This window comes from Dendropsophus ebraccatus, chromosome 3 (assembly GCF_027789765.1).
Source record: "Dendropsophus ebraccatus isolate aDenEbr1 chromosome 3, aDenEbr1.pat, whole genome shotgun sequence".
NCBI lineage: Eukaryota > Metazoa > Chordata > Amphibia > Anura > Hylidae > Dendropsophus > Dendropsophus ebraccatus.
Genome location: NC_091456.1, coordinates 184,764,952 through 184,837,040, shown reverse-complemented (window position 1 = coordinate 184,837,040; position 72,089 = coordinate 184,764,952). Strand labels below are relative to the sequence as shown.

General features: G+C 44.3%; 2 protein-coding genes and 1 long non-coding RNA gene across 6 annotated transcripts in view; all 3 read left to right on the top strand.

The window, feature by feature from the left end:
* Positions 1-7,006: 7,006 nt before the first annotated feature.
* On the top strand, positions 7,007-9,968 carry LOC138787525 (uncharacterized). The gene is made up of 4 exons (XR_011362392.1): positions 7,007-7,189; positions 7,306-7,401; positions 7,489-7,548; positions 9,680-9,968. It is a non-coding gene; the product is annotated as an uncharacterized lncRNA (long non-coding RNA).
* Positions 9,969-20,818: 10,850 nt separating this feature from the next.
* Positions 20,819-48,523, top strand: LOC138787524 (von Willebrand factor A domain-containing protein 5A-like). Of its 3 annotated transcripts, none has more exons than XM_069964862.1 (18): positions 20,819-20,878; positions 25,492-25,556; positions 26,316-26,518; positions 26,895-27,117; positions 27,961-28,130; positions 28,371-28,485; positions 29,501-29,670; positions 30,329-30,417; positions 30,974-31,118; positions 42,798-42,877; positions 43,101-43,215; positions 43,333-43,491; positions 44,212-44,315; positions 45,067-45,269; positions 45,366-45,545; positions 46,498-46,649; positions 47,115-47,241; positions 48,284-48,523. In XM_069964862.1, exons 1-18 carry the CDS (start codon positions 20,832-20,834, stop codon positions 48,361-48,363), a joined length of 2,427 nt encoding a protein of 808 aa, XP_069820963.1. In that variant the 5' UTR covers positions 20,819-20,831; the 3' UTR covers positions 48,364-48,523. The 3 variants fall into 3 exon arrangements, with proteins under 3 accessions (XP_069820963.1, XP_069820965.1, XP_069820966.1); XM_069964864.1 differs by lacking the exon at positions 20,819-20,878 and adding an exon at positions 22,372-22,486; XM_069964865.1 differs by lacking the exon at positions 20,819-20,878 and adding an exon at positions 24,129-24,146.
* Positions 48,524-63,893: 15,370 nt separating this feature from the next.
* Positions 63,894-72,089, top strand: part of LOC138786352 (von Willebrand factor A domain-containing protein 5A-like) — a 23,150-nt gene continuing 14,954 nt past the window's right edge. For both annotated transcript variants that reach the window (XM_069963323.1, XM_069963322.1), the window contains exons 1-10: positions 63,894-63,951; positions 65,369-65,437; positions 65,728-65,930; positions 66,249-66,471; positions 67,362-67,531; positions 68,014-68,134; positions 68,570-68,739; positions 69,786-69,874; positions 71,190-71,331; positions 71,703-71,782. In XM_069963323.1, the coding sequence (XP_069819424.1) occupies positions 65,383-65,437; positions 65,728-65,930; positions 66,249-66,471; positions 67,362-67,531; positions 68,014-68,134; positions 68,570-68,739; positions 69,786-69,874; positions 71,190-71,331; positions 71,703-71,782 (1,253 nt within the window). In that variant the 5' untranslated portion in view covers positions 63,894-63,951; positions 65,369-65,382. The remainder of the gene's footprint in view (positions 63,952-65,368; positions 65,438-65,727; positions 65,931-66,248; positions 66,472-67,361; positions 67,532-68,013; positions 68,135-68,569; positions 68,740-69,785; positions 69,875-71,189; positions 71,332-71,702; positions 71,783-72,089) is intronic.

Below are 72,089 nucleotides of genomic sequence, written 5' to 3'. Positions count from 1 at the left end.
ACGGCCGTAGTTTTACGTAGTGTGAACATAGCCTTAAACTGGAATTTGATTGGTTGCTATGGGCAACTGCTCCTCTGCACAAGGCCTGATAAATTTCCCCCTGAGAGCTTTCACAGCGTGTACAGCATATGGGAACAGCAAACAGCGTTCCTGAATGTTGCAATTGCATCTGCAATATTGACAGCCCTCGGTGGAGTAGGATACCCGTCGGCTGGTTGGGACTTGTGCTGCCACAGCCTGTCATGGTCACGGGTGTGTGGCACCCCCACGGGTGTAAAAGTCCCAGGACACCTTTCTATTTCATAAACTAAAAGGAAAATCAGCTATCCGATTACCCCAGCAAGTAATGGGTGAGGGGTTTTATTTTTTAGCCTATGTCTGGAACATGGCTGCCATCTTGAAAGCCGCAATATTTTTTTTCAATGGCCTCAGATTTTGCAACAGTTAACAACCCAGAAATTTGCATCAATGTCGCCTTCAGCTCTGCGTGCAGCACCAGTGAAAGCACATTGAACACGTAAAATAGCTGTGCATCACAGGAAGTTGTTGTTGCAACTTTCTGCGTTGATACCTTTTGAACCACAAGAGATATCCCTAATTTCTATTGAGCAAATAAACTCAAAAAGTTTTACGCTCGCGGCCGCATTGAAATCCACGGCCTTTTTTGCAGTTTTACCGGCCGGAAATAATTGACATGTTCATTTTTCATGGGGACGTATATACAACGGCCGGTATCTGATACATAGTGTGCATTCAACGTCCGTAGTTACATTGCATTGCATTCATAATAGGGAACCTCAAAACAATGGCCGTATTTTTGCGCCGAGGACTACGGCCGTTGTTTTACGTAGTGTGAACATAGCCTCAACTGTCCAATCAGTGGTGACAGTATTAGGGCCACACTACTGATTGGTCATGCCTGGTGTTAAAGAAGTTGTCTCGGAAAAATGACTACTTGGCCAGGCTGCCGGGGCTGTGGAGGACATGTCAGTAATGTATACTTACCTGTCCCGCTTCCCCAACACTGCCAGATCCCGGGCCGCCCACTCTGAACCGCTTCCTGTGTTTTCATAACAAATGATGACATTGCACTCCCTCCGGAAATGGCCTCTCAGCAAAAATTCTAAAGTAGGTGGCTGTTTCCTATGGGAGTGCAACATCATGGGATGTTCTGAAAACACAAGAAGCGGTGCAGAGTGGGCAGCCTGGGATCTGGCACCAGCGAGGAAACGGGACAGGCAAGTATACATCACTGACATGTCCCCGCAGCCCCAGCAGCCTGAAGGGTGAGGGCATATTCAGACGTATTGTGAAAAACGGACAGCATGGACGTGGAGTCTTTCCCCACCTGGCATGATGTATCAATATCATGCTGGGAGCGGGGAAAGTGTTTGAATGTTCCTAGAACAGTAGTGACTGCTTTATTACAGTGCCGCGGAGATTGAAACAGTTTCCCCGCTCACAGCATGATAATGATTGATACATGCCGAGCGGTGAAAGAACTCCACTGCAGGATTAGTCCAGATCTAAATGTTTAGACCCGCACCGATTGTCAGAACGAGTGGGAGAAGACCGCACTGTGGCACGTCCACTCCCCACTATGTGTCAGCATAATCAGTCGGGCTCCACAGAATTACATTACGAGCACGACTGATCACGTGACACAGAGCCAGGAGAGGACTGAGCTTAGTGCAGTCTCCTGGCTCGTTCTCTCGATCGGTATGGGTCTGAACACTCAGACCTGAACCGATCAAAACTTTTGACATGTCTCCATGACATGTCAAAAGTTTTCTATGATGACAGTGACACTTTAACCCCTAGACTACCCAGGACGCAAATGCACATCCTGGCGTCGCTAGGGGAGTTCAGCGAGGGGCCACGCGGCGACCCCGCTCTGAACCACCGAGATCCTGGGTGCTATATGCAGCCCGGGACCGCAGCTTTTAGCGGGCATGGTCCGATCGCCATTCCCACTAATTAGGTATTTAGATGCAGCTGCCAAAGTTTACAGCTACATCTTAATACCTTTTTTCTCCCATCCCTGGTGGTCTAACGGTCAGACTGCCACCCTGGGACGCGATCATGGAGGAGCAGTCCCTGCTACCTGTCCTGGCCAAGGTCTGCGCCGTAATGGAGCTGATCCCGACTCGGCATTCTATTGCTCTCAAGTGCAGCAGCCAAGAGCGACAGAACACTGATCTCATGGATCTATGCCGTATATCTATACTGCATAGATTGTGATTATTATTGTGATTATTGTGTAGAATTCTTGGGAAAGGAGAACAAGTATCCCTTGTTACTGATAGAACATATGACCCTAAGATGTCATGTATCTGCTGAGCTGGCTACATCGGCAGGAAAATGCGATAGATGAAGGACATGTCTAAACCTATAATGCATAGTAATACTGCAGGTTGTGCCCCGGGATAGCAGAGCTGACAGATCTCTACAGATACATAGTAACCAAAGAGATCTCTAATGCTAATGTAACATATAAATGCTGCAAATATGTTGGGGGAGGGGCCGCTGAGCCTTATGAATGCGATACGCGGGAGGGATCTCTGCTGGGAGCCTTATAGAAAAATTACATTGCAAAGTATTTCATGATGGGAAATGCAGAGCTGTGTGGTTCTCTGAGGCTGTATCACATATAATAGATATACCGATACATTTGGATAAAGCAGCTCAGCGTACGGTATCACATAATATGATAAGCCTAGATATGTAAGCTCACTCGCAGTATTACATATAGTAAGCTACGCTCCAGGGGAATATGTTGAGCGTATTCATAAGGTCCCATTTATCACAAAGGTGACAACAAAGTGGCCTTTCGGCCTCCACAGGGTTGGTACCTGTTGCCATACACTTAGTGTTAAGCAGACGTGTCATACTGTTCAGGTCCGGCAACGTTCTCTGAACCCGAACATTCAGCTGAATGGCTTAAATGGTGGACGTTCGGGTTTGGAGAACATAACCAAACAGTTTGACAGGTCTGCTAAACACGACAATGTCCAACTGTATAGGGAACTGTAATCTGCTTAAAGGGAACCTTATCACCATAAAAATACTATCTAAGCTATCACCGTCATGTTATAGGGCAGGAGAAGCTGAGCAGATTGATATATATCATTACGGGGGAAAAAATCATTTATTGATTGAAATCTCTGATGTTTCCATGTCCATTGAGTGACACCGCCCATCGGACTCCTAAACACAGAATCGACAGGGATTTCACTCAACATTTTACAAGTTATACTGAGTTTTTTTTCCCATAAAGATATATATCAATCTGCTCAGCTCTTCCTGCTCTATAACCTGATGCCGATAGATTAGGTAGCATTAGGTTCCCTTTAACGCTTAGATACACTAAATCAAAATAAAAGATCACAGATGACAGGCTTAGATACATCAAAAGGTTTTGTAGTATACAATTTTACTATATGGAAAAAGATGAAATGTGGATTCGGCCTCAGATTTGGCCCCAAGCAGTAGAATCCAAAATCCAAAAAGATTCTACGTTAAAGAAGTGTCCACCTCTGTACCCACCGGAAAACAGGTGTGAAAACAGTATCACACTTGATAGACTTAGGGCCCTATTACACCAACAGATTATCTGACAGATTTTTTTTTTGAGCCAAAGCTGGGAACATACTATAAACAGAGAACAGGTAATAAGGAAAGACTGAGATTTCTCCTCTTTTCAAATCCATTCCTGGCTTTGGCTTGAAAAAATCTGTCAGATAATCTGTTGGTGTAATAGGGCCCTTAGACTGGGGCTACACAGCAATTTGGGCCATCACAGGGGTCTTGCTACAGTAGGTCACTCCACGTGGATCATGCTGCATTGCAGCTAAGCAAAGGTAATAGGGTCACATTGCGACCCAAAAGTGGCCGTGACCGCAACATGACAATCACAAATGAATTTTTACCATCTGACAGGTTGTGACCCCTGACCCCATTTACTTGATTTTCATTGACCTGACCCTATTTACTTTGCTTAGGTGGAACACAGCAGTCTTTGGCCATGTGACCCCAATTATTACCAAAATCGTCACGTAGATCTAACCTAAGATACACTTTCTCAGTAGACGGTTACATTGGTAATAGGCTAAGATATTCCAGTTCCGCAGCTTTTAGCTTGGATACACTGACCACTTAGTACTACTGTGTGGATGTCACCTTCCTATTGTCAGATATTGTATTGCACTCCTATTATAATTAAAAAAAAAAAAAAAAAAAAAAAAAAAGACATCCTCGGATACACTATCTTAATAGATATCATACATGCAGTATCGGACTGGGGTATCTGGGGCCCACCAGAGGAAATGATCCTGGGGGCCCACCAATGAAGAACCAGTGGGAAACAACCTGTCAGTCAGTGTTTGTGCAGGTTCTAAAGCTGGGGGCCCACCGGATGATTCTCCGGTCCTCTGGTGGTCCAGTCCGGCACTGCATACATGACAAGCTTAGATACACCATCTCATGATGGAGAATGTAGTACCAGGCTTCCATTCATTGGGTCAGTCACTTCCATACCTAAAAGTTTGGATTCTTATAGGAAAGGGTCTACATTAACTATTTGTTGCCTAAGGCAGTAGAGTCGATGCAGCGGCCGGACACACCCAGCTCTTTGATGCAATTGTACACTCCCCCCTTCCAGCATCCGACCTTAAAGACTGAGCAGGCATCATCCCCTCCTAGTACAGAAGATCCTGAGCAACACAAGGTAAGTGCAGAGGATCAGAACTGGAGCTGGGGAGCTTCATAGGGAATTTGTACATCTCTCCTTTAAACTTTTTAACCTTCTCACACATATTGAGTTGTGACACTAGAAAGCATCATGACAGGCCAAGAGGTGGGACACCTACCAAGTGGGCATCGGTAGGCGACCCATCCCACATACCTTACTCAAACTAAATTATCATCGTAGCAGAGTTGAATTTATCTGACATAATGCCACAGATAAGCTTTTGATACCACAATGTAACAAATGCTACAGCAATGGAACCATAGAGGGCTTGTTATGTTCCAATTCTTAATGGCACCCTTCATATTCCCTTATAATGTATTCTGAACCTTATAATGTATTCTGCCCCCCCACCCCCCCCCCATAAACTTGGTGTCGAAATCTGAAAAAAAAAAATGTTATTTTGTAATTCTGTATACCGTTTGCTTTTATGGCCCTGCCGGACTGTCCGATAAAAGCCATAACAAATGTATATAGTTTTTGTTGTGTTTTACTACTTGCAGCCCTATATCAGTTTTGTTTGTTTGTTTGTTAGTAAAGCTGTCATTGGGCTCGTCTCTTGTGGGGTGAGCTATAACATTCTGAAGTAGATGGGGGCCAGTTTTTCCACACGTGGTGATAAAAATCACTGTAGGTACATTCTTTTTTTGTAATATGTTTTTTTTTTTATTTGAAATTTTAAAAAAGGGGTTAAATTTGGCTATATATATATTTTTTATTATTATTATTTTTTTTTTTTACTATTTCTAGGAGTCTTTAGTATCCCACCACTTGGTCCATTTTGAAGACCAAAGAGAAATACAAGATTGTGCGGCCCATCTAGTCCCTTATATTATTTCCCTTATTATGTTAGGATAGATATATGTATATACCAGACAGGAATACATTCACTTACTGTAGTGTAGATTTACCTACCACATCTGCTGGAAGTTTGTTCCAAGCATCTACTACTCTCTCAGTAAAGTAATATTTTGTCATGTTATTTCTGATCTTTCCCTCATTAACCTCAGAATGTTCCTCGTTTCTCTTTTGTTGATCTTCTTCTTCTTATTATTATTATTATTATTATTATTAAAAACACTCCCCTCTTAAACCTTATTTAGTCCTTTATCTTTTTTTTTTTAATTAACTATTTAGTGCAGCCTCTAGAGGGTTAAACATCTGGGATCAGAATTATCTCCGATCCCAGGTGCTGCTGGCAGGTTTTAGCTTTATTAAACTGTGAACACCCACCTTATACGGAGCAGCCTTAGCTTCAGAGCCTGCTCCAAAGCTCCCACAAATAGGTCGGATAACACAAAGGGGTTAAACTAGGAGTTCTAGGATATATTTCGTAACATGGCAAACTTATGGTATTGCATTGTGATTTTTCCATACGTCAAGTCTAAGTGGTCAAATGTCTACAAATATGTGACAGATCAGGAGTTCTGAGAATCACGAGGTCAGGAGACCTTCACAAACCTCCTTTCCATCTAGTTTCCATCTATTAAATGCTCTGAGAAAGAATTGTCTTCACTTGGCCAGAGAGGTCAATCTTCACCCCCTGCGGCACTGACCTAGATTTGCTCTCGATAATGTAGCGCGTACACTCTTACTGCTGGAGGCTCTGAATAATGACAGGAGGGTATGAAGTTACATGTATCTCAAGAATCTTTCTCCCAGCTGGAGATTTAGACTCCGAGGAAGTCTCAGAGAAGATCTCAAAGTTGGTCATGTAACTTTTTGATAGTTTAGTGCCTACGGGGTAACTTTTTCTTTATTCTTTTTTTGAAGTTTGCAATATCTCAGCGTCTGAGGCTTCAGCAGACATGTCTAGTGAGGAATCACCAGCTCCTGAGAGTGAGACTGTGCCAGAAGATACTGAAACTTCATCCAATGAGAAGGATTTACCAGACAGCACAGAAGCCCCTACAGAAGAAAACCCCTCATCGACGGAAAATGAATCTCCCGCACCTGATGCTGAGGCTCCATCCACAGAGAATGATGCTCCACCGGTAGACACTGAAGAACCAGCCACAGACTCCGAATCTCCATCTACAGAAGCTGAAGCTCCAGACGCTGAGGCTCCATCCACAGAAGCTGAAGCTCCAGACGCTGAGGCACCATCCACAGAAGCTGAGGAACCCTCCACAGATGCTGAAGCTCCATCTGCAGAAGCCGACGCACCATCCGCAGACACTGAAGCACCATCTGAAGATACTGAGGCTCCATCCGAAGAAGTCGAGGCTCCATCCGAAGATGCTGAAGCTTCATCCGAAGATGCGGAGTCTCCCTCCGAAGATGCTGAGACTCCATCCGTAGATACCGAAGCTCCATCTGAAGGCGTTGAGGCTATTGCTATAGCATGTGAGGCTCCACCGACAAAGGGGGACGCTGAAGGATCATCCACTGAAGAGCAGACATCTGAGACTCCATTAGCAGAGAATGAAGAACAATCACAGGGTAAGTCTTACTCGAGTTGCTGCAATAATGAGTTGTGGACTTCAATGTCTTTCTACATGATTTGAGAAACTCATGAGTAGTACTCATTGATTCAAGATTTCCTAAATTATACACAGATGCTACTGCAGAGTCCTCCGAGGAGCCAAATGAGAAGGAGCCAAGTGAGGAGGAGCAAAGTGAGGAAGAGCCAAGTGAGGAAGAGCCAAGTGAAGGTAGGAAACCTTAATTGCCTAGGACACTGTACGGATTATCATTCGGGTTGGTATGTCTGGATTAATGATGGTTTCTTATTGTCCTAGAACCTGTTAGTGATGCCCCATCCAGTGAGCCACAGGAGGAGGCCGAGAGTCAAGAATAAGGTAATAAATGGACCTGTGAACACATAAGGGCTTTGGTTCATTCATTGGCTGTGTTTTAAGTATAAGCAGTTGCTGAGATCCATGTGTTATTTACAATGCAGGGACATCCATGTGTTTACTTTATTATGATAGTACATAAGGAATTATTGACTGATAATGATGACACTTTAAAAAATTACGTGTTCTTCAATGTTGCCAAAATGTAAGCGTCCAACATTTACTGCATAAAGTGGGTGCAAGAGTTTATATTACTAGATTACTATAAGCCACCTAAACTATGATCCATTCAAACTATAGGCCAAGGCCACTATGGGCCATGCAAATTATATGCCATCTAGACTATGAACCATCTACACTATGGGCCATCCAAACTATAAGCCATCTAGACTATGAACCATCCAAACTATGGGCCATCCAAACTATAAGCCATCTAGACTATGAACCATCTACACTATGGGCCATCCAAACTATAAGCCATCTAGACTATGAACCATCCAAACTATGGGCCATCCAGAATTTTGGTCATCCAAACTATAAGCCATCCAAACTATAGGCCATGCAGAATATGATCCATCTAAACTATAGGCCATCAAAATTATGAACCATACAAACTATCAGCCTCTAAATTATGACCCATCCAAACTACGGGCCATCCAGAAAATGACCCATCCAAACTTCGGGCCATCCAAACTCTGAACCATACAAACTATCAGCCTTTAGATTATGAGCCATTTAAACTATGAGCCATTTAAACTATGAGCCATAGAAACTATGAGCCTCTAGACTCTAAACAATCCAAACTATGGGCCATCCAAACTATAAGCCATCCAAACTATTAGCCATCCAAACTATGATCCATGCAAACTATGGGCCATCCAGACTACAGGCCATCCAGAATATAAGCCATCTAAACAATGGGCCATCCAAACTATGGGCCATCCAAACTATAAGCCATCCAAACTATTAGCCATCCAAACTAGGGGCCAACCAAACTAGGGGCCATCCAGACTATAGGCCATCCGGACTATAGGCCATCCAGAATATGACCCATCTAAACGATGGGCCATCCAAACTATCAACCATACGAAATATGAGCCATCTAAACTATGGGCCAACCAAACTAGGGGCCATCCAGACTATAGGCCATCCGGACTATAGACCATCCAGAATATGACCCATCTAAACGATGGGCCATCCAAACTATCAACCATAGGAAATATGAGCCATCTAAACTATGGGCCATCTAAACGGTGGGTACTCTAAACTATGAACCATCCTAGCCATTCAAACTATAAGCTATCCAAACTATGAGACATCCAATGCCAGGTCAGACCAGCTGTTCATCGTGGAATGAAGAAAATATAAATAGGTTCAAGTTGATCACAACTAGAAATATTATTTTCCCCAATACAATGGATGCTTACTCTTCGCTAGGTCCAATACCACCACTCAGGTCTTCATGGGTTTATTTATATGGCTGCAGTGATAAAGTGCCCTTATACCCACATCCCTACTACAACCAATCACTGTCCTTGGTGGTCTGACCTATAAGTGGCTACAACATTGAAGAGGGTGCACGGGCATATCATCACTGTGAGCGTATAAGACTAGAATAGCGGCGCTGGATAAGACAAAAACTTAGGTTGAGTATACCTCTTTTTTCATTTATTTTATCACAAACCAAAGCATTGGTCAAGGTGGACAATCCCTTTAAGGGGAATCTATCTTTAAATAATCAGTTTTATGTCTTTAATACTGCCAACAGCAATATAAAGAGGGAAAACAACAAAAAGATATATGGGGTAAAAAAAAAAAAAAAAAGCAAAAGCACTTCCTACAGGAAGTGGTTTATTTTTCCCAGTCTGACACATTGCTCTCTGCTGCCCCCTCTGTCCATGTCAGGAACTGTCCACAGCAGTGGCAAATCCCCATACAAAACCTCTCCTGCTCTCCAGGCTGGTAAGAATACACCACTTCCTGCAGGACATACAGCAGCTAATAAGTACTAGAAGACTTGAGTTTTTTTTTTAAATAGAAGTAAATTACAAATCTCTGGCACCAGAATTCTTTTTTGTGAACTGAGATCATGGAATCTGCATTGATTAACTTGTTTATTATATATTTTTTTCAGGTTCTTCTCTGAATGGATATATCAAAGCTGGAACTGAGTTGCTGAAATCTGCTGTGAATCCCCAAATATCTGATATCTGACCAATAGTGAGAAGTAAACCTTTTTGGAACCACGTGGGGGATGTCCCCGACCGAACTGTCCACTCCTACGCGGCCGTCATGTTACATGAAGTCTCAGAATGTTATGCTTTCTATATACCGTCCATGACCAGGACGACATTCTGTCATTCTCTTTGTGCGGGGTATCAAATTTGGCCTTTCCTTTCCATTGGAATTTATTGAAATAATACTCAGGAATTTCTCTGTCAAATTGTAGTCAATAAACTGGCAAAATCTGGTTTCAGGAATGTTATTAGATTAAATTGATAGTTAAAGGGGTACCCAGTGGGAAAAAAGTTCTTTCAAATCAACTGATATCAGAAATTTAGAAAAAAAATTAAAATCTCAAGTCTTCCAGTACTTATTAGCTGCTGTATGTCCTGCAGGAAGTGGTGTATTCATTTCCAGTCTGACACAGTTCTCTCTGCTGCCACCTCTGTCCATGTCAGGAACTGTCAGGTTTTCTATGGGTATTTGCTGCTGCTCTGGACAGTTCCTGACATGGACAGAGGTGGCAGCAGAGAACACTGTGTCAGACTGCCCATACAATAGTAAATATAGTGGCTTAATAGTGTCATAACTCATAAGGTTCCCAGACAAAAAATATGCAAGGTACTCAGATAAAAATGTACAGCACCCAGATAAATTATAAATGGACGGTACATATATTGCCATACAGTGGCCCTTGTAGTGCATTTAACAGATCAGAGTCACATACACTGCATTGGTAGGATGAAACAGGTTATGGTCCATGTTGAATCCTGGAGATTAACAATTCCATACTTGTTATTATCTATTCAGTGTCCTTCCCCCAGTTCTGAGCTGCTGCTTTCTGCTGAAGACACAAAAATCTGTGTGTGAGCTTTTCTCTCTGGCTCCCCCTCCTCCCCCCCCCCTTCTGAGACAGCTGATGTAAATAGTGTCTCTGTCCGGCTGATTTTGCACTCTGTGATGCTAGGAGGCTTAAAGTGACTCTGTACCCACAATCTGACCCCCCAAACTACTTGTACCTTCGGATAGCTGCTTTTAATACAAGATCTGTCCTGGGGTCCGTTTGGCAGGTGATGCAGTTATTGTTCTTAAAAACAACTTTTAAACTTGCAGCCCCGTGCCCTATGGGTGTGGCCTAGAATATGTATGCATTAGGCCAGCACACCCTCTCTGTCCCTCCTCCTGCCCTCTTCATCATTAGGAATGCTCCAGGCAGATTGTCTCCTATTCCCCACCTGTGTCAGCACGGCACATGGGCTGGATCGTTAAGCACCTGTGCAATGTTCAGCATGCAGAAAAAGTTCCAGTGGCATTCCTAATGATAAAGAGGATGGGGAGGAGGGACGGAGGGGTAGTGCAAGGTTAGGGCACAAAAATTCTAAGCCACGCCTGTAGGGTACGGGGCTGCAAGTTTAAAAGTTGTTTTTTTATGACGATAACTGCATCACCTGCCAAACGGACCCCAGGACAGATCTTTGATTAAAAGCAGCTATCCGAAGGTACAAGCGGTTTGGGGGGGGGGTCAGATTGTGGGTACGGAGTCGCTTTAATCTGAAGTCAAGCTGCTGCTGACCTCACTGTGATTAATTCTCCCTGCATTTCAGAGTGCAGATACAGCCTGCCAGGGAGCTGTTTACATCAGCTGCCTCAGAAAGGAGGAGGGAGAGTAGGGAAGATAGAGAGAAAAGCTCCCACACAGATTATTGTGTCTTCAGCAGTAAGCAGCAGCTCAAAACTGGGGGGAGGAGACTGAACAACAACAATAACAAGTATGGAGGGAATTGTTAGTCTCCAGGAGGAAGAATGATTCAGCATGTATGTTACCTGAGCGGAATACCCCTTTAATAGGTAATAACCTAGATTTAGTCCTCACATAAAAAGTGCACAGTGATTATACTGTCCATACATTGCAAAATATGATGGTGGATATGTGGTAGGTAATGGGCCAGCTACATACTATGGGGGAGATTTGTCAAACATGGTGTAAAGTGAAACTGGCTCAGTTGCCCCTAGCAACCAATCAGATTCCACCTTTTATAAGAGTCTGTGAGGAATGAAAGGTGGAATCTGATTGGTTGCTAGGGGCAACTGAGCCAGTTTCACTTTACACCATGTTTGATAAATCTCCCTATATATATATGTATGTGTATATATATATATATATATATATATATATATATATATATATATATATAAAAACACACACACAGTGGTACAATACTAATTGGTTCCAGGACGACCATTATATGCTGAACATTTTTTATCTCTATGGAAAACTGGCCATTGGTTCTAAGCCCCCTGTATCCATGTTTTCTATGCGGTTCCTTGGGCTTTCTCCACATTCTCCATGGAGCGGGCAGACAGCGGGATTTAAAAGCCAATAGTTCTGGTTGATAATGTGGAGTTTTCATACTAAGCGGCACATAGGGGATGGGATCATGTGGCGGTCATGTTAAAAACACTTGACCAACATGTGATCTCTGGAGATTATACAGTACTACCAATGGTGAGTGGTGTGTAAATGCTTATACCACATGCACATTGTTCTCGGAGTAAACACTGAAGCTAGGCCCTCTTGGCGACAGTCCATAGGCTGTATACACATGGGATTATCGGTATCCCTGTATATCTAACGAAGGACACTACTTTTTACCTTTGTGAACGGTCGGGTTATAGTTGTGACTCCAAATCATATCAGCTGAAATTGACCAGCTTCCTTCTTCATGACAGACAAACTCAGAAACTTTTAACCCCTTAACGACCCGCTGCCTGGGCCTTAACGCAGGAGGGTGTATATGTACGCCCTGACGGGGTCCTGGGCTATGGAGCGGGCTCAGGAGCTGAGCTATCTGCAGCCGGGCCCTCACCCTCAATGGCGCCCACCATTAACCCCTTAAACGCAGCGATCGCAGCTTTTAAGTGTAAGTGACCTGAGCATCTCTGTTCATTTACTGATCAGGACCCCGCAGACACGCAGTCCCGATTACACTGCCTGACTGCCGGAGGTCTTCTCCTTGCAGTCCGATCTTCTGATAGAGTCTGTCACAGGCCACAGGCAGGCTCTATCAGCAGACCGCAGATAACACTGATCCCTGCTATGCTATGGCCACAGGCAGGCTCTATCAGAAGATCACAGATAACACTGATCCCTGCTATGCTATGGCCACATGCAGGCTCGATCAGAAGATCACAGATAACACTGATCCCTGCTATGCTATGGCCACAGGCAGGCTCTATCAGAAGATCACAGATAACACTGATCCCTGCTATGCTATGGCCACAGGCAGGCTCTATCAGAAGATCACAGATAACACTGATCCCTGCTATGCTATGGCCACAGGCAGGCTCTATCAGAAGATCACAGATAACACTGATCCCTGCTATGCTATGGCCACAGGCAGGCTCTATCAGAAGATCACAGATAACACTGATCCCTGCTATGCTATGGCCACAGGCAGGCTCTATCAGAAGATCACAGATAACACTGATCCCTGCTATGCTATGGCCACAGGCAGGCTCTATCAGAAGATCACAGATTACACTGATCCCTGCAATGCTATGGCCACAGGCAGGCTCTAACAGAAGATCACCGATAACACTGATCCCTGCTATGCTATGGCCACAGGCAGGCTCTATCAGAAGATCACCGATAACACTGATCCCTGCTATGCTATGGCCACAGGCAGGCTCTATCAGAAGATCACAGATAACACTGATCCCTGCTATGCTATGGCCACAGGCAGGCTCTATCAGAAGATCACAGATAACACTGATCCCTGCTATGCTATGGCCACAGGCAGGCTCTATCAGAAGATCACAGATAACACTGATCCCTGCTATGCTATGGCCACAGGCAGGCTCTATCAGAAGATCACAGATAACACTGATCCCTGCTATGCTATGGCCACAGGCAGGCTCTATCAGAAGATCACAGATTACACTGATCCCTGCAATGCTATGGCCACAGGCAGGCTCTAACAGAAGATCACAGATAACACTGATCCCTGCTATGCTATGGCATAGCAGGAATCAATGCATGTAATGTAATGCATGAATGTGAAATTCCCTTAATGGGACTTAAAAAGTGTAAAAAAAAAAGAAAAATAAATAAAAGTTTTAAAAAATGCCCCAAAGCCCCTCCCCCAATAAAAGTGAAAATCACCCCCCCCTTCCCATTTTATACATAAAACACATAAAAATAGTAAAGTTAATTAACATGTAATATACCATAGCCCGCGTAATCGTCCAATCTATTAAAATAAAACAACAGTATTCCCGCACCGTGAACGGCGTGAACAAAAAGCGGTAAAAAAACGCAGAGATTGCTTTTTTTAAATTACATTTTATGTATAAAAAAATAATAAAAAGTGATCAATACCTCTGATCTAGAAAAAAATGTTACTAAAAAAACTAGAAATTATGGCGCAAAAAATGACACCCCATACGACCCCGTAGGTGACAATTGTCCTGGTCCTTAAAGGGTTAAAGTGGAGCAAAAATTTGGATATGGCAATACACATCTTAGAGATCTATCAATGCCATTATTACCCTCCATTAATGTATATTTTAAAGGGGTGATTCACAAAAAAAGGGCCAGAGATTTGTAATTTACTTTACTTAATTTACTTAATTTTACTTACTTAAATTAATTTACTATTAAAAATCCTTTAAAAACTTTTTTGTTTCAAAAACAATTTTTAAAGGGGTAATTCCCAAAAACATCTTTCAAATCAACAGGTAATTGAAAGAGCCAGAGATTTGTAATTTACTTCTATCAAAAATATCCCAAGCCTTCCATTACTTATCAGCTGCTGTATGTCCTGCAGGAAGTGGTGTTTTCTCTGCAATTTGACACAGTGCTCTCTGCTGCCACCTCTGTCCATGTCAGGAACTGTCCAAAACAGTTGCAAATCCCCATAGAAAACCTCTCCTGCTCTCCATACTGGAAAGAATGCACCGCTTCCTGCAGGACATACAGCAGCTGATAAGTACTGGAAGACTGGAGATTTTTTTTTTATAGATGTAAATTGCAAATCTCTGGCACTTTCTGGCTCCAGTTGATTTGAAAGATATAATTATTTATTTATTATTGTGCTGGAGTGCCCCTTTAACCCTTTAACGACATCGGGCGTAAATTTACGCCTCCGCGCCCTGGTACTTAGCGCAAATGGACGTAAATTTACGCCCGATGTTTCCCCGATCGCTGTGTGTTCACACACAGCGATCGGGGAAGATGGCCTGCTATAATGTATAGCAGGCCATCTCTGCTCGTCGGCACGGGGGGTGATTAACCCCTCCCGTGCCAACGATCGCTGCTATAGGCTGATCAATACAGATCAGCGTATAGCAGCTAAAATCAGCTTTCCGGGTCATCGGTGACCCGGTGACCCGGAAAGCACTGGCACCCGGAAAGCACTGGCACCAATCACCATTAGTGTCCGGGGAAAAGATGGCGCCGATGCCACCCCCACGATCGCCGTGATAGGCCGGCCAGTACCGGCCGGCCCATCACGGCGATCAAAGCGTTAAAAAACAATGTCCCAGGGTTCTGCACCCCTCAGCTAGGTAGCTGAGGGGTGCAGAACAGGTGTGTATAATGTAGGTGCACTATACTCACCAGATCTGGGCGTCCGGAGCAGCGATTGGGTCCCGCGCGTCCTCGCGTCTTCACTTCCGGGTCTTCGGGCTTTTCCGTGGCCCCTATCTTCGGCAGTCTTCGGCAGCTTCTCTGTACTGCCCCCTAGTGGCTGATCAGTGAATATCATTCACTGATCAGTTGCTTTAGGTTAAAAAAAAAGTTTTTTTTGTTTTTTTTTGTTTTTTCAAATTCTTTTTTTTTACTTTTTATCCGCCCTAACGCCGCTGAGTGCTGATCAGCATCGCACGTAAGTGCGGCGCTGATCAGCAACTCCTCCTTTTTGGCGTAGGGGTGTTTTTCCCCCCTATATCCTACCGCCACTGTCTGCTGATAAGTACCGCACATAAGTGCGGCATTTATCAGCAGCTCCTATCTTGGCGTAGGTATATTTTTTTCTTACTGTCAAAAAACGTAAAAAACACTACACTACACCACACTACATGGAATAAAGTTTTACACTACACCACTAGATATCTACATACCTCATATACTAGTCCCCGTATAAAGATGGCCCCCAGGGTGTTTTCGGCGTCGGACGCATACGTTATTATTGCCTCCGACACTGAAACAGCCAGTGAGGATGAATGGGGGGATCCTTCGTTCCTCCATTCATCCTCATCGCCCTCATCATCCAGTGAAGTGTCTGGGGGTAGCGTAGCGTACGCTGCCCCCCAGACACACCTTTTCCGCCAGTACCGTCCCAATAAGAGATGACGATATGGCGTGAAATTCTACAAACTCTGTGAGGGTACCTCAGGGTACACTTACAGATTTAGGGTACGTGCACACTGCGGAATGGAGAAGGATAACCCTTTGTGCATTCCGCAGCTGGCACCCACCGGCGGACTGATGCAGGCGCATGTCTCTACCCGTGTCATAGACTCCATTCTATGCACGGGCGGAATCCGCCCGTGACATGAGCGGAGACGCGCGCCCGCATCAGTCTGCCGGTGGGTGCCAGCTGCGGAATGCACAAAGGGTTATCCTTCTCCATTCCGCAGTGTGCACGTACCCTTAGAGTGTATGAAGGAAGGGACACCCAAATCCAGCCCCCAGATGCCCCCCCCCCCATCCTCCGAGTTAGTGGGGAGATCGTTTGGGAACTGATCTTTCCACTGCTGGATAAAGGTTACCACCTGTACGGGGATAACTTTTATACCAGCACCCCCTCTTCCGGTCCCTCGCTGCCCGAGCTACTGTAGCTTGCGGCACGGTCCGAAAATATCAGAAGTAGTAATAGAGCCCTAATATTTAGCAGCCATGGAGCGGACCCAGCGCTTCTGTATGTGAGGGACCCCGTATCCCACCAGGACAACATTTTCCAGGTGACGTCACCCACACTGGAAAACAGGAGACCCCAGAAGAAGTGCAGAGTGTGGTGTAACAGGGGGATCAGGAAGGACACCATTTTCCAGTGTGACACCCAGGGCCGGATTAAAGGGAGGGCACCAGGGGCACGTGTCCCGGGGCCTCCACCACTTAGGGGCCCCCACCAGCTCGAACCCTAGCAGAACGGTGCTGTTTACCCAGGATATCAGGCCATGTAATAGGGCCCTAACACAGTGGGCAACAGAAAGTTGCAGAAAGTGCTGTGTTCTCACATTGCGTTATTAACACAAACACAATGTGGGAATACGCTCTGATACTTAGTCCACCCCCACCCCCCCACCCCACCCCCGCTCCTGTCTCTAGGGCCTGGCATCTTCCCCTGTACTGCAGCCTCTAGTGACCACGTGCATAGCAGAAGAGGATGCTGACCCATACAGCCAGAAGCGAGGAGGGGTCTGTGCTAAGTCACCTACAGTAAGCAGCCATCTGTATAGATCGCGGTATAGTATATTTATTTATTTTCTATTTTTTTTTTTTGGGGGGGGGGGGGGGGGGATTGTCGCCCAGGGCCTACACCAACCTTAATCCGGCCCTGGTGACACCTGTCCTGATCACCCCGGCCTCTGCATACTGGATCGCTTCAAGGCGCACCAGACGTCATCGGAGTTCTACATTTTCTAAATTCCTTCCCTTATTCCTATTTCAGGGGTCACGTTGATCCAGGGATTATTCTGATCGCCATTATGGAGTCGGGAAGGAATTTTTCCCCTGTGATGAGGCTACTGTCGTCTGCCTCACGAGGGGTTTTTTGCCTTCCTCTGGATCAACACAGGTTGAATTTGATGGACACCTGTCATTTCCAACCTTATAAACTAATAATTGCCCTAATACCCCCAAATAAATTAGAATTGTCCCTTTTCCCCAGCTAAATAGATATGGCCGCCATTCCCATTAGAGGATGCCATGATGCAATTACAAAGCCTCTGTGCATCCGGGACAGTAGAAACCCCCCATAAGTGACCCCATTCTGGAAACTACACCCCATAAGGTATCTAACGAGGGGGGCAGCGGGTATATGGCCCCCTGGTGACGGGCACATTTGTGCCGTGAAATTGAAAAAAATGTTATTTTTTATTTTCACGGCACATGTTCTACACATGTGCCCATCACCAGTGGGGTCCATATGCTCACTGTACCCCTTGTTAGATTCCTTATGGGGTGTAGTTTCCAGAATGGGGTCACTTGTGGGGGGTTTCTACTGTCCTGGCAGCACAGGAGCTTTGTAATTACGACATGGCCTCCATCCTCCATTGCAGCCTCTAAATGCCGCTCTGTCCCTTTGGTGGCTTGCCCTGTGCCCTTATGGCATATTATGTTCACATGTGGGGTATTTTCGTACTCAGGGGAAATTAACCTACACGTCTTGCATTCATTTTCTTTTTTAACCCCTTGTGGAAATGGAAAAAATCAAGGTTAGACCAACATTTAGTGTAAAAAATGTTTAATTTTTACACTAAATCATTGATCTTGTCTTGATTTTTTCATTTTCACAAGGGGTTAAAAGATAAAAAAACACAAAATGTGTAGAGCAAGTACGGAAATACCCCACATGTGGACATAAAGCGCCATGCGAGTGCAGGGTAAGCCTCCAAAGGGAAGGAGCGCCATTTGGCTTTTGGAGGCTGGATTTGGCTGGAATGGATTTCAAGGGGCCATGTTGCATTTAAAAGGCCCCTGTGTTGCCAAGACAGTTTAACCCCCCCCCCCCACAAGTGACCCCATTATGGAAACTACACCCCTCAGGGAATGTAAGGGGTGTAGTGAGCATATGGACCCCACTGGTGACGGGCAAAAATATGGAACAATGTGGCGTGAAAATAAAATATTACATTTTTTTACATTATAATGTTGGTCTAGCCTTGAATTTTTCATTTTTACAAGGGGTTAAAAGAGAAAAAAAGCCACAAAATGTGTAGAGCAATTTCCCCCAAGTCCGTAAATACCCCACATGTGGACATAAAGCGCCATGTGGGTGCAGGGCAAGCCTCCGATGGGAAGGAGCGCCATTTGGATTTTGGAGGTTGGATTTGGCCAGAATGGATGATGAACGCCATGTCGCATTTACAGAGCCCTCATGCTGCCAAAACACTGGAAACCCCCCACAAGTGACCCCATTCTGAAAACTACGCCCCTCAAGGAATCTAACAAGGGGTGCAGTGAGGATATGTACCCCTGGATGACGGGCACATATACATATATATATATACATATACATATGTATATATCATATATATACATGTGCCCGTCATATACATATGACGGGCACATATACATATATATATCCTCAATGCACCCCTTGTTAGATTCCTTGAGGGGTGTAGTTTCCAAAATGGGGTCACTTGTGTGGGGTTTCCAGTGTCTTGGCAGCACAAGGGCTCTGTAAATGCGACATGACCCTTGAAATCCATTCCAGTGAAATCCAGCTTCCAAAAGCTCCTTCCCTTTGGAGGCTCGTCCTGCACCCAAATTGCACTTTATGTCCACATGTGGGGTATTTCTGTACTCGGGAGAAACTGCACTACACATTTTGTGGTTTTTTTTTCCTTTCATCCCTTTGTGAAAATGAAAAATTGAAGGCTAGAACAACGTTTTAGTGTAAAAAATTAATTTTTCTTTTTTCACGCCATATTGTTAGGAAAATCTGTGAAGCACCTGTGGGGTCCAAATGCTCACCGCACCCCTTGTTATATTCCTTGAGGGGTCTAGTTTTCTAAATAGTGTCCCTTTAGGGGTGTTTTTTAGGTTTTGGCACCCCAGAGCCTCTGCCAACCTGAAGTGGTACAGTCAGAAATGACCAAATATAACGGAGGCATTGAAATTCACTAGGTGCTCCTTTATATCTGAGGTTTGTGGTTGTGTCAAATAGCGCAATAGGGCCACATATGGGGTATTTCTATAAACTGCAGAAACGGGGCAATCAATATTGGGGTGCATTTCTCTGGTAATAAGTTTATAAATATGAAAAATATTGGATTACAATAAAATCTCTGCACAGAAAATTTAAATTTTCAAATTTCTTACACACTTAGCTTTTATTTCTGTGACTCCCCTAAAGGGTTAAAACACTTTCTGGATGTGCTTTTGCAGAGTTTGGGGGGTGCAGTTTCTGAAATGGGGTGCTTTGTGGGGCTTTCTAACATACAGGCCCCTCAAATACACTTTAAACCTGAACAGGTCCCTAAAAATATCTAATTTTGAAATTTTACTGAAAATTTGGAAATTTGCTGCTTATGTTTTACGCTTCCTATCGTCTAAAAAAAAAATGAAAGATCGTTTAATAAATGCCGCCAACATAAAGTAGACATGTTGCTAATGCTATTTAATATATAATTTATGTGGTATAACCACTTTCTGTATAAGCAAAAAAGTTTCAAAGTTAGAAAAATGCATTTTTTCACAATTTTTCACGTTATTTGGTTGTTTTTTTCATAAAGATTTGTTATAAGTATCGACTCCAATTTACCAGAAATGTAAAGTACAATATGTCACGAGAAAACAATCTCAGACACAGCCGGATAGGTAAAAGCATCCCGAAGTTATTAATGAATAAAGTGACACTGGTCATATTCATAAAATTTGTCTCTGTCATTAAGGCCATTTCAGGCCCGGTCTTTAAGGGGTTAAGAGCAGCTCCTGGACCACAACAGGGAGTTAAATGATGTAAGGTACTGAGATTCTACTCCTGAATTTGGCCCAAACCCAACCTCTTAGGAAGCACAGTGGAATCACACCCCACAAATTACAGTCTGACTTCACAGGTAGGAGATAAACCTAACAAAGACAAGGGCAACCCCGCATAAAGACATAAACCCAAAGGGGGAGATGACGACAACTGTGCAGCTATGGGGAACTGTAGGCAGAGTTTTTCCTCCACACAATCGGGGAGATTTATCAAACATGGTGTACAGTGAAACTGGCTCAGTTGCCCCTAGCAACCAATCAGATTCCACCTTTCATTCCTCACAGACTCTTTGGAAAATGAAAGGTGGAATCTGATTGGTTGCTAGGGGCAACTGAGCCAGTTTCACTTTACACCATGTTTGATAAATCTCCCCCAATGATTGCCCCTTCTCGGCTCAGAAGGTATACTTTACTCCAAAGATATGGCCAGAGCAAAAGAGGCGCAGTGGGGAGTAGGTGTGCAGGAATATTTTATCATACCCATGACTAATACCTCCCCATTGCCACTAGATGTCAGTATATAACAATACTATAGAAACAATGTACATGTCCCACAATAATGTCATTTATAAATATGATTAAAAAAATAATAATTTTATAATATTATAAATCGAACATGCGGATGATGATACATAGAAAATACCCAAAATTACAGGCACATACTAAGAGTATATGGTGCACAATAGTATTCACAAACAAAATTAAGTGCCTAAAAGAGCTGTTCATACAGTGCTATGAAATAAAACACAAAAAACGACATTTCCACACACCAAATAATTACTATATCAGTCTATACTATATCTCCAGTCTTTCAGTACTTATCAGCTGCTGTATGTCCTGCAGGAAGTGGTATATTCTTTCCAGTCTGATACAGTGCTCTCTGCTGCCACCTCTAGGGCTAAAGGGAGACTCCAGGATGCACAACTGGGAAGCTTGGTGAGGCACTGCCTGGCCATGTTATTCCATCACTCATAACTGCCATATGACTCCATGATTCATAGCTGTCATGTTACCATCACTCATAGCTGTCATGTGACCATCACTCATAGCTGTCATGTGACTGCATCACTCATAGCTATCATGTGACTCCATCACTTATAGCTGTCATGCGTCTCCATCACTCAGCTGCGTGAATGTTTCCAATAGGAAGTCGGGATATCGGTTTTGATCAAATGTCAATCCCCCGCCCCCCACACACACACACACAGTTTTTGGCTATGTTCCCACACAGTATTTCCATCAGTCTTTTTTCAACCAAAAACAGGAGTGGAACTGATAGGGCAAAGTTATAGTGGAAAGATTTGCCCAGTTTCTCTGTTTTCTACCCATTCCTGGTTTTGGTTCAACATATACTGACGGAAATACGATGTGTGAACACGGCCTTTAAATGTATGCGTCTGACACAGTGTGAATAAGGCCTAATGGTCTGTTTACACGAAGCGATAAATCGCCCAATCGAAGCAACTATTTGCTTTTTATAACGGTCAGCGTTTAGATGAATAATTCGTTATTGCGATCGTTTTTAAGATCGCTTAAGCCCATCTCACACACAGGGGGAATCTTTGACTGTTTACACGAAGCGATCAGCGAATTCAGAGAACGACCAACGACGATTTAAGAACTTGCTGAAAGATCACAATGAACGATTTCTCTCTCGTCGCTTGATCGTTCGCTGTGTTTACACAAGCCGATTATCGCTCAAATGCCATCGTTATTGCGAAAATTCTAATGATAATCGTTGCGTGTAAACGCACCATTAGGCCTGCATGGCTCCGGTCATTATATGGATTGAGTCATCTGTTCAGATTACAAACAGCTGAGCTCCGGGAATACTTATGAGATGAGACAGGATGTGTTAACCATTTCATGCCTGAGGCAACCTAACACACGCTCAGGCCCTCCTGACACACCCAGCTCTGCTGCATTGTACACACCCTCCTCTCTATGTGCGACACTACAGCCCGGGCAGACATCACCCACCCTGTACCAGCAGATCCTGAGCTACACAAGGTAAGGAGAGAGGAGGCAGAGGGTGGCACAGATTACTGCCAGGGTTATGGAGGTCACTCACACCCATCTCCACACTGACAGGAGATTGCTGGGAGCCAGACACCGGCCATGTCCGTGTTATACAGAGAAAAGAGGAAGAGAACGTAGTAGGTGTCCCCTGCAGTCCTATGTAACCCCACAGATAACACAGTGATATCTCTGAGTACAGATAATGTAGTAGATTTCACCTGCAGTCCTATGTAACACCACAGATAACACAGTGATATCTCTGAGTACAGATAATGTAGTAGATTTCACCTGCAGTCCTATGTAACCCCACAGATAACACAGTGATATCTCTGAGTACAGATAATGTAGTAGATGTCACCTGCAGTCCTATGTAACACCACAGATAACACAGTGATAACTCTCTGAGTACAGATAATGTAGTAGATGTCCCCTGCAGTCCTATGTAACACCACAGATAACACAGTGATATCTCTGAGTACAGATAATGTAGTAGATTTCACCTGCAGTCCTATGTAACACCACAGATATACCAGTGATATCTCTGAGTACAGATAATGTAGTAGATGTCCCCTGCAGTCCTATGTAACACCACAGATATACCAGTGATATCTCTCTGAGTACAGATAATGTAGTAGATATAACCTGCAGTCCTATGTAACACCACAGATAACACAGTGATCTCTCTGAGTACAGATAATGTAGTAGTTACCTGCAGTCCTATGTAACACCACAGATAACACAGTGATAACTCCCCGAATACAGATTATGTAGGAGATGTGACCTGCAGTCCTATGTAACACTATATGTTCCCCCCTTCATCATTTTTCTTGCCCTGGATAGTACTATATTATGATGCTATGCATGGGCCAAATAACCCCCCACACCATGACCACCATCAGGAGAATGAACTAGGAGAAGTTCCCTTATAAAGGGGTTATCAAGGATTAGAAAAAGCACAGCTACTTTCTTCCAGAAACAGCGCCACCCCTGTCCTCAGGCTGTGTGTGGTATTACAATTCAGCTCCATTTACTTTAATGTAACTGAGCTGCAAAACCCCCACACCCAACCTGAGGACAGGGGTGGTGCTGTTTGTGAAAGAAAGCAGCCATGTTTTTTTTAAGCTTGGGTAACCACTTTAGGCCATTTTCACATTGTGCCCTTTGAATCTAAAATAACGTCCGTTGTTATCAGTCTTTAATGATTTCTATTGAAGTCTATGAAAACAACGGCCAATGGTTCGCACAGTATATAAAATAACAAATTAACGTTTGTGCGATCAATTCACCACTGCTATTGAGTGAATAGCGTCTGTTATTATACGTTGTTCACACACTGACCTTTCACCGCGATTTCCACTATATGTAATGAACCTCTAAAATAGCCACACCCAAAGGATGAGAAAAGGCGGCCGTGGCAAACATAAACTTGAAAAATGTACCAGCGGCCATCGCTGCAATGACGGACGCCAAAGTATGTTAAACAGCGGCTGTTATTTGATACTCAAAAATTGAGTATCAAATAACGTCCGTTGGAAATCTTTGTGTGTACCGGCATGTAGCCACACCCAAACTGCTGGTAGCGCGTTGGTCCTCACGTCGCATCCTGTTCGGGGGTCGGCCTTTCTCCGATTGGCGATATTTTGAAGAAAAAGTACTTTTATTGTTGTGACGGGGCAAGGAGTCAATCTGGCGTGGCCTACAGTATCCGTGGCCTAGGCCTGCAGCGCCTCTCTCCCTACCTAGCTTATAATGTCTATGGGACTGTCCAGGTCTCGTACACACAGAGTAGGGATAGGAGTGCACTCCCTGCTTGATTTGCTGATGGATCAGGGTCTGAACACTTTGGGGGAGATCTATCAGACATGGTGTAAAGTGAAACTGGCTCAGTTGCCCCTAGCAACCAATCAGATTCCACCTTTCATTCCTCACAGACTCTTTGGAAAATGAAAGGTGGAATCTGATTGGTTGCTAGGGGCGACTGAGCCAGCTCTACTTTACACCAGGTTTAATAAATCTCCTCCTTTATTTTTTTTACACTTTAAGGCTAACGGTAAATAATGGCCGTTATTTGTATAAAACCGGTTTTGATGGTGTGTGAACATAGCCTAAACCTATTATATTTTCTGTATTGGGTCCCAACATTAATCGGTGAGCTTGATTTATCTGCCATGCATGGTTGGCCTGAGGTTTGGCAGCCAACAATACGTCTACAGCCAAGAAAAACATAGAGCAAAGAACAACAAATATTCTATATAAATCATATCCTGACTAAACAGATCTGCCCATTTTTTATTTCATCTCAAAAGATTGTATTGCAAGGTCTCTTAAAGGGGTATTCCGGCATGAGATTAATGTATTTAAATAACTCCCAAGACCCCATGTCACCCCTAAGGGTGGGTTCACACCGCGTTTATGTAATCCGTTAAACGGATCAGTTTTTTTTAACGGTCAAAAAAGTAGTGTCAACAGTACTTTATTGTACGTAAAAAAATGCATCCGATTTGATCCGTGTGTTTTGTTTTGTTTATATATATATATATATATATATATATATATATATATATATATATAATGGAAGTCAATGAAAAAACGGATGCACACAAATGCAAAAAACGGATAAGTTAAACGGATGCTAAAAACGCAGTGTGAACCTAGCCTTAGACCTATAGCGTTGTCACAATTTGTGCTGGGTTCACTGCGGCTTTGCTTGACTCAGGAAATTGTGTAGTCCTCCCATTTACAGCGGATGTTGTCCCTTTAGCTCCCTAATTCCTCTCTCCCCCTCGATACGAAGTATCATCCTATTCCTTTAGATAACATATACCTTTGATGGTGCATTTTTAGGGAAGAATGAGATGTGCAGAACATTGCCACAGGCAGAGGAGCAGACAGGGAGTGCATACAGCAGCTGCTGCAATAGGACAGACTCTCTTTATGTGAGATTCCGGTACAGGAATTATTATATTCAAGAAAATAATCCTATTTATCCCTTGTAGACCTTCTGAAACCATGTGTGAGCCCATGGGCTGCTGTGGCCTCCTAACGCCTGAAAAACTACCAAGTAAGTTTATTGATTTCTATGTGTTGACCAGTATGATCAATATTATTGGGGGTCCCTGTTGATATTGTTGAGAAATCTGGCCCATAAACTGAAGTAAAACTGACACAGCGCCACACCTGTGCACAGCTTGCATTAGGTATTGCAGCTCCGGTCCTTTGAAGTAAAGATTGAGATAGATTGCACAACTGAGGACAAATGTTTAATTTTATCCTGTACTACGCTATTAAAGAAGTTGCCTGGAAAAAATGAATGTCCCCTGCAGGCCTAGGCAGCCTGACCATGTCAGTATTAAATACTTACCTGTCCCGTTCCCCTGCGGTTGACTGCTCTGCACCTCTGCCTGTGTTTTCATAACATATGATGACGTTATGCTCCCATCAGAAATGGCCGATCAGCATAGACCATATACTGGGCGGCTGTTTGCTATGGGAGCATAAGTTCATCAGATGTTCTGAAAACACAGGTAGAGGTGCATAGCAGGCAGCCGCGGGGGAACGGGACAGGTAAGTATACAATACAAACACCCCGAAGCATTTTTTTTTTTTTCTTTCTCGTACAACAACTTTAAGGGTACAAACACACACAGCAGATACGCAGCAGATTTGATACTGTGTTCAGTTATTTAGATCTAATCTGCTGCGTATCGCAGCAGTAAATACACAGCATATAAGCCGTGTGTGTTTATACCCTAAGCCTATACACATAATTTATGACTTTTAACCCTGCATAAGTAATATTTATAGTTTCCATGTTGTCCAGTTCCTCTGCAGGGGATCTCGGTTGACGTCCAGGTGAAAGGCTTTGTGGCCGATGTGTCTGCAACGCTCAAGTACAAGAACGAGGAGGAGAAGGCGGTGGAGGCCATCTTTGTGTTCCCTATGGATGAAGATTCTGCCGTTTACAGATTTGAGGCCAAAGTGGAGGGGAAGACCATAGTAGCCGATCTCCAGGAGAAGGAACAGGTAGATGATATGGATGATGGCTTCTCAATGTCCAAGACATTGATGTATGTGAGAGAGATGTTCAGCAGTAAAATATATCTTGAAGCTCCTGATCCCCCACCACCACCTACCATAGGCCATCTAGAATACTGGGATCTTCTTATGCGCCACCCATCTGCTGAAGTGTTATTACTCTGAAAACATGTCGGCGCCACATCTGTCCACAGGCCGTGTTATTGCAGTTCCATTGAAGTAAATAGGGATGGGTTGCACTACCACATTCAGCCTGTAGACAGGTGTGGCGCTCTTTTTTTTGGAAGAATGTTTTCCTCTTGAGGCAATGGCTTGCAGAGCGGTGTGCCGTGTGCCGACTCGCTTGTGTGTCTGTATCCCTCAGGCTCGCAAAACCTACGATGAGGCCGTCAGTCAGGGCCAGCAAGCCTTCCTTCTGGAAGAAGACGAGAGTTGTGGTGACATCTTCAGCTGCAGTGTGGGGAATCTACTGGCCGCTCAGGAGGCTGAAGTGACGCTGAGCTTTGTGCAAGAGCTGCAGGTGGAAGCGGATGGCGCCGTTCGTTTCGCTTTACCTGCAGTCCTCAACCCTCGATACACCCCGAAAGGTACAGCTCCATATCTATTGGGAAACTGGGAGGATGAAGTACACTAATTTATCAAACTGGTGTCAAGTAGAATTGCCTTAGTTACCCCTAGCAACCAGACTCCACCTTGCCCCTAGCAACCATTTTCCAAAGAGTCTGTGAGGAAAGAAAAGTGGAATCTGATTGGTTGCTAGGGGCAACTGAGCCAGCTCTACCCTACACCAGTTTAATAAATCTTCCCCCAAAGACTTTCTGATGACCATAAAGCTTAGACGTTTCTGCGCTTGTATTGTGGCGGAAAGTGGCAGACAAACCAGAGGTCCAGTGGGGATCCATGATGGTTTCATTTTAGGTCATTAGCTCCATGGCTGGGCCGGAACCTGCCGGAACCCATACTAGAATGTATAGGGACTAATAATATATGTTTTCCCACCTACATATAATGGAGAGGGGTGTAATTTTTATTGCAGGGACACCACCTGGAGCTCTGGAGTATGATACAGGATGTAACTCAGGATCAGTAATGTATGTACACAGTGACCTCACTAGCAGAATAGGGAGTGCAGCTCTGCAGTATACAGGATGTAACTCGGGATCAGTACAGGATAAGTAATGTAATGTATGTACACAGTGACTCCACCAGCAGAATAGTGAGTGCAGCTCTGGAGTATAACACAGGATGTAACTCTGGATCAGTACAGGATAAGTAACATGCTTTAAAAAGTGACTAATGTTTTCAACTACTTCTATATAACAAGAAAAGGTCTTACACAAGTTATTCTGTCACTGATCATTTCTTAAATTCTCGACAACATTGTAAACTTTTTTTGTGTTTTTTTTTTTTTTTTTTGTGTTTCCCTGTAGGACAGAAGGAAAGTGTGACTATGACTCTCCCAGGGCTGCCAGTTAGTGAGATCCCATACACACTGAGCCTGACTGCTCAGTTTCGGTCTGCATACGGTATAGCTAAGATCGAGTCCAGCTGTGACCTCACCCCTCTGACGTACACCAGCGATGACCAGACCGAGGCCCAGGTGAGTCATTAACGGAGGACAGATCATAAATTTGGTCATGTCCGTCACCAGATATGTAATTTGGCAACTAACTGATAAGGCTGCGTGCACACTGCTTCTTTGTGATCATTATTTTTTTTCTTGTTTTGTTTTTTTTAATCATTTATGCAAAAAACTGATAAAAATGTCTGCATCAATTTTGATCCGTTTTTTTCATTTTGATTATGGATAAGTAACCCATCTCTCCTCGTTGTCCTGCAGGTGGCGCTAGCTGAGGGACATAAGTTTGACCGAGATGTGCAGCTCCTGGCCTACTACTGTGAGGCGCACAAGCCAAGTGTTACTTTGGAGGAGGGGTCTCCCGATAATGAACCAGGTTGGCCAATAAGAAGGAATATTAACAACATTGCAGTGTCCCAGTGCAGATCCTGGTGTAAAGAACAAGTTGGTTGTTGTATGGTTGCAATGTTGTCTGTCATCCCCATTGCATTATAGTATGTGTTTCTCTAAGATACTTTTTGCAAGTTTTTGACATGCTGATCATGCCTAATGGCTCCTACTGTATGAGTGAGGCCCCATTCACTAATATTGCTCCATATACATTACACTCAGTGGCGTAGCTACCATAGAGGCAGGGGAGGCATTAGCTATGGGGCCTATGCAGGAAGGGGGCCCAGGGGAGAAGGTAAGAGCATGTGTCCTTCTGCTTAACCCCTTATGTACTGCAGTGTGTCAGTGACCCAATGTTTACTTACAGGCTGCAACACAAAAAAAAGGGTTAACAAGCAGAAGACAAAGAGATCTCTGCTTCACTGCACTGATAACGTCTGACCTCTGTTCTCCAGCTGGCATTCAAGTAGGAAAAGAAAAATGTGCAGAGGTCAGGGGTTATCAGTGGACCATATGGGGCCCTAACTACTCCCCTGATTACACTATAGAAAGTTTTAGTGGAATCCTAGTTTCCTGTTTTCTCCCGTGTCTCAAATTATTCAAACCTTAAACAGGTAGTTCAGAAAAAAAAATTATTTTAAATCAACTGGTGCCAGAGATTTGTATTTTACTTCTAATAAAAAAAAAAAAATCTCGTCTTCCAGTACTTATCAACTGCTGTATGTCCTGCAGTCTGGAGAGCAAAAGAGGTTTTCTATGGAGATTTGCTACTGCCCTGTACAGTCCCTGACATGGACAGCAGGTGGAAGCAGAGAGCACTGGAAAGAATACTCCACTTCCCGCAGGACATACAGCAGTTGATAAGTATTGGAAGACTTGAGATTTTTTTTTATAGAAGTAAATTGCAAATCTTTTTCACTTTCTGGCACCAGTTGATTGGAATTTTTAATTTTTTTTAACTCGTGAAACAACTAATTCCCAGCGTTCTCCCTTTCTTCAAGGTTCCTATATGGGTGACGCTGCTCTTATGCTGAATTTCTATCCCAGTTTCCCAGAAAGCCAAGAGCAGTCTGTGTGTGGAGAGTTCATCTTTGTGGTGGATCGCTCTGGGAGTATGGAGTGTCCAATGAATTCTGAGGAAAATTCTCCACAGCGTATTCAGAGCGCTAAGGTGAGTGCACGGGATAACAGATAATGGCTGGGATATTTTTTGGATCTGTTTGCTGTCAGGGAATTGGCAAATTCTTCTTACATTCGGGATTTTTTATTTTTTTTTTTGTCCTAAACTATTAAAGGGATATTCCAGCAAAAAAATAAAAATTCAAATCAACTGGTGACAGAGATTTGTAATTTACCTCTCTATAAAAAAAAAAACTCCAGTTTTCCAGTACTTATCAGCTGCTGTATGTACTGCAGGAAGTGGTGTATTCTTTCCAGTCTGACACAGTGCTCTCTGCTACCACCTCTGTTCATGTCAGGAACTGCCCAGAGTAGGAGAGGTTTTTTTTATGTGGATTTGCTGCTGCTCTGGACAGTTCCTAAAATGGACAGAGGTGGCAGCAGAGAGCACTGTGTCAGACTGGAGAGAATACACTACTTCCTGCAGGACATACAGCAGCTGACAAGTACTGGAAGACTGGAGATTTTTTTTTTTTTTTTTTAATAGAAGTAAATTACAAATCTATATAACTTTCTGACGCCGATTGATTATAGAGTACCCCTTCATGGTTTGCTACAGTATTTTCTGAGCTCAACTGCTACACTGTAGCACGATTTGAGATTTGTACTGCTGATTTATTCTTCCATTTTTATTCTTTGACTATTTCCAGGAGACTCTAGTTCTTCTATTGAAGAGTTTGCCCCTCGGATGTTACTTCAATATCTATGGTTTTGGGTCTGACTTTGAGTCTTTCTACCCGTAAGTAAAGCGTTCTGGTAATGTGGACCTTATTGCCACATACCAGGATAATCTGATGGTGTTATTACCCAGTGTAGCTGCTCCAGGGCTATAGTGGCTGCAGAGGTATCCACTTCACCCTGCTTATAATGCAAGGGGGAACCAATGGCATCTCTACTGAAAATGGACTTAAAGGGGTCCTCCACTGACTGGTGTTATAAAGATTTGTAATTGACTTCTATTAAAAAATCTCCAGTCTTCCAGTACTTATCAGCTGCTGTATGTCCTGCAGGAAGTGGTGTATTCTTTCGAGTCTGACACAGTGCTCTCTGCTGCCAACTCTGTCCAGAGCAGGAGAGGTTTTCTATGGGGATTTGCTCCTGCTCTGGACAGTTCCTGACATGGACAGAAGTGGCAGCAGAGAGCACTGTGTCGGACTGGAAAGAATACACCACTTCCTGCAGGACATACAGTAGCTGATAAGTACTGGAAGACTGGAGATTTTTTAATATAAATCCATCCAAATCAAAATCCCCCCCCCCCCACGTGGCAGACCTGAATCTTGTTGTTTTCCTAGGGAAAGTGTGGAATACACACAACAATCGCTGGATGATGCTGTCGAAAAGGTTAACAAATTGAAAGCCGACTTGGGAGGAACCGAGATCCTTCAACCATTGCAAAAAATCTACAAAACAGCAGGAAGACCAGAACACCCCAGACAGGTAATGTTTATATACCAGTATATATGGCGGCTCCTGTTAGGATGTACCAGGGTCATCACTGATAATGTGCACGGGCACCATTTACTGGCATGTGCCAACATACCGCAAGTAAAGGCTTGATTTATCAAACATGGTGTAAAGTGAAACTGTCTCGGTTGCCCCTAGCAACCAATCACGGAAGTGCAAACCCCACCCCCCCAAACTTAGCCTAAAAAGAAGACACAACACCTTTACCTTTTGAAAAGTTTATGGCCGCGGAACTTCATAAGGGTTTACAAACATTTAGTTATAAATAAGAATAAATAATTTAATCAGTAAAACCTCATAGACCATAAAACAGAACCTATCCAGCCCAGAATATACTGGGCGATTATACCCCACCAGCCTGAGACCCAACGGTCCAGGCCCCCCCCAAAAAGCACCGCGGCACCAACCTCAACCATGGATTGTAAGTCCATATTAAAAATATCCAAACCTATTTCTGATAAATGGACCAAGTCGGACCAATACAATCCGGGCAAGAAGCCCTCCAGCTCTGTGTGTCTAAAAGAGACACCACCTATACTTGGCATAAATTTTTCTAGACTGTGATTGATGCGCTTGCGTATACGCTCACAGTACATAGTACCTTTAATTTTGCCCTCTAGCCTTGGTACAATATCAGAAAATATTAAACATGCCTGTGGGAAGAAAAGATTTAGTAAGCATAGATCCCTTTTCATTTCTTCTATCAGGACTTCCGTCCTGACCTTGCTCACATCATTGCCTCCCGCATGAATGATTAATATATCAGGAGGAGGCAATGATGTAGCTAAGCATAGCACTTCTGTGTAGAACTCCCTCCACCTTAAACCCCTGAAACCGAACCATAAAATGGAATAACTACTAAAGTCCATAGCTAGATTAGCTGAATACGAACGTGAGGCTGCTCTCTGTTCTGCCCAATAAACAAAGGAATGTCCTACTATCCAGACAGAAAGTTTCTTACCTAGAAAAGAGTTAAGACACCACTAGGCCAGGGCGCACATACAACTTGTATCTACTAGAATTCCATCTACCAATACGCTTGACCACATGTTCCTGTAGACCCAGCGCAGCAGCCTCAGTCGTTGCGCCGATTCTAAAGGAGTGACTGCTGATTTTTAAATGAGACAAACCTAACTGCCCCAAACATTTCTTGAGAACCGAGTTAAACTGAAACCTAGATAGAAAAGACCAATCCTCATGCAGCAGAAATACACCCTCAATTGTTGGACGAATGACTAAGTAATCCTCAACAGCTTTGACAGGACAAACAGGGGAGTCAGCGAAACGACTAACACGAACCATAGAACCTTTACCCAAAATGTCTGTTTTAGAAAAACGAATTAAGATATGTAAATCCTCACCGCATACTCTTAACATCTGACAACAACAGACCAGAAACAGTAGTCTTATTCCTAGCTACCAGCTCACTGATTCTTAATGCAGCAAAGAAAGCCAAACAGAAAGCAACTCTAAACAAAACAACTTCAAATGGGGATGAACATACCAGCTGCAAGACATTACAGATTTTCAACAGTAGCTCTACGGAAATAGGTCTGCGCAGATCCCTCAGAGGAGTTTGTTTCCTGTAACCCTTCAAGGCTTGAGCAACAGGAAAAGAACTCCTTATACTCTGACCGCCAAACAGCTTAAGAAAGAACGACACACCAGCTAAATGCTTTGACAATGTAGCAAAAGACCAAGTTTTAACAGACACATGCTCTAAATACGCTAAAGCTAGCCACACATCCCCTTCTAAATACTCTACATCTCTGGCCATACAAAAACGCTTCCAGTCCTGCCATGCAGCCGAGTATAAGGCCCATGTTCTGCTAGACAAAGAGTTACACAATAACTTAGGCACTATTCCCAGACCAGATCCCATAGGTGACTTGGGCAGGGTACCCCTTCTTGATCCGCTCCGGGCGCCAGGATTCTGAACGTTGTAAACTGTCGGCGAGATAGAGAATCGGCAATTACATTTTTTGAACCCTCTAAGTATACTGCTTTGAGCCAGATGTTAAAAGACAGACAACATAGCACTAAATGACGTAATAATTTAACTACCTTGGGAGACTTGGATGACAGGCAATTTATTGCAAATATAACACCTTTATTATCTGACCTCAGCCGTATCCTTTTATTCCTAAAATGCTGACCCCATATCACTATGGCAACTACAACAGGAAAAAGTTCTAACAATACAATGTTTTTAACTAACCCATTGACTACCCAAGACTCAGGCCAACCCTCAGCAGACCATTTCCCCGCCCAAAACGCCCCATAACCCAAAGATCCGGCTGCATCCGTATACAACAGTAATGCCTCAGCGTCCACAAACTCCTCCTGCCAGACCGACCTACCATTAAAACGAGACAAGAATTCATGCCACATGCTTATATCTTCCTTCAATGGTTTAGACAACCGAATGTGCGCATAAGGCGACTTGAGGCCTGCCGTAGCCATATATAATCTCCTAGAGAATATGCGACCCATTGGTATGACTTTAAGTGCAAAATTTAGCAAACCTAATAAAGATTGCATTTCTTTCAATAACACTTTCTTTTTAGTCAAAAATTGCACTAACAACTTCCTTAATCTGACTAACTTGTCTACTGGGAGGCGAAATTCCATGTTTACTGAATCTATAGTCACGCCCAAAAAATCTAAACACTGACAAGGGGGCACAGTTTTGTCTTCTGCAATGGGGATACCAAACTCATTAGCAACCAAACGAAATCTACTTAACAACTCAGAACAAACACTAGAACCTGCTCTACCGATAAACAAAAAAATCATCTAAATAATGTATAACACCCCCTTCTGGAACCCCCACGCTAACTACCCATTCAACAAATGTAGCAAAACTTTCAAAATAAAAACATGAGAGAGTGAAACCCATAGGTAAACATTTATCAAAAAAGAAATTACCGTCAAAGAAAAACCCCAGAGAATTAAAACCCTCCGGATTGACGGGCAAAAGCCGAAAAGCTGATTTAACGTCACTTTTTGCCATTAATGCACCAGAACCAAAATTTCTTAAAAGGCACAATGCATCCTCAAAGGATGCATAATCTACCGATGCATTACTTTTGTCCGTCAATGCGTTTAAGGAATCCCCATCTGGAAACGATAGATGATGTATTAACCTGAATGAATTTGGTTTCCTCTTGGGTACAATACCCAGAGGGGACACCCTGAAGTCAGGAAAAGGAGGGGCAGGAAACGGACCTGCCACCCTCCCTTCACTCACCTCCTTAAAAATCTTCTCTCTCACAATTTCCTTGTAATGCTGTACAGATTTTAAGTTATCAACAATCACGCAACCTGAACCAGTATACGCCGGTACATTAAAACCATATGCAAAACCAGTGTAAATTAGGTCAGCCCTCTGTTTGTCTGGGTAGGCCTCTAGCCAAGGGGACATGTTTTGTAGCTTCACTGGCGTCGACGCTTTTAACCAGAGCCTCTCTGGTGGTGGGCTGCTGAGCCGCCTGGGCTGCTTTCTTAAAACAGCGAGACATGGGGTGTTGTCCTCCACAGTGGGAGCATTCGTGGCGATATTTACAGCTGGCTGCCCATTTACACTGGCCCTCGTATGCAAAACAAAATCCAGCTCTGCGAAAATTAGCCTGAGTACCCACAGGTTGCTTAGGCATACTTCCTCTTTGAGGTAACATTAAATTCAGCCAAAAACCAACATCTTTTGCACCAAAACGCATATTAGAGTGAACTGCTAATTTTTGCCGAAACATTTCGTCATAGGAAAACCACCCCGTGCCACCGAAATGTCTATATGCTTCCAATATACTATCCAGGTGCTGGAATAAGGCTGAACACAACTCAGGGTGTCTTTCACCAAGAACAGCAGAATAAATACAAAAACCTTGAATCCAATTAAAAATAGATCTGGGCACTTTTTTACGGTCATCCTCCTTATCCTCTTTTTTTATCCACTTTAATCATAGGCTCTTTAACCGAAGGGAGCAATGACAAAACATCAACAAACTCTTTTTTTCCATATTTTCTCCTTCACCCCATTACTCAAATGAGAGCCCAAAGGAGAAATTTCACATGTCAGAGCCTCTTTTGCACATATTTCGGCAATGCCAGAACCTTTCTCCAAACATGGAGGAACAGAGCGCTCTGGATACAAGGTGGGCATTACCGAATTGTCCCACACATTGGCCAAAGGAGGCTTAACCGCAGGCCCCTGTGCCAATAAACCACAAAATTGCTTAACTGCAGGATCAGACATCAATACATTGAAATCAGGAACGGCAGGGTTAGCTGCCAACTCAACCCACAGCTGATGCAGAAGGTCCTCCCGATCGCTGCGGTGTAGACACTGGAGCTGTAGGAGAAGGAGGCTCAACGGTGGGATAGTGCCTGGCAGGGGGTGCGGAGTGCCCGGAATGCCTGCTGGAACGGCTGGAATGCCCCCTAGAGTGTCTGCTATAGCGCTCTCTGCCGGCTTCTCCCTCTACAGCACCACTAATTTCCCCTTCCTGTGACCGCTCACCGACATCCCGGCTTCTTGAGCGGCTGCTTCCAGGGTTGGCCGACGGAGGCGGGGCTTGGTTAGCTCTTTTACCGCGCCGCCTCCGCTTTGCCGACCTTTCCCCCTTCTGCAGCTCACTCCGATCCGCCTCCTCTTCCATCGCTGCGGCCGTCTGCTCGCTCGGTCTAGGGGGCAGGATGCGACATCTTACACGTGTGGGGGCACTTTCTTCTTCTCCCAGAGCTACTTCCAGGCACCGCCGCAACCAAGCCTCACCACCGGAGCTCTCAGCCTTCCTAATCAAAGCGGAAAGCAGCTCCTCCATCTTGCCGCTGCACCGGAACCGGATGTGGGTGGGCGGGACTTCCGGATGACGCCGCTTCCTACGGTCTTAAATCCGCTGTCGACTTGAACAGACACCGCCGCTGCTGCTGCCGGTGACAACACCGCCGCCGCCTCTGCTGCTCCCGAAAGCCTCCGGAACCTTTGCGCAAGTCCCAGGACAGCTTGACCGCGCCGCTCCGAACTGCCGCCGGCACACTGGCTCTTCTCCCGGCCGCCACTCCTTCTCCTGGATGCCGCCGAGCTCACCGCCGCTTCTCCGCTCCCCAGACCTCTTCAGCCTTCCTCCGCAGGTAGCTTCTTCATCCAGGGATCAGCGCCGACTGAGCTCCCAGCGCTGTGTCCCACCTTAAATTCAAAACAAATCTCCCGCACTTTTTCAAACGGCCAATCACAGCTGATATCTGCTCCTATTCCTTTTTCCCGCTCGACCGTTGATCCAATCAGCTGATAGTAACAGCTGTTCAGCAGAAACTTCTAGAATTGGACCGGACCACCTGTGAGGGGAGAAATAGGGGGGGGGGGGACACAAACAACGGGACAGACCAAGTCTGCCCATACTGTATAACCTATATAAAAAAAAGGGGGGGGGGGGCTGCAATTCAGTGTGTCCCCCCAATAATATGGGGGGGGGGCCCTTAGCAGATTCCTCCTTTCATTTTCCAAAGAGTCTGTGAGGAATAAAAGGTGGAATCTGATTGGTTGCTAGGGGCAACTGAGCCAGTTTCACTTTACACCATGTTTGATAAATCTCCCCCTTTAGGGTAAACGTAAAGTGGTATTCCAGACAGAATACTAGCAAATACTGCTCACTCTATGCGGAGACAGTGCTGGCAATGCAGGGTCTCCATTACAATATAGAAAGGGTTCCTTAGGGCCGTATAAGATGGTATATTATAGTAAACTTGAGCCAATTTGCTAGATCAAAAATCTGTAGTCTTCCAGTACTTATCAACAGGTGTATGTCCTGCAGGAAGTGGAGTATTTTCTCCAGTCTGTCACAGTGCTCTCTGCTGCCACCTCTGTCCATGTCAGGAACCGTCCAGAGCAGGAGAGGTTTTCTATGGAAATTTCCTGACATGGACAGAGGTGGCAGACTGGAAGGAATACACCACTTCCTGCAGGACCTACAGCAGCTGATAAGTATAGGAAGACTATTTTTTTTTGTTTGTTTATTAAAAGAATTCACTATGATCATATGGACATGTCACAGAAACAGTAAATAAAATGGTACAGAAACTGTGCATTATCAAGTTATGTGAGTCAACAGAAGGAACAGTCGAATTTTGGGCCTGCATCCAGTTACAGAAAGAAAAAAAAAAAAAGAAAGGGGAAAGCAAACATATAAAAGTCTATTAAGTCCTCACTTCATGATCCACGGTCACAGTAAGTGAAGAATTACTCCACAATCCCCAAACCTTTTCAAATTTCTTAGGACATTTTCTGTGAGTGAACACCACTCTTTCATACTCCACCACCTTATTCACCAGAGATATCCATTTCCTAAGCCTAGGAGGTCGTCTATCTATCCACTTTAGAGCTATAGTCTTACGGGCCATGAAAAGTGATTCTCTGACACAAATACGAGTATGGTGAGGCCAGGTCTCCTCATCCAGAAGCCCAAGGAGACAGATTGCAGGGTCTAACGGGACGGGCACCTGGACCACTTCCGAGAGCAGCTCCACCACCTCCCTTCAGAAATCATGTAGGCGGGGACAAGCCCGGACCATGTGCCAAAAATCTGCAGGTAGGCAAGAACATTTAGGGCAGGAAGGTTCAGGTATTCTACCCATTCTGCACAGCCTTACCGGTGTGAGGTAACATTGATGTATGAAGTAGAGTTGTGTCATTTTATTATTTACTGCAGGGGAAACATGCAAGTGAGATTCTAGTAATTCCTCACAATCTTCCTCAGTGAGGGAAGGGATATATGTCTTCCAAAGCTCCACAGAGGGAAGAGGGTGGTTATGGGCTTTGGAACGGATAAGATGGTCGTATAGAGAGGAGACCAGGCCTCCTGGGCCCTGAGATCTTATAATACCTATAAGTAGATAGGAGGATATGCGAGCTCTAGGTGGAGCAAACTGGGCATTTAATGCATGTCTGAGTTGTAGAAAGCGATAAAACTAAGAGTGTGGGATGTCATACTTATCTCGCAGGTAGTCGAAGGAGACTATTGCGTCATCCACAAAAACATCTGCTAAGGCATTTACTCCTAGCCTCGACCAAAACTGGCAATCAAGCAGGTCATGTAAGTGTGTATATAATGGATTTTGCCATAGTCTGGAGTTTAGAGCGAGAGGAGCCCCAAATAAAGGAAATTATTGCAGAGTTGAGAGATTTAAAGAAAAGTTGGGGTAAAGGAACAAATACATGCTGAAGAACGTATAGACATTTAGGGAGGGTAACCATTTTTACTAGGTTAATCCGTCCCGCAACAGAGAGAGGCAGCGAGCCCCAGGTCCGGAATTTATCTCTGAAGTGTGTCAACAATGGATCCACATTCAGGGTTATGGTTTCCAGGGTCGCCTTACAGACGTGTATGCCCAGGTATTTAAATGTGCGCACCACCTTCAGACCAGCCACCGTTGATCCCGTCAGATCTGCCCTATCAGGGCTTAAATACATTATAGCGGATTTGGACCAATTAATGGTCAGACCGGAATAGCGACCATAGTCAATTATAATAGACATTGCTCTTGGTAAAGATCTGTCCGGATCTGATAATGTGAGCAAGAGGTCGTCAGCATAAAGGCTGACTCGCTCCTCACCAAGGGAGTGTGGGACTCCGGAGAGATCACCATCTGTGCGGAGCAGGGCTGCCAGGGGTTCTATGGTAAGTATAAATAGCAGGGGAGACAGGGGACACCCCTGTCTCGTCCCTCGCCCCAGCCAAAAGGACGGGGAAAGCAGGCCATTCAATGCAATGGATGCCTTGGGGTGGTGATATAATATGGAGATCCAGGAAATAAAGGTGCTACCAAATCGGAACCTCCGTAGCACCTCCAATAAGAATGGCCATTCGACCGAGTCAAAGGCCTTGGCCGCGTCCAGCGAGGCCAAGGCCCAGTCCCGCCAAAGGGAGCACCCAAGCTGAGCAATTATGTGTGCCCGACGCAAATTGTCAGATGTGCTTCTACCCGGTACAAAACCTGATTGGTCGCTGTGGATAAGGTATGGAACAATTTTATTGAGACTGAGCACCAGCACTTTAGTGAGCAGCTTGTAGTCGGAGTTCACCAACGAGATCGGGCGATATGAGCCACAATCAAGTGGATCTTTGTCCGGCTTCAAGATGAGCACAATATTGGCATCATAACAAGAATCTGGGAGCTTGCCCTGCTCCAGGGATACTTCTAGGACTTTCAGGAAGGTGGGCAGAAGGTGGGCAGCATATTGGGCATACACTTCTACAGGTATTGCGTCCGGACCTGAGGCCTTACCTCTCGCCGTTGCCTCCAATGCCTCTCGCAATTCTTCCAACGTGATGGGAGCGTCCAGTTGCGTTCTAGTCTCCTCTGTGAGTTCAGGTAGTGGAATACTAGCAAGGAACTGGACAACGTCCTCTATAGGGGGAACAAGATGAGAAGTATAAAGATCAGAATAAAAGGAGACAAATCTTTGCAGTATTTCAGTGCTGGAGGACAAAACCTCACCCTGGGCAGACCTAATTTTAAGTACAGTTGGAGAGGCGTTATTACTATGGATCAGTTGGGCAAGAAGGCTACTCGACTGGTTACCCAGCTCAAAGTATTTTTGAGAAAGGAAGAACATTCTCCGTTTAGTTTTATCATGGAGATGTGACATATAAGCACGGCCTGCCTGCAGCCACTCGAGTCTGTTATTATCAGTGGGTTGGGCCACAAACCTCTCTTCTCTGCGTTTGCAGAGTGAGGCCAGATCATCTTCCTGTCTGGCTGTCTCTCGCTTGATGTAAGAAATGGAAGATTGCAGGCACCCCCGAAGGTACAGTATGCCTTCAGGGAGTCCCAGTACGCTGAGTGATTGTCATCAAGTCTGTTATCAGCCAGGAACATCTGCAACTGATCAGGTATCCTATCATTTTCCTGCATGAGAGACAGCCAGAAAGGATGTATTTTACGTGGACCCCGGTTCGCTAGGCGCGGCAGGATGTTAAACTCCGCTAGCAATGGCGAGTGATCCGAGATGCCTCTCGGTAAGTGGGAGACGGAGACAAGTACAGAGTTGGTGGCCGAGTTTCCAAACATATAGTCTATTCTTGATAAGGAATTCCTACCAGGTGTGTGACAGGTAAATTCAGCTGTGTGGGGGTGTCTATTCCGCCACAGGTCTATCCAGCCAAGCTCCTCAGTGAACTGTTGGAATGGGGAAGGTGGGGGGGGAGGTGGGGGGGAAGGGAGGGGGGTGTAACTTGTCACGCCTGACGTCCCATAGCATATTGAAATCCCCCATGCACAGAAGCATAGGTTGAGGATACATTGCAGCAAATTGGGCGGCATCATGTAAAAGTTGCATGTTAGCAGGGGGGGGTAGGTAAAGTGCAATTATTACCACTGGCTGAGTCTCCAACCAGCCCTGAACAAATAGGGCCCTACCTTCAGGATCCTTAACCAACCTACCCGGTTCCCATCTAACGGATTTATGGATCAGCAGAGAGATACCTCTAGAGTAAGAGGTATGAGTAGAGTGAGAGGTATGAGTAGAGTGAGCTGTCCACTGGATCCACGGCTTAGTGAGACAGCCAGTAGTAGCTGGGGTCAGGTGTGTCTCCTGAAGACATATGACTTGGGGGTTGTGGTTACGTATATAGGCAAAAGTGAGGGATCGTTTGAGGGGAACCTAGTCCCCGTACGTTAAGTGAGAAGACACGAAAAGACATAAACACAAGAAATTAAATTGGATAACAGAACAAACGAACACACAAACTATTAGCAAGTGCAAAACAAGTGCACGTGGCACAGGAGTTTACAGGGGAGTCTGTGATAGAGGTGGGAATCACAGACTGAAGCAAAGATGATCCGAGGGCCCTCGGCACCTCCTCCTCCCACCATATGCAATCTAAGTACATTATCTAATATAACGGTTGTAAATGAGATATCCAGCCGGTACTGTACAAGCAATTAAATAACACTGGGATGGCACATCAGAAATAATAAACACTTGCATCCGTCCGTGCGCAATCAAGTATAGCCATTCAGACCGGTATATACAGTAACACATAGGCAAAGTGACTGAAGCGAATCACTCTTCATCCCCCGGGGGGGGAAGCTGGTAGCTGGGCATAAGTCACTGTGATGTTAGCGTCTCTGCTGAGGTGGTCTATCGCGGTACTGCAGCCAGTCCTCTGCCTCTGCCAGAGTATTAAAGAAGTATGTTCTCTCCTGGTAGACAACTCTGAGCCTTGCCGGGTATGCCATGGAGTAGGGCAGGTTCAAGTCCCGCAACTTAGTCTTTATTGAGGAAAATGAAGCTCTGGTTTTCTGAAGTGAGGCCGAAAAATCTGAAAACAGTAATACCACTGAGTTTTGGTATTCTATCTTGCCACGTAGGCGTGCAGCGCGTAAGATGGCGTCTCGATCACGGCTGCTCAGAAGGCGCGCCAAGAATGGGCGAGGTGGGGCCCCGGTGGGCTGGAGGCTTAGCTGGAACATGGTGGGCCTTCTATGGCATATGCAGGTGATAAATTAGCGGTAGGCAGATTTTCTCTAAGCCAGTGTTCCATAAAGGTGCATGGGTCATTTCCCTCCGCTCTCTCAGGCAGCCCCAATATGCGCAAGTTGTTATCTATTCTCTAGGTCATCTGCACGTTGTGCCCACCCTGAAGCTGCCCTCTCTAGTGCTGTGAGCTTAGCAGGTATAGGTGGAGCGTCATCTTCTAGCTGGGAGATGCGTACCTCAGTGTCCTTAACTCGGTCACGCAGCGTGTGGAGATCTTGCCGCAACAGGCCCACATCAATCTTCACCTCCTCGATTTTACCGGTAAGTGAGGTGGTTGCAGTCTGTATGGCCTCCAGCAGCTGGGCAGAGACTTGTGCAAGTGTTGGCTCGGTGGCCTCTCGGCCTGAGGCCTGCATGAGCTCGTCGTCTCTGGAGTCGCGCGGCGTCTCGGCGCCATGTTGGCCGGCCTGGCGGCTGAACTCCTTCAGCGTGGACTGACGGGACCGGGTACTTGCAGTCATACTTGCGGTCTGATGTGCCGGTGAAGCACCGGGAATGGAATACCAGGTAGGAGGATAAGAATATGCAGGATTTCGGCAGGATGGAGGTGGATAGCGGAGGCCTCAGATGGAGCTCAGCTCAGATGCGTCCGCTCATGCCGGAAGTTGGCCACGCCCCCCAGGAAGACTATTTTTAAATAGAAATAAATTACAATTCTATATAACTTTCTGAAACCAGTTGATGAAAGAGATTTTTGCTGAATATCCACTTTAAGACTGAAGTTCATACGTTACCTCTCTGCGCTCCCTGTTGTCTTCCTAACTTCTCCCCACAGCTGCTGGCGCAACTTCAGAGGCGATCTCTGAAGTGACAGGCCACTCAGCCAATCACTGGCCACGGCAGTTACATCCTGGCCAGTGATTGGCTGAGTGGCCTGTCACTTCAGAGCGCGGCTCTGAAGTTGTTATTATTATTATTATTATTATTATTAATTTATAGGACGCCCTTAATTCCAGGGTGCTATACAAGCGATAGGGGGTAACAAACAGGAACAATACAAGATCAAAAAACATGGGGAGAGAGGACCCTGTTCACGAACCCTACAGCAATGTCGCCGACCATCCTTCTACCAGGTTTACCTACTGATCATTGCTTGTTGTCTTCTCCCGCAGCTCTTTATCTTCACTGATGGAGAAGTTGGGAATACTAAAGAAGTGATAGCCGAAGTCCAGCGAAATTCACACAGCCATAGGTAAAGAGTACCCAAGCGGTCTCCCAGCCTCCAGCAGTGGAAAGACTACAACTCCCTGCTGTCCCCATAGCCTTGGATGGGGGTTGTAGTTTTGTAACCCCAGGAGAACCACAAGTTGGAGACAACCGCTGTGGACACATGGCTTGGACCTGTTCTTGCATGTGCCGCCTTCTGTCAAGATGAACCGTGCGCATTCTGACTATATTATTTTCCTCATGATCAGATGTTTCACATTCGGCATCGGAGAAGGCGCCTCCACTTCACTCATTAAAGGGGTTTCACGAGCGGCGGGAGGAACGTACGACTTCATCACGGGGAAAGACCGGCTGCAGCCCAAGGTAGATTCTTGGCCATCCCAATCTAGTGGTCATGCTACTAAATTTTTTATTATATTATGTTATATATTTATTGAGGAAGTTTTACTTCTAACACGAGTTCTGTATTCCTCATCTCAGGTCCTTAAAGCCTTGAAGTGCGCCCTACAGGCCATTGTTAAAGATATCTCCATCGACTGGATCCTTCCTCCTGGTGTGGAAGTGAGTTTAATTTCTCAGACTCCCGTTGGTATCTACAGAGGTCAGAGGTCAATCATCTACGCCACGTTAAAGGGAGAGGTAGGTCATATGGATATGTGTGTGAAGAGGGACGTTCTAAAACCGATTCCTGGTCCATGTCCCCAGTGGGTTGTAGCTACTATAGTGTCCTACGAAAAATGGACAGTCTTTGGTTTTCTGAGCTCAATCCCTCTTTCTTGCTGAAATGTCTTCTATAGATAGACTGGATCTGATCCAATTATTTAAAAAATTTGTAAAACTTGGCATCCTGGGGGGGAACTTGATCACAATTACTAACTTGCCTGTCCCTGTACCCATGGTGAGAGGTGGCAGCGGCTGCTCGACCCCCGCCGGAAGTCATTTTTCCCCCAGGTTGTGATGACATCTCGACCTGGGGAAAAAGGCCTGACCCAGCTAATGGACTGGACGCTCAACCAATCAGTGACTGGAGCGGCGCCCCATCCCAGTCACTCACTGGCTAAGCGGCCAGTCCATCAGCCGAGTCGTGACTTGGACACCCCAGATATCCTGGAGCCCAGTAGGGGTCCCATGGCCGCCCACCGAGGGCACTTAGAGAGGTACAGTAAGTTAGTAATTGTGATTAATTTCCCCCCTCCCCCAGCAGGCTGGGGGGTTTTAGAAAACGCTGGGCTTCTCCTTTCAGCTCCTCAAAACTCCATATCTGCTCCTTGACCTGATTTTCCTCACCCTTTGACCAACCCGAAGCCTTATGAGATATAATTAGAATTTTTTTTCCCCTCTTCTACTTTTTCGGTGGAGCTGAGTGAAGAGGCAGAAGGTGAAGCTTCTCTTCAGTACAAGATTAAGGACGAAACCTTCACAAACCAGCTGAAATTTCCATTAAGACCCAACACCAAGCAAAGGTGAATACTGGAAGGAGCAGACCGGAGCAAACCAGTGTTTGGGTTTAGCGTTGGTATACCCGATGGGCACAAGATTATGGTGGCCAGTGCATTTTGTAATGCATACCGCTCACTAGCAAAAGGGATGGAACAACCAGGGTTCTGCCCCCCCACTCTCCAGGGGGGTCGACATGTTTTAATCAGTGGGGGTCTGGATTTTCAGACACCTCCCCTCTCGATCACTAGATCAAGCGAGAGTGTGTGCTTAGTGTATTCTGTCCCCAGCCCTGTGCCTATGAGATGAACGTCCATAGTCTATGAGGGCCATCTGCCACATAGCTGTACGCTTCTCCCCGCTCTTACTATTTATCTGTGGAGGTCTTAAAGGGGTAGTTCACTCCCCCCCTTTTTTTTTTCTTTTAAAGCAACTGGTTCCAGTCGTCCACTACTTTTCAGCTGCTGCATGTCCTGCAGGAAGTGGTGTGTAATCTCTCGAGTCTGACACAGTGCTCTCTACTGCCACCTCTGTTCATGTCAGGTACTGTCCAGAGCAGCAGCAAATCCCAATAGAAATCCTCTCCTGCTCTCCATACTGGAAAGAATACACCACTTCCTGCAGGATATACAGCAACTGATAAGTTATTTTAATAGAAGTAAATTACAAATCTCTGGCACCAGTGGATTTTAAAAGAAAAATATTGGTGAACAACCCCTTCAACATCCAGACCCTGACTAATCAGAACATTAACATGTCAAAAAAATCCTCTTTCAGACTGACCATCCACAGACTGGCAGCTAAAAACCTGATCTCTCAGCTGGAGAGCGAGCCAGACTCCGATGAAGTAAAGCAGAGAATCCTGGAAACCAGTCTGCAGTCCGGAGTCATCTCTTCTCTTACCGCCTTTGTAGCCGTCAATAAGGACTCAAAGACCCCCGTGGAAGGTCCTCCTGTGCAGAGATACAACCCTCCTGTTGGTAGAGATCAAAATCCCTGGTTTTATATTACCCAGCAGTAAGTGAGTCAATAGGAAATAAAATAGTGACTTGGGTTTCTTCTGTTTTTTTTTCCAGCTATGTATTGTTGTGCGCCTATGCTACCTCAAAATATCTGCTATTACTCGGCCCCTATGGCATTCGACACCATGGCGCTGCCTGTACTGGCGGCAGATCAAAAGCTGATGGAACTGGATGAGGCACCTGCTATTACAGGGATTGATTCACTATCCATAGGGAACGAAGAACAGCCACCTGGTAAGTCTGACACTTGGGAGATTGATCCAAGGGCCTGAGCTGCAATGCCACATTTACCCAATGGACAATAGTGGCGCTGTTTTAGCAAAAAGCAGTCAGTTTTTCTCATCTCCTGCCACTCCTTTAAGTTTCTGGTGACTTGGGTAGAAGGAGGCGGAGGAGGATGATCTTGACACTACCGCAGAGACCAGGTGGTGCTCAGTCATCCATAAAGAGTCCATGCAAAAATCACTTTCAACAGTTCATGAAGAGATTAGGCACTCACCCAACGTGTATTCTTAAAAGCAGATACGTTTATTTCACATAAATGCAGGTATATGGACACAGACATGTGGACGGGTGACAGTCTGTTTTGCGTGCTTCCCTGAGGGCCGAGAGGAAGCGTGCAGGGGCGCACGCAAAACAGGCTGTCTCCTGTCCACATGTCTGTGTCCATGTACCTGCATTAATATGAAATAAACGTATCTGCTTTTTAGAAGTTGGGTGAGTGCCTTATCTCTTTATGAACTCTTGAAAGTAAAATTTGTCATCAGTTGTAGCTCCTATCTGGTGTAGACTTCCAATTTTATCACTCAAACAATCAGAGATGTACTAAAATAATTTAAATGTTTCAGGTTTATGTAACCAAAAAAATGTTAGTACAGAGCTCGGCTACGTGGGGGCACAGGAGAAAGCCGAGCACTGTAGTTGTTTATCTTCAGTGCTCATAAAGACTATGGGGGGATTTATCAAACATGGTGTAAAGTGAAACTGGCTCAGTTGCCCCTAGCAACCAATCAGATTCCACCTTTCATTCCTCACAGACTCTCTGGAAAATGAAAGGTGGAATCTGATTGGTTGCTAGGGGCAACTGAGCCAGTTTCACTTTACACCATGTTTGATAAATCTCCCCCAATGAGTGCAATACCCCTTTAAGGAATTTATTATTATTATATTACTATTTCATGATAAGTACCAGATGGCGGCTCTCCAGAGAAGGAGGAAACCTCGGCTCTCTTCAGGTTGATCTCGTTGCAGAAGGCAGATGGATCCTGGGATCCCAGCACTGAAATGGCCTCCATACTGGGAACATCAGAAGACTTCGGAGGAAGCTGCCCTGATGCGGTAACTATCAACATATGGCAAAGATGTTCATCCCATAACTACAATATGGAGAGCAGTGGTCACTTCTAAAACTATAACTCTGCCCGCTGAGAGCTGTTATTTCTTGATGGCAGGGTAACGCTATTGTAAAGAGTTGGCATCAGACCTAAAGATCTAAATATCCACATGTAGCCAGCCTCAAAAATGGCTTCTGTCAAGTTGTTGGTTCTTTCAACAAAATTTGCATTAGTAAATAGTACAAGTAAGCATAAAAATCTGTAATATATCTTATCAGACAAAAATGCTTCCTTCTCCAGTTATTATGCATTTTACCCACCCCACCTTGGTAAACTGAGAAAAACTGTATTAAAATTAATGCAAGTCTATGGAGGGGTAGTGCCTGGGAACACACACACACGCTGCCGTGAGACCTATATACAGTATAAATAATGGGTGGACGCTCATGTACTCTATGCTCCTCTACAGGAAATGGATTCATCGGTGTGGGCAACAATTCTAGCTTTGATCTGGCTTCATGATTCTTGTTCTGAGCAGAGGGATGAATGGGAGCTACTTGAGTCGAAAGCCATTGCCTTAGTGAAGAATAAAGCTGGTAAGTATCAAGCAAGGAAAACCGCCTATATCCACTGCAGCACAGACATGGCTGGACTATCTCCATCACAAATTGTTTGGTGTATTTTATCAATGATTTGGGTTTTTTATAAGCTATATATAACTTTTATTTTTATTTATCTTACTGATGACAGCGCCACATGGAGCTTATATTTTTGTCTGAATAATTTTATAATTAACAATACTCAAAGTACTCACCTTTTGTCAATTCCCCAAGGTGCCATCCTTGCAGTTTGGTGCTTCCTACTCTCCATCCTAAAAGATTTCAGCTTCACTGAGACGGGATTGACACTACAGGCAGTGATAGCCCCCTTCCCTATCCCCCACCCAAATCACTGCCTGTAGTGTCAACACGCCTCAGTTAAGCAGCGGCGGTAGATTGGTGGCAGGTTTGTTGTGTGTTTTTGTTTTTGTTTTTTTTTCTTTTCTAGTCATCCTATTTGGTACACTTTATTTTACTATATAAATGTATTGAAAAAAAAAACTTAATGGAATGAAAAGGTTTGTTACATTAAGACCTTTAAAAAAAGACCTCTGGTCAGTTAAAAAAAATAAAAAATGTTATGGATGTTATTCAACCTGAGGGAGTATGAGGGCATGTGCACACTACGGAATCCTGGCAGATCACCTGCCACGGATTCCGCAGCTCGCCCCCGCTCTCTCTGCTGGTCCCATAGGCTTTATTCTATGGTTTGCCAGATTCCGCATCCGCCCGCTCATTCTTCGGGTCGGATGGCGGAATCTGCCAAACCATAGAATGAAGCCTATGGGGCCAGCAGGGGCGAGCTGCGGAATCTGCGGTGGGTGGTCTGCTGGGATTCTGTAGTGTGCACATGCCCTGAAGCTGGAAGAGGATCTGGTAGGAAGGGGAAGTGAGGAAGTCCACTTATAGCTTTAGCTTGAAAAACTGCCACAAAGACATCAACATTGTTCAAAAAAAAAAAAAAAAACACTGTGTGCCTCAATCTATAGAATCAGTCTGATGATTTTTTTTTTATATTTTTTTTTTTTTTATGCTCCAGGTTCTTCTCTGGATGAATATTTCAAAGCTGGAATTACTCTCCTGAAATCTTCAATTGATCCAGCAGTGTTTGCCTTTTGACGGAGAAGGAGCTGTCCTCCTAGATGATGGTCTTGTTACATGGCGTCTCTGTCATCTGTCCCTGTCTATAACAACGCTCTCTCGTTCTCTATGTGCGGTATAAGATCTGAATTCCTAGCAACACCATGTGCAATTACACACATTAAATCACTGCCATAGACTGATTTCTTGTTTCTTTATATCTTGCTCTTATTAACTGAGGGCCTGCTCAGCCAATCGGTAACTGAGGGCCTGCTCAGCCAATCAGTAACTGAGAGCCTGCTCAGCCAATCAATAACTAACATGGGACAGTGACAGCTGTGATTGGCTGAGCGGGCTGTAACTGCCCAGATGAGCTGTTCTCTGGATGAATATATCAAAGCTGCAGTTGAATTTCTGAAGTCTTCTGTGGATCCTGCTTTCTGATGGAAAAGATATCCTAAAGGTTATGTCCCCACTACGCACAGATGAGCACAAACAACGGCCAGAATTAATGGTCATGAACATGACTACCTTCCATTCTTTTTACAACAATGGCCGTTGTTTGTGCTCATCTGTACATAGTGGGAGCATAGCCTCAGGATGAATATGAGGATGTCCAAGGGCTGAGCTGTCCTCCTGGTGGTCTTGATGGTTTTCTTACATTGTGCCTCATTAGTAGTGTATGCTCTGTCATTCTATGAATAACCTTTAAACTCCTATCTACTTAAACTGAAAGGAGTATTACGGACCCTGTGTATAAATTAATGGGCCAGGGAATGGTACTAGACGAAAAAGAGTGGACTGGACATGAGAGCTGTGGGGGAGTAGTGGAAGGCCAGGGGACAGGTAAGCTAAAATTATAAAGTTAATTTGTTTTCCCTAAGACCCATTGGCATCACAACATATGGGGTATATTCGCCCCTGCGAGCCCCTTGGACGAAGGAATATTTAATGAAAAAAACTGAATAAATCTTTAATCCCCTCCTCCAGGTGGTATAAATAGGCTCCACCTCCATCAAAGACCAGTCAAATTATAACGAAACACAAACAAGGGAGGGAGTCTTGTGATGCCAATGGGTCTTAGGGAAAACAAATTAACTTTATAATTTTAGCTTCCCTTTCGTCCCATTGGCATCACAACATATGGGGAATTAGCAAGTATGCTCCCCAATGGGCGGGTTATCAATTATAGCCGCATTAAGAACGGATCTTGCAAAGGTCGTTCTCGATGAAAAAGAAGAATCCAACCTATAATGTCTAACAAATGTCGCAAGTGAAGACCAGGTCGCTGCTTGACAAATATCCTCCAGGGGAACGGAGGCACGCTCCGCCCAGGAGGAGGACACCGCTCTTGTAGAATGAGCCTTGGTAAACTCTGGTGGATCCCGATCAGCAGATGAATAGCACAAAGCAATAGTATCACAGATCCACCTGGAAATAGAAGGTTTTGAAGCCTTCTTTCCTTTATTTTTCCCTGCAAATAAGACGAAAATTTTTTCCTCTTTACGGAACTCTTTTACTCTTTCCAGATACACTCTGATTGCTCGAGAAACGTCCAACAGAGATAGGTCCAAGTCCTCTTCAGACGAGCCTGCTGGTGAAAAAATCGGTAACACTACCTGCTGGTTAATGTTAGAGAATGATGCCACTTATTAAGAAATCCTGGGAGAAACTTCAGGATAACCTTATCCTGGGAAAAAACTACATAAGGAGGAGTGGAGCCGAGAGCTTGCAGTTCTCCGACTCTTGGCAGAGGTGATGGCTAATAGGAAGGAAACCTTAAAAGTGTGAAATTTAAAATCCACTTCTTTTAACGGCTCGAACGGAGGAAGACACAATCTTCTCAACACGAAAGACAGGTCCCAAGTGTCTACCTGTCTTACCAGATTAGGCCTTAATCTGGTTATGGCTTTGACAAAGTTCTTAATGTCAATTATCTGAAATAAACGGAAGTTTAGATGAGCAGAAAGGGCTGCTATCTGCACCTTGATGGAGTTAGGCTTCAGTCCCTTGTCGAATCCTTCCTGTAGAAATTCCAATAACTGTGGAATAGAAGGTTTCCATGTATCAATACCTCTGCCAGTGCACCAGACCTGAAAAATCCTCCAAATACGAGAATAAGATTTATTGGTGGCATCACTACGAGCATGGGAGAGGGTTTGCAATACCCTTTCCGAAAAAACAGAATTTAATATGGTCCCCTCAACCTCCAAGCTGTTAAGCTGAGGCTGGCTAGATCCCTGCACAGGTGTTGTCCCTGGGATATCAGATCCGGGTGCAGGGGTAATTTCCAACATTCCCCCTGGCTCATGTTCATGAGCAGGGTGAACCATGACCTCTTCGGCCAGAAGGGGGTTACTATTATCACTGACGCTTGATCCAGCCTGATCTTCGTCAGAACTCTGGGAATCATTGCTATTGGCGGAAAAACTTACGCCAGTTGATATGTCCATGGGATTGTCATTGAATCCACTATTGTTGGATTGTCTGCCCTGTAAAGGGAACAGAAATTCCTCAGTTTGGCATTGCTTGCTGATGCCATAAGATCTATCTGAGGAACCCCCCATCTCTGGGTTAACTGAATGAACACTCTCCTTGAGAGAGACCATTCTCCTGGAACTGTAAGGCCTCAACTCAGTCGATCCGCCAAGGTATTGTGGACACCTCTGATATGGATTGCTGACAATCTGGTTAGCCTGGTTTCTGCCCAGCAAAAAAATCTTCTCTACCTCCTTGAGTAGAGCTGGGGATCTGGTACCTCCCTGCTTGTTTATGTAGGCAACACAGGCTATGTTGTCTGTCCTGATTCTGACTGCAGTGTGCAAAATGAGTGGTGAAAAATGAAGTAGAGCCAGATAAATTGCCCTGAGCTCCCTCACATTGGAAGGAAGGGCCGACTCCTGTTGATTCCATGTTCCTGCAGTTGTTCTCTCCGACAGATGGGCTCCCCAACCTGTTCCTGAGGCATCCGTCGTTATGGTTACCCAATGTGGTTCTGAAATTAAAACTCCATGATTGACATGTCTCCACCACATTAGGGACTGTCTTGTCTGGGTAGACAGGACGTGCATTGCATCCAAATCCTCTAGTCTCCGATTCCAAACTGATAATGTCTCTCTCTGAAGATATCTCATGTGCCATAAGGCCCATGGCACTGCGTCCACTGCTGACGCGAGGAGACCCAGGAATCGCATTAAAGTTCTTATAGATACTTGACGAGGAGGGATAAGGAATTGAGCTCCCGCTTGGATGCGTGTAAGTCTTGGAGTTGAGAGGAACAGTCTCATCTGAGCCGAATCTATTAGGAATCCTAGAAAAATCTTGGATGGAACTAGGTCCGACTTTTCTAGGTTGATAAGCCAACCCAACTGTTGAAGAATGTCCTGGACATAATTTAACTGAACTCTCAGAAGATCCTGAGTCTGAGTCATAATCAACCAATCGTCCAGGTAGGGTATAATTTTTATCCCCTGTAAACGGAACAGAACCATCATGGCTGACACTACTTTTGTGAAAACAAAGGGTGCTGAGGTTATTCCGAATGGAAGAACCTTGAATTGTAGGTGTCTTACCTTTCCCTGGAGTTGGATGGCGATTCTTAGGAATCTCTTGTGAGCTCTCAGAATCGGAATATGAAGATAAGCGTCTTGCAGATCTATCGTGACCATGAAATCTCCCTCCTAGAGAATCGACTTCACGGATTTTATGTTTTCCATGCGAAACTTCTTTTTTACGATAAATCTGTTTAGATATCGCAAATCTATAATAAGCCTCCACTTTCCGGATGGCTTCGGCACTAGAAACACTGGGGAGTAAACACCCTGACCGACCTCGGACAGGGGAACCTCTTCCAGTGCTTCTATAGATAGGAGGTGAAGAATCTCCTTTTCCAAGACCACGTGTTTCTGTGGTCTTAGATTTCTTGATAGAAGAAATCTTGGGGGAGGAAGAGGCGACAAATGAAGACCATAACCCTCTTGAATAATGTTCAACACCCAATGATCCTTTATTAGATTTTTCCACGCAGGAAGGAATAAACTCAAACTCCCCCCCACCGGGATGCCTCTGGCGTCAGAAGTCGGGCTTCTTGGTGTCCTTGCCCTGCTGTTTTCCGGGATTTCTTCTGGAATAATTCCGTCCTCTTCCTCTATATTGATATCTACCCTTGCCTCGTTGAGGAGACCTTGCTCTACAAAAAGAGTCACGACTTTTGTAGGAAAGGGGTAAAGACTTCCCCTTCTTGTCGGACATCTCCTCCATTAGCTTGTCAAGCTCCGAGCCAAACAGTCTGCCTGGCTGAAACTCCATGTTACATAGTTGAAATTTGGAATTGGCATCCCCAAACCATGGTTTCAGCCATAGCGCTCTTCGCCCAGCAGTCGATAGCGCCATAGTCTTGGATGCTAATCTGGTTCCTTGGGACGCCACATCACACACGAAGTCTAAGGCCATATTGACCTTTTTGAAGGAGCGAAGGACCTTGTCCCTGCTCGCTCCAGACTCCAAATTCTCTTGGACCTTGGCCAGCCACCTTCGTAGGCTTCTAGAAACCTCGAATGAAGATATAGAGACTGCCCCTTGGGCTGCCGCTGCCGTATAAGATCTTTTTAGAGCTACCTCTACTCTTCTATCCATAGGATCCTTGAGATTGGATCCATCCTCTGCGGGCAGCACAGTACGCTTAGATAGCTTGGCAATGGCCGTGTCCACCTTCGGAGGTTCAATCCGTTCCTTACATTGCTCTTCTTTAAGAACATATAAGGTCTTAAACCTCTTACTTAGAACCAGAGCTGTTTCCGGTTTCTTCCATTCTGCTTGAAGCATAGATATGAAGTCTCTCCCACAGAAAAAGCCCTGGGCTTTTTAGAGGAGGACGAGCCCTTATCCTCTTCTAATTCTTCAGGGTGTATCTCAGCCTGAACAGCTTTACGAAGCTTGTAAATCCTATCAGCTGTAAAATACCCCTTAAACAGCTCTTTCTCGTCTTCAGAAGTAGAAGAGGATTCTGACGAAGAAGATGACTTTGCTTCGTCAATGACAGTAAATTCAGACCCCTAAGGTAAGATATAAGAACATATATATATATATATATATATATATATATATATATATATACATATATTTTCCCAAATAAAATTAATATACAGCCCTAAAGTAATATACTCACAGGCTGTGAAGTAGAAGGAGATATGCTCCTTTTAGACTTTTTCTTAGGACAAGGGCGGCGACTCTCACTAGCCGCAAGAGTCTTTTGGACATAGTCCTTGACCCATACCACAACATCCTACACATCCGGTTCCTCATTAGGTTTTGGTCGGCAAGAAGCACAGCGTACTGCAATATATAGGCATACATAAATATATAGGAGGAAAAACCATGACTCTTATCTGAATCCGATGTCTTCGTACGGTATTCATATCCGTCCGGTAATGGAGTTTCACAGTCTGCACAAGTGAAGTGCTTTCTCTTGGTAACCTTTTTGCCCGCAGGGCTGGTATCCATCTCAGACATCTGGAGAAAAAGACATCTGGAGAAAAAAACACCATTAAGACCAGCAGTAATGAATGTAACTGTATAGCTCCTACACAAACTGCTACTGCAATACCAAAAACTGCCACCTGGTGGCAGCAACACACTTACTATGCCAGATAGACGAATCTTGCACACAGCACAGGAAAATAGCACTAAGATCACCTTAAGAATCCAACTCAGAACTCAGACCAGCACACCGTCAGAGGAGCGCATTACTCCCCTCTCCAGGTCTGTTTAAATACCTTCGAGTGGCCGGATGAGCGCTCCGGACCGGCCTCCCGGAAGTGACGTCACGCTGACGTCGCGGTGGAACGCATCTCCGCAGACCGTAAGTACCCGTTATTCTCTCAAGTAAATGCAACGGGTTCTAGGTGTTAGAATGCCCAACAGCAGAGTGCCATGCATATTGGACAGGTCCCCTCTAGTCGTCCACCCAGCCACCATTGTCAGGTGCTCCTAAAGTATCCTCTAAGGAAACTTTGCAAGCCCAAGTATCTCTAAAACTCAATCTATGTACAAAAGTCCGCAGCACTCGTGGATACGTGGAAAAAAATCTGTAATTTATTCAATCACAACTCCATGTGAACAAGTAAGTAACAGGTGCGGCAAAAAAAACAGGTGGATGCGACGTTTCGATAGCCTCCCGCTATCTTTTTCAAGCATAATGAAATGAAACACAATCAAGCTTTATATACAATGTGAAAGTTCAACAAACAAATATGATTGGTGGTCAGATTCGGGGTTAATTAACCAACACTTGTGCCGAGGTTGCACGGGATTTAACCCTGTGAATGTCTCTGTTGTTACGATCAGCTGTGAATCAAATCCTCTGTGATCAAAAAACATTCTCCAAGTGCAAGTGTCCCGTGGTAAAAACTTGAAAAAGTCCCAGGGTGACCTATCCGAAGTCATCATAAGTTCATTGCACTAGACATATATAAATATAAGTACACATAATAACTTCATTGCTTAGATCTTCGAACCCGACGTTGTGAGAGGTGCGCTGTTAGTGAAAGACTTGCATGTTCATAGAAGAGGTATTAATTCCTTGTATTGAAGTACAGATAACAGCTGTTCAACCTGTGAGACTAGGTACGTGTTGCTCCGGCTCGGGGGGACATGGGAGGTACGGCTCACCATACGGATCATTGCCTATCTCTATTGCCTAAAACTCAATCTACCTGCTACCGCAGTGATTCCAGGCACCTTAAAGGGAAAAACTGATTTCTCAAGAATATTAAAACTAAAGCTATTGTATTGACTGTACTGTTTCTTTTAAGAACTGTTCCATTAAAGTTTACAATTCTGCAACTACCTCTGACTCTGTGTTTGTTCTGTACTATTATACTGCATGAGTGGCTAATAGGAACACTTCAAGAGGTACTCTGGTGAAAATCTTTTTCTTTCAAATCAACTGGCTTCAGAAAGTTAGATTTGTAATTTACTTCTATTTAAAAAATCTCCAGTTTTCCAGTACTTATCAGCTGCTGTATGTCCTGCAGGAAGTGGTGTATTCTTTCCAGCCTGACACAGTGCTCTCTGCTGCCCCCTCTGTGCATGTCAGGAACTGTCAAGAGCAGTAACAAATCCCCATAGAAAACCTCTCCTGCTCTGGACAGTTCCTGACATGGACAGAAGTGGCAGCAGAGAGCACTGTGTCAGACTGGACAGAATACACTACTTTCTTATTGGGATAAATAGAGCTCTTATATAACACAAGTGACCTTCCTACTAAGTTCGTCTCCCTACTTCTTATGTTACTAGACCTATGGGGTGTAATACATCCAGCTTGCAGTGTCCCAGAACAGACCCTCTTATCCTCACACTTTTATTATGACCAGTCCTGTTCTGGAAAGCTATGGTTCACTGCAAACTGTGTGTATTGTGTCACCCCTCTCAGTGTTCAGGTCTGCTATTCCATTCATTTCTTGTATGCATATTCAGTTATCAGTGCCTAAGGGTATTATGTCGCCCCCCCCCCCCCCCAGTGTTCAAGTATGGTACTTCTCGTGTTCAGGTAATGTATGATGCTGCTTCTTCTTCTCAAATTGTCGGTTGCCCGCCGCGCACCGCTATTCAACCATAGCGATGCACGGTGGGGGAACGATGATTTTAGGTCTGGCCCTAAATAAATGATCAGCCGATGACACGATCATCGGCTGATCGTTCTCTCTATTTCACCGAACGATAATCGGCCGAATCGGGCCAAATGGGGCCGATCCGGACGATTATCGTTACTGTGAAATAGGGCCCTTAGGCTCCGTTCACACGGATCAAAACTGGCAGAATTCCACAACGGAATCCTGCCAGCCTCCCTGTCATAATGACAGTCTATGGGAGGCGTGTGCACCTACTCTCTCGGAGGCGTCTCTCTGCGCTAAAGAAGGGACATGTGACAACTACCAGAAAACCTAGAAAAATACCCCTCCTAATGATCGGCTATACATTGAGGGCACAGATATTGACAAGAGTTGATGAAACCGCCCTTAGGTGCTTAGGGAGCTTAGTCAACCCAGCTGATGGACAGCCCACTCAGCCAATGAGTGGCTGGAGCAATGTCCCGCCTCAGTTACTGACTCAGCCAGTCCATCAGCCAGGATAGGTGTCTCACTCCTCTCCAGGCAGTTAACCCGATACATGCTGCAGCCTTCTATAGGGAATGTGGAGGGAGATTGTGTCTCTCCATCACTCCTCAGAGCCCTAGCAGCAATCGCACGGGTGCCTCAGAGTTGCTGGCTTAGTAACCGATTAGGCCCTGCACTAAGGCAGGAGCCTGATCCTATGAGCTGTCAGTGAGGAAGTGACAGCTCATAGATAATACATTACAGCACGGATCATGTGATGTAATGTATGATATATATGTGATCAGCTGATCACATGATCTTGACCCCTGATGGGCTAAAAAAATGTAAAAACACACAAACTCCCCCCACCGAAATACACATTAAATTAATACATAAATAAATATACACATTCCCAATCCCCTCATTATGGTGCGTTTACACAGGCAGATTTATCTGACAGATTTTTGAAGTCAAAGCCAGGAACAGACCATAAACAGGGAACGGGTCATAAAGGAAAGACTTTCAAATCCATTCCTGGCTTTGGCTTCCAAAATCTGTCAGATAAATCTCTCTGTGTAATCGCACCATAAAATTCACATATTTGGTATCAATGGGCCAGCAATGACCCCGACTAGTAACCCGTTACACTAATCTAGGTTGATTAATGTATTAGAAAAAATGAATAAAAAACTAACCAAAATTACCTAACCCTTAAAATAAAATAAAGAAATCAAAACGTCACATGTACCACTAAAAAGTAACTTCATGCAGCAAAAAAAACCTAACATAACTCCATAGGTAAAATTAAAAATATTACAACTTTCACATTTGCATGGTACAAACATGCATTATTATTATTATTATTATTATTATTATTACTCCCCACACCCATATTATACATACTTTCCTATAAATAAATAAAATACACATATTAAGTATTGCGGCGTCTGTAATGACTCCAGCTAATAACCACCACATAACCGACACGATTAATGCCATAGAAAAAAACAAACAACAACAAAGAAAATTATAAGAAAAACAAATACATTTAACCCTTTGAGGACCAGGCCCAAAATGACCCAGTGGACAGCGCGAATTTTGATCTTTGCGCTTTTGTTTTTCCCTCCTCCCCTTCTAAGAGCTCTAGCACTCTCAGTTTTCTATCTACAAGCCATGTAAGGGCTTGTTTGTTACAGGAATAGTTGTACTTTGTAATGGCGTCTTTCATTTTACCATAACATGTACGATGGAATTCCAAATATATAATTTATGAAGATATAAATAGGTGAAATCGCAAAAAAGAATGCAATATGGTAACGTTTGGGGGGTTCCTGTGTCTACGTAATACACTATATGGTAACAGCGACATGACACTATTATTCTATAGGTCAGTCTGAACACAACCATATGCAGGTTACACACATTCTCTAATGTTATATTTTTTATATGAAATCCTTTTTTTTGGCAATTAATTATAAATAAAATGGGACTATTGTGACGCTTATAACAGTTTTATTTTTTCACCTACGGGGCTGTATGGGGCGTCATTTTTTCCGCCATGATCTCTAGTTTTTATTAATACCATATTTGTGAAGATCGGACGTTTTGATCACTTTTTATTAATTTTTTTAAACATATAATGTAACATTAATTCGGTAATCCGCGCACTTTTTCCCCTATTTTCGTGTACGCCGTTCACCGATCGCAATGACGCTTGTTATATTTTAATAGATCGGACAATTACGCACGCTACGGTATATTATATGTTTATTTGTTTATTTATTTTTATATGTTTTATTTATATAATGGGAAAGGGGGTGATTTCAACTTTTATTGGGGGAGGGGTTTTGGGGTAGTGTGTTGGTGTTTTTAACTTTTTTTTTTTTTTAGACATTTGAAGTCCCTTTGGGGGACTTGTACGTACACTAGTGTGATTACACACACTGATCATTGCTATGCCATAGGCATAGCACTGATCAGTGTTATCGGCGATCTGCTCATTGAGCCTGCCTGTGCAGGCTTAGTGCAGCAGATCGCCGATCGGACCACACGGAGGCAGGTGAGAGACCTCCGGCGGTCCGTTTTAACGATCGGGACCCCTGCAGTCACACCGGTGAGGTCCCGGCTGCTGATTGCAGCCGGCCCCCACCTGCTATGAAGCGCGCTCCGCTCCGGAGCACGCTTCATAGCGGGAGAACCACCCAGGACGTAGAGTTACGCCCTAGGTCGTCTGGGGACAGACTTCCATGGCGTAACTATACGCCCTGGGTCGTCTAAGGGTAAAAGTGTCACTGTTGTTTACATTTTTTTGCAGAAATCAATAGTCCAGGCGATTTTAGGAAACTTTGTAGTTGGGTTTATTAGGTGGAAAATGCATTTTTATCATGAGAAAGCAGTTTAAAGCTCTCCCCCGGTCTTCATGGTTAATGTAGAGTTAAGAGTTAACTCATCGGGCTATCTCCTCTGAAGTCAGCTCTGACCTCTGAATACCGGCTTTCACACAGGTCCTGCTGTGTAATCCTTTGTTCTCTGCTGGCGACTAATCTCCCTCCTCCCCCCTCCCTCTCCATAGGTTACACAGGGCCCGACTAATGTAAACAAGACCCGATTTCCTGATAATGAGCAGTGAATCAGCGAGAGGCGGGGGGAGGGGACCTGGGAAAAGTCTTTTTGAATGCAGAAAATGACATATTTGCCTAATAAACCCAATTACAAAGTTTCTTAAAATCGCCTGGACTATTGATTTCTGGGAAAAAAAAAAAAAAAAGACAGTGACACCTTAACACTTTTTAGTAATCCCGTCCCCTAAAAAATGTGAACAAATCAAATCAAATCAGAATCAAAATGTCATATGTACCCAAGAAGTGTACCACAAAAATCCTAAGCTTATGCTGCAACAAAAAAAATTAAAAATAAAAAGAGCCCTCATATAACTCCATCTGTAAAAAAAATAAAAAATATTACAGCTCTTACAATATGGCGAGACACAGTTGCGGAGATTGTGGTCGCTGACCGGCACAGTGATGAGGTTTGGTTAGGGACTCATGTGTATCAGAAGACCTGCACGTGGTACATGAGGCAATATGGTTTGGCCAAATTATATACTAACTTCTGATGTTGGTTTTAAATGAAGCTGAATAAGCTTTCGTGTCAGCCATGGGTGCGATGTGCAGCCATTTCTGTCTTTTTGGCTTGTACAGTTTTATATAGTACAAATGTCAAACTGTAAAGCACTATATAAAATGCATATCACTGTAATCATACCGACTGGACGAATAAAGAAAACACATCATATGCAACATATAGTAAAAAAAAATAATTCTTTTTCATCTTAGAAATACCTCATAAACAATTAAAAAATTATGGGGTGTCACATGTCCCCTAGGACGATACCGATGAATGTCAACTTGTGCAAAAATATTTTGGCAGCTCAAGGCCTCTGTTCTCCTGGTTTCTCTCGGAGGAGAGACCGGGAGAACTCCATGGAGGAGAGACCGGGAGAACTCCATGGAGGAGAGACCGGGAAAACTCCATGGAGGAGAGACCGGGAAAACTCCATGGAGGAGAGACCGGGAAAACTCCATGGAGGAGAGACCGGGAGAAATCCATGGAGGAGAGACCGGGAGAACTCCATGGAGGAGAGACCGGGAAAACTCCATGGAGGAGAGACCTGGAAAACTCCATGGAGGAGAGACCGGGAGAAATCCATGGAGGAGAGGCCGGGAGAACTCCATGGAGGAGAGACCGGGAGAACTCCATGGAGGAGAGACCGGGAAAACTCCATGGAGGAGAGACCGGGAAAACTCCATGGAGGAGAGACCGGGAAAACTCCATGGAGGAGAGACCGGGAAAACTCCATGGAGGAGAGACCGGGAGAAATCCATGGAGGAGAGACCGGGAAAACTCCATGGAGGAGAGACCGGGAAAACTCCATGGAGGAGAGACCGGGAGAAATCCATGGAGGAGAGACCGGGAGAAATCCATGGAGGAGAGACCGGGAAAACTCCATGGAGGAGAGACCGGGAGAACTCCATGGAGGAGAGACCGGGAAAACTCCATGGAGGAGAGACCGGGAAAACTCCATGGAGGAGAGACCGGGAAAACTCCATGGAGGAGAGACCGGGAGAACTCCATGGAGGAGAGACCGGGAAAACTCCATGGAGGAGAGACCGGGAAAACTCCATGGAGGAGAGACCGGGAAAACTCCATGGAGGAGAGACTGGGAAAACTCCATGGAGGAGAGACTGGGAAAACTCCATGGAGGAGAGACTGGGAAAACTCCATGGAGGAGAGACCGGGAAAACTCCATGGAGGAGAGACCGGGAGAAATCCATGGAGGAGAGACCGGGAGAAATCCATGGAGGAGAGACCGGGAAAACTCCATGGAGGAGAGACCGGGAGAACTCCATGGAGGAGAGACCGGGAAAACTCCATGGAGGAGAGACCGGGAAAACTCCATGGAGGAGAGACCGGGAAAACTCCATGGAGGAGAGACCGGGAGAACTCCATGGAGGAGAGACCGGGAAAACTCCATGGAGGAGAGACCGGGAAAACTCCATGGAGGAGAGACCGGGAAAACTCCATGGATGAGAGACCGGGAAAACTCCATGGAGGAGGTGGGTCCAGGCATCAACCGCCTGAGGCCTGAAGAGGAGGAACCAGGTGCTGGAGCGGGTCGTCTCGTATCCCAATCCAATCTCTGCTGCTCTGGTGTAGAGTCCTTATCCTCTAGCACCCCCTGCAGTAGCCACAGTAGCATTGCAAACACCCTGGCTTTTGCCGTATAGCAGGACACAGGATCAGGCAAAGAAAAAGATGGGGATGTCCTCAAAGGTCCAGGACCTAGCGAGGCTGTCGCTACCCCGGGGTGGGGGCACCAGTTGACCCACGAGAAGGGCTACTCACTGCCCGGCACAGCCTGCATAAAAAACCTTCTGCGCGGCTACAGCACCCGAACAGTGACCGACGCAGGCCAGTAAGTAAACCCTGGAGAGATACAGCAGAGCTGGGCTTCTCATTGGGTACAGGGCTTGGTCAGTGGGGGGTGGGCCCAGTTCACAGCTCTGCCCAGGGGCCCATAATGTTCTTAAAGGGGTTATCCAGCGTTATAAAAACATGGCCACTTTCTTCTAGAGATAGCACCTCTCTTGTCTTCACTTAAGGTATGGTTTGCCATTAAGCGCCATTAACTTCAATGTAACTGAGCTGCAAAACCTGCACCCAAACTGGAGACAAGAGCGGTGCTGTCTCTGGAAGAAAGTGGCCGTGTTTTTCTAATGCTGCAGAATCCCTTTAAGACGTCCCTGGTGGTTAAGTCGGGTGACGCACTAATGGTGCCTTTACACAGAGATATTTATCTGACAGGTTTGTGAAGCCAAAGCCAGAAATAGACTATAAACAGATAACAGGTCATAAAGGAAAAATTGAGATTTATCCTCTTTTCAAATCCAGTGCTGGCTTTGGCTTCAAAAATCTGTCAGCTAAATCTGTCTGAGTAAAGGCAACCTAAGGCCACATATGGGGTATTTCTGGAAACATTGGAATAAGAGGAATAAATATTGAGCTGCATGTCTTAGTATTTACTGCGGTAGAGAAAAAAATGGATGAAAAAGGGTTAATAAACTTACGAAATCTCACTTTGAATACTTTGAGGGGTGCAGTTTATATGATGGAGGAATTTACGGGGGTAACTAACACACAGGCCCCCCAAATCCACATCAGAACTGATATGGTTCCTAAAAAAAAAAAAATCAAAATTTGAAATTTTGCTGATATTTGGAAAAATCGCTGCTAAATTTCAAAGAGCTTTAACATCCAAAAAAAAAAAAAAAAAAGTCAAGGGACGTTCACCAAATGATGTCGGCGTAAAAAAAAGATAATTTTTTTTGAAAAAGAGAATTTTGAATAAAAAGAAATGTAAACTTTTCAAATTTTTGCAAGAACAACTACTTTGCATATCAACGCTTGCAAGCAGATATGAATCAAAACTGACACTACACCAACTTTTTATTTATTTATTTGAATGAGTACCTGATGTTTTAAAAATGGTTAAAAAAAATCCTTCTGACCACTGATAACAGGCTTGTAGCTTGTATTACAGTAATTACGGTAGTCCCTGCCCTGCGCTTCTTTCCTTCCCGTCAGGAATTTATCATGACGTCACTCTCTGCTGTTCCTGTAACTGTAGCTTAGTGACTACCATAAAGGACACAGTACACGCGCGGACGCTCGTTATACTTTCGTTTCTGCACTTCCGTATCATGTGATTATGGTACCTTACATAACAGGATACACCCGCAGCTCTTCTCTGTTCTCTGCCCGTCCTGTACTTGTTATGCCCATGTATTATAGAGATTACGGTAAAAACAGAACCCAGGATACGGTGAGAGGTGAGATTCTCTATAAGGGTGCGTTCACACCTACCGGATCCGCTGCGTGTATGGGACCCATTGAGATTCACAGTACAGGATCCGCAGCTGATTTCGCTGCAAACTCGCAGGATGAAAATCAGCTGCGGATCCGGTAGGTGTGAACGCACCCTAAAAACTACAATCCCCAGCATGCTCTGCCCGCAGAGTGTATGCCGGGACCTGTGCTCCTACAGAACATGCAGGCACATGTAATAATAAGCCTTCCAACACAGTAAATGGGACTCTTAAGTAGTTTTTTAAACAATCTGGATTGTCAAACCCCATAGAGAGGTATAGTCATACAGTATATATGTGACAGAGTGAGAAGTATATACATACAGTATACAGGTGACATATAGAGAAGTATAGTCATACAGTATATATGTGACATAGAGAGGAGTGTATACATATAGTATACATGTGACATAGAGAGGAGTATATACATACAGTATACATGTGACATAGAGAAGTATATACATACAGTATATATGTGACATATAGAGAAGTATATACATACAGTATACATGTGACATAGAGAAGTATATACATACAGTATATATGTGACATAGAGAGAAGTATAGTCATACAGTATACATGTGACATAGAGAGGAGTATATACATACAGTATACATGTGACATAGAGAGGAGTATATACATACAGTATACAGGTGACATATAGAGAAGTATAGTCATACAGTATATATGTGACATAGAGAGGAGTATACACATACAGTATACATGTAATGTATAGAGAAGTATTTACATACAGTATACAGGTACAGTATGTGACATATAGAGATGTATATACATACAGTATACACGTATGTGACATATAGAGAAGTATATACGTACAGTATACAGGTAATGTATAGAGAAGTATATACATACAGTATACAGGTATGTGACATATAGAGATGTATATACATACAGTATACAGGTATGGGACATATAGAGAAGTATATACATACAGTATACATTTAATGTATAGAGAAGCTCCAGGAATAAACTACCGCACTGATGTAATAACTTTTATTGTTATACATTTAATATTATCTTATTCAGGCAGTTTATAGACGGAAGAATTTCCAGATTATTGGATACCAGATTGAAGGAATGTTAAGGTACTGGATTCTGCAGTGTTTTATTATTCAGCACATAAATGTACTTATTATTTCTACGGCCCAAATGCATAACCTAACATTTATCCACATTATATATCATCTGGCATTTCTCTGCCCAAGCCTCCAGCTTCTCCAAATCCCTCTGTAATATTATATTATCCTACTCTGCGCTGATTACTCTACCCAGTTTAGTGTCATCTGTAAATATGGAGATTCTACTCTGTGGCCCCTCTACAAGGTCATTAATAAATATATAAAAAAAAGTGGACCCAACTATCACCCCTGCCGTACCTCACTAGTAATTGAAGTGTACCTGTAATTTCAACAAACTTCGGACATTTTCAAGCCACATGTCAGAGGTTTGTATCTGTGGGGTCCGGGTGCTGAGACCCCGCCGATCGCTAGAACAAAGGCGTGTGCTCCACCCCTTCATCTACACTCTTATTGCTTATGTAGCAATGGACAGAATTATAATGGAACCCTATGGTCAGGGGGTGCACCTTTGTTCTAGCGATCAACAAGGGTCTCAGCACCAGGACCCCACTGATACAAACATCTGAAGTGTTGAAATGACAGGTATACAGGTAGGCCATATGACAAAAGTAGAAATGATATAATTTAAAGTGTCACTGTCTTTTCAATTATTTTTGCAGAAATCAATAGTACAGGCGATTTTAAGAAACTTTGTAATTGGGTTTATTAGCCGAAAAATGCATTTTTATCTTGAAAAAGCAGTTTGAAGCTCTGCCCACTGTAATCATGGTTTTCTATGGAGAGGGGAGGGGTGGAGGGAGATGAGGCACCAAAACAGGACAACAAAGAGTTAATTTACAGCTACATCACCAGGCTATCTCCTCTGAAATCAGCACTGACCTCTCTGACCTCTGAATACTGGCTTTCATACAGTTCCCACTGTGCAATCCTTTGTTCTCTACTCTCTGCTGGCGACTAATCTCCCTCCTCCCCTCTCCATAGGTTACACAGGGCCCGACTGATGTAAAAGAGCCGAGATTTCCTGATAATGAGCAGTGGATGAGAGAGAGGTGGGAGGGGGGGCCTGGGGAAAGTCTTTTTGAATGCAGATAATGGCATATTTGCCTAATAAACCCAATTACAAAGTTTCTCAAAATCGCCTGGACTATTGATTCCTGCAAAATTAAACACAAAAAACGACAGTGACACTTTAACATATTCTAAAGAGAGTAGACATCCTTACTGTAAGACCCCCCCCCCCCATGACCCAGATTTATCAAAGTGGGTAAAACTACAAACTGGTGTAAGCTGGCTGTCTGAGCGGCAGGAAGAGGGTCTGTTGTTCCGTCTTCCTGGAAGGGTTGTATACCTACAATCCACTTCTGTCCTGTATTACTACAAGATTTATATTCTGCTATATTGTGGTGTTTTGCCTTCTTCCCAGAACCGGTGGATAAGATGCCGGCCTTCCGTCCATGTTGTGGGCTTATCATTGCCGACTCCCGGAAACTGGGTGAGAAATCATTGACTGACTATAAAGGACGGCTCATAGACTTGTCTTGATAATGGGGGAACGATGTATACTGTCGGTGTGTACAGCTAACGGTGTATACAATCAGTGTGTACAGCTCATGGTGTATACAGTCTGTACAGCTCACTGTATATACAGTCTGTACAGCGGACTCATGGGTTGGACATCGTATATAGATTTAGTAGGGATGAGTTAGGTATTTGGTATAACTCATGGGCCTGTCTTGTTTCTTGGAACAAAGCCGCCATCTTTTTTCCTTTTGGGTCATCCAGTTCCTCTGCAGGGAATCTCGGTTGACGTCCAGGTGAAAGGCTTTGTGGCCGATGTGTCTGCAACGCTCAAGTATGAGAATGAGGAAGCAAAGGCGGTGGAGGCCATCTTTGTGTTCCCCATGGACCAGGACTCTGCTGTCTATACGTTTAAAGCCAAAGTGGGAGGAAAGACCATTGTAGCCGATCTCCAGGAGAAGCAACAGGTTTGTTATGTGCCAGTTATTTCAGGCTTATTGAGCCCTTTAGAAACATAGAAGATTGTTGGCAGAAAATTACCCCTGGTCCATCTAATCCACCCTATTACCACTTTAAAGGGGTTATCCAGCGCTACAAAAACATGGCCACTTTTCCCCCTATGTTGTCTCCAGTTCAGGTGCAGTTTGCAATTAACCTCCATTTACTTCAATGGAACTGAGTTTTAAAACGTCACCCAAACTGGAGACAACAATAGGGGGAAAGTGGCCATGTTTTTGTAGCGCTGGATAACCCCTTTAAGTTGTTGACCTACTCTCTCCCCCCAGGCTCACCAGACCTATGATGCCGCTATATGTCAGGGCCAGCAGGCCTTTCTCTTGGAGGAGAATGAGGATTCCTCTGATATATTCACCTGCCGAGTCGGTAACCTACCCCCATATCAAGTGGCCGAAGTCACCATAAAATATGTACAGGAGCTGCCGGTGGAGGCGGACGAGGCCATCCGGTTTGTGCTTCCCGCAGTCCTCAACCCCAGGTATACGCCGACAGGTACGTGCTGGAAGGAGTATAAGGAATATATAGAACATTGTTCTGGATGCAGTAGAGTCTGCAGGGGGCAAGAAATCCACCCATAACCTCATCAGAAGCCATATTGCCTAGCTCTAAATGAAGAGTGTTGTCTCTGACTGAATAATAGTGGCCATCTTGAATTTAAAGGGAACATAACATCTATTTATCAGAAATGGTAAGATAGTAGGTTTATTCCGCCTTAAATGAGGGCAGCAGAAACTAGTGACAGAATTGCTGAACAGATTGGTGTATTAATTACATCATTCTGTTCAGCCGTTCTCCTAATATGCAGGAGAATAGGATTCTTGCCACACCCCACCCCCGCCCTCCAGCTGCTGATTGACAGTTGCTGCCCATAGATAACTGCCAGTCATCAACTGGTGGGTGGAGTTTGCTGATGCCCATGAATATCCTGGACTACTGGGCACACGCACATAATGGAGAGGACTACTTATTGTCCATGTTATTCAGGAGGATCTCTAGATCAGCTGCACAGAACAATGTAAGTGATACATCATTCTGTTCAGCTTCTCTGTCACTAGTTTATGCTACCCTGAGATAGGACGCCATAATCCTGCTGACAGAGTCTCTTTAAAGGGAACAAAACATCTATTTATAAGTAATGGTAAGATAGCAGGTTTATGTGGTAATATATGTTGTTCCCTGTTATCAGCCATATCCGAGGCATAGAAGACTACCCCATGATTACTGCTTTATATCATGTATTACTAGTGATGAGAACCTCCAGGCATAGGGACACCATGTATGTGTATGTGCCACCCTCCTCCGTAGATCTCAGTGACTGCCCTGCCTGTATAAGTGACAACCTTCACTATTGATCTCAGTTACTGTTCTGCCCTCCTTTGCAGACCATCTTCTGAGTGTGACAGCCACCCGCCCCCAGCTGCCTATAGGAAGGATCCCTTACACCCTGAGTGTGAGCGCTCACTTCCAGTCTGCATATGGTATCACCAAGATAGAATCCAACTGTAGTATCAGCCCTGTGGAGTACACTGATGAAGGCAAGACCTCCGCCAAGGTAAGGGGTATAAGGCACAAGGTTTCCTACATATATATAATATCTAATATATATACCGTGTTTCCACGAAAATAAGAGAGTGTCTTATATTAATTTTTGCTCCCAAAGATAGGCTAGGTCTTATTTTTAGGCAATGTCTTCTTTTTCCATGAAGAAGAATTCACATGTCACATGCACAGCAGGGACAGAGCATATGGTGTGGTGGCTTCCGGCCACCAGGGGGAGCTCAACACAGCACACTGGTACAGCACAGCAGGGACAACGTATGGCATGGTGGCAGGTGACGGGATAATGGCAGACTGTGCAGCCCTACATCTGGCGATTGTGATTTGTGCCTATTGGGCCTATTGGGTGATAAACACTACAGGATTATTGGAGGGATGTCTTTATCTTGTATTTCTGCATTACACAATACCTACAATATCCGCCATTGTACCTGGTTACATTCACCGACCTCTGTGCTGTATATAATATCTTTGCAGCTCTCCTTGGCTGAGGGACACAGGTTTGATCGAGATGTGGAGTTACTCGTATATTATACGGAAATGTCCAGGCCCTCGGCGGCTGTGGAAGCCGGGATCGATTCAGGACTGGCGGAACAAGGTGACCTACAGTAATGTGGAAGGACTGTGACAATGCTGAAAGATGTTTTGGCGAGCATGGTGGGGGCCATTTTTGTTGTCCTGGTTAGATTTTTTTTATTATACTGTAATAATATGTCACTAGTTTTATAATTGGATGACGATGGAGAGCATAGCACCTCCGATGGCAGTCGTGCTCAAGACGATGAGTATCAGGAAATGTAGTAGAGAAGAGCCGACACTCACCAAATTTGGTGAGTGCCGGGTCTTCTCTACTATGTTTACTAGTTAGATAGTGTCTTGTTTATAATGTTTCTATACAGAATAATGGAAATCCTATGTTATCTTTTAGACATCTTTTCTTTTATGTTATTTCTTTTTTTATATATATATATATATATATATATATATATATATAATTTGCTTTTTGTAATTCTCTTATTTTGACCATTTTCAGGCTCCTTTATGTCCAACCCGATTGTCATGTTGAGTTTGTTTCCGCGTTTCCCAACTCAGCAGGAAGAGGCGACTGGCGGAGAGTTTATCTTTCTTGTAGACCAGTCTGGGAGCATGAACAGCCCCATCAATTCCGAGCTCAATGCCCCATTGCGTATACAGAGCGCCAAGGTAAGCACAGCGCCACCTGGTGGCTCCTTCAGTCCTATCATAAACACAATGCTTATAACATAATATTTCTGCATTGTGCGCCATGTCTGTACAACCTACTGTAAATGTATCAGTTATATGCAAAAGCCCTTGTAGGACGGAGCTGTATTCATAGTTCTGCAGACTTTAAAGCACCCATTGCTTTTTTAGTGTCTCCACAAAGCATTCCCTAGTGAGTTTCTTCTTTACCCCTGGCATTGTACAATACAGTCATCAGATGTCGGAAAAAGAGAATTGTCCTCCTGCATTATTTAAAGTGTAATTGTCATTTAAATGTCACTTTGCAGAGACCAATAAATATCAATAGTACAAGTGATTTTAAGAAACTCTGTATTAGGTTTTATTAAGCAAAAGAGTTTCCTTCTGTACTCCAAAAGTTGTTTTCCTACCTCCCCCCTCGCTACAGAAGAAGCAGGATTTCGGTGTCCATTATGGTCTATGGAGGGGGGAGGGGCCGAGGGGTATGAGTGAGCACAGAGAGGAGAAAAGGCAACACTGCACAGCACAACATCCTGCAATCTTCTCTCATCAAGCTCCCAGATAAGAGGTGACCTTTCTGACCTGTGAATTCATTTGTGCCCAGACAGTATGTAAACTGCACAGCTGCTTGTCTGCTCTTCCTTGTCGCTCAGCCCCTCCCCCCTCCATAGGTTATAATGGACACATCAGAACCCGTCTTCACTTTGCTCCTCTGTAATTAAGACTGCTTTGTCTGATAATGCACAGATAAAAAGTGAGGGGGGAGGTACAAAAAAAGCTTTTTGAGTACAGAAAGAGGCTTTTTTTTCCCTAATACAACCTTTGACAGAGTTTCTTAAAGTCGCTTGTACTAAAGTCGCGGATTTCTGCAAAAAAAAAAAAATGTAAATGACAGTTACACTTCAACTAAAACGTGCCTTCTTCCAATAACAATATGCAGAATAGTGAGCGCAGCTCTGGAGTATGATATAATATGTAACTCAGGATTAGTACTCGCTGCCAATGAGAGTTTTTCCTTTTCTGTGCAGGAAACCCTGATCCTTCTGCTGAAGAGTCTGCCCCTTGGATGTTACTTTAATATATTTGGATTTGGGTCCAACTTTGCCTCTTTTTTCATGTAAGTTTTAAAAAAGCCTGTGAGTTACATTAGATTTCCAGGCTGTCCAGGTGAGGAAATCCTCTTGTTTGCACCCAACACAACCCCAGCCAGACGAATAAAATGTGTCCCACTACAGTGCATGCCACTTATTTCACTCATTAAACTTATTGGAAATTCAGCCCATCGATAAGTGCCATTAAATCAGTAATCTGTATCAAACTATGGCCCCGTTCACACTGAGCAAGAACGTCAGAATGTCATTTCTTTGAGCGAAAAGCGTTGGCAGCGGAGGAGCGCATGCCCTCTCATTCACTCAAAGCAGCACACCGAGCACGGCGGGATTCTCCGTAGTGGAATTCCGACATTTTTGCTCCATGTGAACTGGGCCTATGCATCGAAAATGCAAGGCTATTGCCAGCAGAAAAATATGTGTGAACATATCCCACCTATTTACTATGGAGTCAACATTCTGAAATTCAGTCTCTCTGCAGCCACCACTAGATGGAGCTCTGGAGCTCATTGAAGACAGATTCATCATTAGATTCACTGGGAGCAGTGTCCATCTGAAGGGAATGAGTTCCACTAAAAGTGGCTGCAAACAGGAAGAACTAACTATCTCTTTAGCGTTTTTTTGAAAGAAATCAGGATATTTAAAGAGTCACTGTCGTATTTTTTTTTTTTGCAGAAATCAATAGTCCAGGCGATTTTAAGAAACTTTGTAATTGGGTTTATTAGCCAAATCTGCCATTATCTGCATGTAAAAAGCCTTTTCCCAGGTCCCCCCCTCCTTCCTCTTTTTCATCCACTCTGAAAAATCTGAAAATTGTGACTTGTTGCAGGAGACGTCCCCTGTCTGCTCTAGGGAGAGGGGAGGGGGGAGGAGGAAGGAGGGAGTTAGCCGGCAGCAGAAAGCAGATAACAGAGGATTACAGGCACGGAGCTGGGTGACAGCTGTAATCTGAGCTCAGACAGGTCACTGGTGATTGTCAGAAGAGATAATGAGTGAGGGATTTGTAGATTAACTCTTTGTTGTCCTGTTTTGGTCTTCTCTTTAGCTCTCTCCATAGGAGAACAATGAAGATGGGGGGGAGAGCTTCAAACTGCTTTTTCATGATAAAAATGCATTTTTCGGATAATAAACCCAATTACAAAGTTTCTTAAAATCGCCTGGACCATTGATTTGTGCAAAAAAAAAAAATCACGACAGTGACACTTTAAGACTCTTGGTCAGTAGCACAGAGCAGCGCCCCCTATAAAGATATATCATAAGATGAATTATTAGATACAACTATAATAATTTTTTTTGGCACAATCATTTCCTGGTACCCCTCAGGGAGAGCCTGGAGTATACACAGGAGTCTATGGAAGACGCTGTGAAGAAGGTTACTGGGATGAATGCCAACTTTGGAGGGACTGAAATCCTTCTCCCCTTGAGGAAAATCTTTTCGACTGGAAAATCTGAGCGGCCCAGACAAGTAAGTGCAGGGAATGGGCATTGGTTTACCAGAATACCAACTTATTGTCGACAATTAGAGAAGGAACCAGTCTCATCTGGACACCCAATATCCGGGGGAGCGAGCAGCTGTAAAAAGTAAATGCCACTTGGGTGTAATACTCTGTTTCTCCTGCAGTGTCAGCAGTGAGCTGCCCCTCCCCGGTGCCTTGGCTTAGTAATTTCTATAAAGGACTCTGCCTATGGATTTGTTCATTTACAATGGCCAAAGTGCGCAGTTTTTCTCTAATATGCAAAGTAGAAAGGGAGCGGGCTCTCTAGTGCCATCCATCGGAGGTAGTGTCCCTGCAATTGTATTCTTGGTCCCTATAAATACATCTGCCTCTTTTTTAGGTCTTCATCTTCACGGATGGAGAAGTTGGAAACACTAAGGAAGTGATCAGAGAAGTTGAGAAAAACTCTCACAACCACCGGTAATCCATTTATTATTGTGACCTCGGCCATAGACATAACATTAGGATAAGTCTACACAACGTTCTGGCTTGAGTCCATGTGGGCACAGTCTCTCTTGTCCATTTCATGTGCCCAATGTCCAGGAATCTGAGATATGAGAGCTGCCATAATGCTCATGTTCTGACTGTAATCTGATGACCCTTTGTTGGGTTCATTGGGATCTGTATTAATCTGTATGCAGTCAGCTCCCTCTAGTGGTGTCAAACTGTTATCGTATAACTCTGCATGAGGGGAAATAGGGGATGTAGACTTAGAAAAACAGGATCC

Coding starts and splice junctions, on each gene's coding strand:
- LOC138787524 (XM_069964862.1), top strand. CDS start 20,832: ATGTTTGATAAATCTCCCCCAATGATTGCCCCTTCTCGGCTCAGAAG. Junction 25,557..26,315: donor AACGCCTGAAAAACTACCAA/GTAAGTTTATTG, acceptor CATGTTGTCCAG/TTCCTCTGCAGGGGATCTCG. Junction 26,519..26,894: donor ATCTCCAGGAGAAGGAACAG/GTAGATGATATG, acceptor TGTATCCCTCAG/GCTCGCAAAACCTACGATGA.